The 72,089-nt window shown below is 47.7% G+C and overlaps 1 long non-coding RNA gene across 2 annotated transcripts; it reads right to left on the bottom strand.

Annotated features, from left to right (window-relative positions):
* Positions 1–20,727: 20,727 nt before the first annotated feature.
* On the bottom strand, positions 20,728–22,957 carry LOC103634721 (uncharacterized). 2 transcript variants are annotated; one of them, XR_556900.2, is made up of 4 exons: positions 22,696–22,957; positions 21,627–21,676; positions 21,438–21,527; positions 20,728–21,231 (listed from the first exon to the last, which is right to left on the bottom strand). It is a non-coding gene; the product is annotated as an uncharacterized lncRNA (long non-coding RNA). The 2 variants fall into 2 exon arrangements; XR_556901.2 differs by having other exon boundaries at positions 20,892–21,231; positions 21,627–21,683; positions 22,696–22,932.
* Positions 22,958–72,089: the final 49,132 nt, after the last annotated feature.

Here is a 72,089-nt window from a genome sequence, read left to right as displayed (position 1 = left end):
CGCAAGTTGAGGCGGCAGGGCTCAATGATGAGGAGATGGCCCTCATCATCAAGCGCTTCAAGACGGCGCTTAAGGGTCGCAAGGGACAGCCAAGCAAGACCAAAGCCAAGGGGAAGCGCTCATGCTTCAAATGCGGTAAGATTGGTCATTTTATTGCTAACTGTCCCGATAATGAAAGTGACCAGGAACACGGGAGCAAGAGGGAAAAGAAGAAAAATTACAAGAAGGCCAAGGGCGAGGCACATCTAGGAAAGGAGTGGGACTCGGATTGCTCCTCCTCCGACTCTGACAATGAAGGACTCGCCGCCACCGCCTTCAACAAGTTATCCCTCTTCCCCAACGAGCGTCACACATGCCTCATGGCAAAGGAGAAGAAGGTATGTACTCGAGACGATATTACTTATGATTCTTCTAGTGATGATGAGTCTAGCGATGAGGAAATAGATTACTCTAGCTTGTTCAAGGGATTGGATAGAAATAAAATTGATAAAATCAATGAATTGATTGATGCCTTGAATGAGAAGGATAGACTCTTAGAGAAACAAGAGGATTTGTTGTATGAAGAACATGATAAATTTGTAGAGGCACAAAAATCCTATGCTTTAGAAGTTAAAAGAAATGAAATGCTTTCTTTTGAACTATCTACTTGTCATGAAACCATTTCTATTTTAAAAAGTGTTAACAATGATTTAAATGCTAACTTAGAAGTAGCAAATAAATCTAATTCTTGTGTAGAACATGTTATGATTTGCACTAGGTGTAAAGATTTTGATATTGATGCTTGTAGTGAACACCTAGTTTCAATTTCCAAATTAAAAGATGAGTTGGCTAGTCTTAATGCCCAACTTAAGGGTGTGTTTGGTTTGACTTTTGGCTTTGGCTTTTACTCTCTAAAAGCCAAAAGCCAACCAAAGGGGTGGATCCAGGAAGCAGCTTTTTCTAAAAGCCGACTTTCTCGTAGTGCAAATCTGAAAGCACCCCTGGACCTGCTTTTAGTGGCTTTTCGGATGGAACTGTGAAAACATATATCGAAGAATTTTTAACGACTTTTAGTGGCTTCCACCAAACGATTTTTAGCTTTTTAACAGCTTACAGCCTACAGCAGCTTTTTCCACAGCTCACAGCCCACAGCAACTTTTTTCACAGCCACAGCCCAACCAAACAGACCCTAAGACTAGCAAAAGTGATTTTGATAAGCTAAAATTTGCAAGGGATGCCTACACGATTGGTAGACACCCCTCAATTAAGGATGGACTTGGCTTCAAGAAGGAAGCCAAGAACTTAACAAGTCATAAGGCTCCCATCTCCGCCAAGGAGAAAGGGAAGGCCCCTATGGCTAGTAGTGTGCAAAAGAACCATGCGTTTATGTACCATGATAGGAGACAATCTAGAAATGCTTACCATGCTTATGATGCTTTTGATTCTCGTGCCATGGTTGCTTCTAGTTCTTCCTATATGCATAATAGAAATGTTGCTAGGAAGAATGTTGTTCATAATATGACTAGAAAGAATATTGTTCATGCTACTAGGAAGGTTAATGAGCCATCTACAATATATCATGCTTGCAATGCTTCTTTTGCCATTTATAGGAAAAATAAGAATGTGATTGCTAGGAAGTTAGGGGCAAGATGCAAGAGTGACAAAACTTGCATTTGGGTCCCTAAGACTATTGTAACTAACCTTGTAGGACCCAACAAGAGTTGGGTACCTAAGACCCAAGCCTAAATTTGCCTTGCAGGTTTATGCATCCGGGGGTTCAAGCTGGATTATCGACAGCGGATGCACAAACCATATGACGGGGGAGAAGAAGATGTTCACCTCCTACGTCAAAAACAAGGATTCCCAAGATTCAATAATATTCGGTGATGGGAACCAAGGCAAGGTAAAAGGGTTAGGTAAAATTGCTATTTCATCCGAGCACTCTATATCTAATGTGTTTTTAGTTGAGTCGCTTGGATATAATTTGTTATCTGTTAGTCAATTATGTAATATGGGATATAATTGTTTATTTACAAATGTAGATGTGTCTGTCTTTAGAAGATGTGATGGTTCACTAGCCTTTAAGGGTGTACTAGACGGCAAACTTTATTTAGTTGATTTTGCAAAAGAGGAGGCCGGTCTAGATGCATGCTTAATTGCTAAGACTAGCATGGGCTGGCTGTGGCATCGCCGCTTAGCACATGTGGGGATGAAGAACCTTCACAAGCTTCTAAAGGGAGAACACGTGATAGGTTTGACTAACGTGCAATTCGAAAAAGATAGACCTTGTGCAGCTTGTCAAGCAGGTAAACAAGTGGGAGGAGCACATCACAGCAAGAATGTGATGACCACTTCAAGACCTCTAGAGCTGCTGCATATGGACCTCTTCGGACCCGTCGCCTATCTGAGCATAGGAGGAAGTAAGTATGGTCTAGTTATTGTTGATGACTTTTCCCGCTTCACTTGGGTGTTCTTTTTGCAGGATAAGTCTGAAACCCAAGGGACCCTCAAGCGCTTTCTAAGAAGAGCTCAAAATGAGTTTGAGCTCAAGGTGAAGAAGATAAGAAGCGACAACGAGTCCGAATTCAAGAATCTTCAAGTGGAGGAGTTCCTTGAGGAGGAGGGGATCAAGCACGAGTTCTCCGCTCCCTACACACCTCAGCAAAATGGTGTGGTAGAGAGGAAGAACAGGACGCTCATTGATATGGCGAGGACTATGCTTGGAGAGTTCAAGACCCCCGAGCGTTTTTGGTCGGAAGCCGTGAACACGGCTTGCCACGCCATCAACAGGGTCTACCTTCACCGCCTCCTCAAAAAGACTTCATATGAGCTGCTAACTGGTAACAAACCCAATGTGTCTTATTTTCGTGTATTTGGGAGCAAGTGTTATATTCTTGTGAAGAAAGGTAGATCTTCTAAATTTGCTCCCAAAGCTGTAGAAGGGTTTTTGTTAGGTTATGACTCAAATACAAAGGCGTATAGAGTCTTCAACAAATCATCGGGTTTGGTTGAAGTCTCTAGCGACATTGTATTTGATGAGACTAATTGCTCTCCAAGAGAGCAAGTTGTTGATCTTGATGATGTAGATGAAGAAGATATTCCGACGACCGCTATACGAACCATGGCGATTGGTGATGTACGACCACAGGAACAAAAGGAGCAAGATCAACCTTCTTCCTCAACTATGGTGCATCCCCTAACTCAAGACGATGAACAGGTTCATCAACAGGAGGCGTGTGATCAAGGGGGAGCACAAGATGATCATGTGATGGAGGAAGAAGCGCAACCGGCACCTCCAACCCAAGTTCGAGCGATGATTCAAAGGGATCATCCCGTCGACCAAATTCTAGGTGATATTAGCAAGGGAGTAACTACTCGATCTCGATTAGTTAATTTTTGTGAGCATTACTCCTTTGTCTCTTCTATTGAGCCTTTCAGTGTAGAAGAGGCCTTGCTAGATCCGGACTGGGTGTTGGCCATGCAAGAGGAGCTCAACAACTTCAAGAGAAATGAAGTTTGGACGCTGGTGCCTCGTCCTAAGCAAAATGTTGTGGGAACCAAGTGGGTGTTCCGCAACAAACAAGACGAGCACGGAGTGGTGACAAGGAACAAGGCTCGACTTGTGGCAAAAGGTTATGCCCAAGTCGCAGGTTTGGACTTTGAGGAGACTTTTGCTCCTGTGGCTAGGCTAGAGTCTATTCGTATTTTGCTAGCATATGCTGCTCACCATTCTTTCAGGTTGTTCCAAATGGATGTGAAGAGCGCTTTCCTCAACGGGCCAATCAAGGAGGAGGTGTACGTGGAGCAACCCCCTGGCTTCGAGGATGAACGGTACCCCGACCACGTGTGTAAGCTCTCTAAGGCGCTCTATGGACTTAAGCAAGCACCAAGAGCATGGTATGAATGCCTTAGAGATTTCTTAATTGCTAATGCTTTCAAGGTTGGGAAAGCCGATCCAACTCTTTTCACTAAGACTTGTGACGGTGATCTTTTTGTGTGCCAAATTTATGTCGATGACATAATATTTGGTTCTACTAATAAAAAGTCTTGTGAAGAGTTTAGCAGGGTGATGACGCAGAAATTCGAGATGTCAATGATGGGCGAGTTGAACTACTTCCTTGGGTTCCAAGTGAAGCAACTCAAGGACGGCACCTTCATCTCTCAAACGAAGTACACGCAAGACTTGCTGAAGCGGTTTGGAATGAAGGATGCCAAGCCCGCAAAGACTCCGATGGGGACCGACGGACACACTGATCTCAACAAAGGAGGTAAGTCCGTTGATCAAAAAGCATACCGGTCAATGATAGGGTCATTACTTTACTTATGTGCTAGTAGACCAGATATTATGCTTAGCGTATGTATGTGTGCTAGATTTCAATCCGATCCTAAGGAGTGTCACTTAGTGGCAGTGAAGCGAATCCTTAGATATTTAGTTGCTACGCCTTGTTTCGGGATCTGGTATCCAAAGGGGTCTACCTTTGATTTGATTGGATATTCAGATTCCGACTATGCTGGATGTAAGGTCGATAGGAAAAGTACATCGGGGACATGCCAATTCTTAGGAAGGTCCCTGGTGTCATGGAACTCTAAGAAACAAACTTCCGTTGCCCTATCCACCGCTGAGGCCGAGTACGTTGCCGCAGGACAGTGTTGCGCGCAACTACTTTGGATGAGGCAAACCCTCAGGGACTTTGGCTACAATCTGAGCAAAGTCCCACTCCTATGTGATAATGAGAGTGCTATCCGCATGGCGGAAAATCCTGTTGAACACAGCCGCACAAAGCACATAGACATTCGGCATCACTTTTTGAGAGACCACCAGCAAAAGGGGGATATCGAAGTGTTCCATGTTAGCTCCGAGAACCAGCTAGCCGATATCTTTACCAAGCCTCTAGATGAGAAGACCTTTTGCAGGTTGCGTAGTGAGCTAAATGTCTTAGATTCGCGGAACTTGGATTGATTTATAGCATACATGTGTTTATGCTTTTGATCATGTTCCCTATGCATTTTGTTGCTTACTTATGGTGCTCAAGTTGTACAAACACTCCCCGGACCTCACAAGTCCGTTGCAAAGTGATGCACATTTTTAGGGGGAGATGTGTTACAACTTGACCCTTTGAGACTAACCATGTGCTTGAGTTTGATGATTTAGTCTCGAAGGAGGTTTGAAAGGGAAAAGGTGTACTTGGACCATGAAAGACTTCCACTGCACTCCGATGAGAGGGTAACTTATTCCAAGTTCATCTCATGTACTCTTATTGCCTTTGCACTCTTATTTGAAGATTTTGGTGAGGCAATGGGGTTCAAGGGCCAAGATTGATCCTGTTTTGGTGCTTGATGCCAAAGGGGGAGAAAATAAAGGCCAAAGCAATAAATGGATCAGCTACCACTTGAGAGATTTTGAAAATAGTAGAATAGAGTCTTAGGTGTTGTCAAAACTCTTTTATTGTCTCTCTTGTCAAAAGTTGGCTTCTTGTGGGGAGAAATGTTGATTATGGGAAAAAGGGGAGTTTTTGAAATCTTGAATCAATTTCTCTTGAAATCACTCTCTTTATGTCTTAACATGTGTGTTTGACTTAGAGATAGAGATTTGAGTTTGATTTGCAAAAACAAACCAAGTGGTGGCAAAGGGTGATCCATATATGTCAAAATTGAATCAAAACAATTTGAGTTCTAATTTGAATTGGTTTTGTATTTGTTCTACTTGCTTTTTGTTGTGTTGGCATAAATCACCAAAAAGGGGGAGATTGAAAGGGAAATGTGCCATTGGGCCATTTCTAAGTATTTTGGTGATTTAGTGTCTAACACAAGTGCTTAAATGTAAAATGGTGGACAAAGTACAAACCAAGGATAAAGGTATGTTTCTCAGACTTAGTACATTGTTTTATGGACTAATGTACTGTGTCTAAGTGCTGGAAACAGGAAAAATCCATTTGGAAATGTCTTGGCTCGAGCAGCCAAGAATCTGCCCAGTCTGGGAGCACCGGACTGTCCGGTGGTGCACCGGACAGTGTCCGGTGCGCCAGGCTGGTTCGAGCGAAGTGGCCGCTCTCGGGAATTCACCGGCGACGTACGGCTATAATTCACCGGACTATCCGGTGTGCACCGGACTGTCCGGTGAGCCAACTGTCGGCCGGGCCAACGGTCGGCCGCGCGATCTGCGCGGGACACGTGGCCGAGCCAACGACTAGAAGGGGGCACCGGACTGTCCGGTGTGCACCGGACATGTCCGGTGCGCCAACGGCTCTCAGGCTGCCAACGGTCGACTGCGTCATTTTTGGAAAGAAATCGGGCACCGGACAGTGTCCGGTGTGCACCGGACTGTCCGGTGCGCCAGTCGACAGAAGGCAAGATCAGCCTTCCTAGATTGCTCTCAACGGCTCCTAGCTGCCTTGGGGCTATAAAAGGGACCCCTAGGCGCATGGAGGAGTACACCAAGCATCTCCTAAGCATTCCTAAACACCAAGCATCTCCTAAGCATTCCTAAGCACCAAGACATCGATTCCGCGCCTTTGATTCTTTGCGATAGCAATTAGAGCTCTAGTTGAGTAGTGAACTCATTGAGTTGTGGTGTGAGCTCTAGTTGCGACTTGTGTGCGTGGTGTTGCTGTGATTTCTTGTCTTGAGTGCGTTGCTAATCCCTCCCTTGCTCCGTGCTTCTTTGTGATCTTAAAGTGTAAGGGCGAGAGGCTCCAAAGTGTGTAAAGCAAGCAAAACACCGTGGTATTCAAGTGGGTCTTTGGACCACTTGAGAGGGGTTGATTGCAACCCTCGTCCGTTGGGACGCCACAACGTGGAGTAGGCAAGCGTTGGTCTTGGCCGAACCACGGGATAACCACCGTGCCATCTCTGTGATTGATTTCTTGTGGTTATTGTGTTTTGTTGAGACTTCTCTCTAGCCACTTGGCATTTACTGTGCTAACACTTAACCAAGTTTTTGTGGCTTAAGTTTTTCAAGTTTTACAGGATCACCTATTCACCCCCCCTCTAGGTGCTCTCACTTCCTCAATGGACCAATCAAGGAAGAGGTCTATGTTGAGCAACCTCCCGGCTTTGAAGATAGTGAGTACCCTAACCATGTTTACAAACTCTCCAAGGCGCTTTATGGGCTCAAGCAAGCCCCGAGAGCATGGTATGAATGCCTTAGAAGTTTTCTTATCACTAATGGATTCAAAGTCGGAAAGGTCGATCCTACACTCTTTACCAAAACTCTTGAAAATGATTTGTTTGTATGCCAAATTTATGTTGATGATATTATATTTGGGTCTACTAACGAATCTACATGTGAAGAGTTTAGTAGGATCATGACACAAAAATTCGAGATGTCAATGATGGGGGAGTTGAAGTACTTCTTGGGATTTCAAGTGAAACAACTCCAAGAGGGCACCTTCCTAAGCCAAACAAAGTATACTCAAGATATTCTAAGCAAGTTTGGAATGAAGGATGCCAAGCCTATCAAGACACCCATGGGAACCAATGGGCATCTCGACCTCGACACGGAAGGTAAGTCCGTGGATCAAAAGGTATACCGGTCGATGATAGGATCTTTACTCTATTTATGTGCATATCGACCGGATATTATGCTTTCCGTATGCATGTGTGCAAGATTCCAAGCCGACCCTAAGGAAGCTCACCTTACGGCCGTAAAACGAATCTTGAGATATTTAGTTTATACTCCTAAGTTTGGGCTTTGGTATCCTAGGGGATCCACATTTGATTTAATTGGTTATTCGGATGCCGATTGGGCAGGGTGTAAGATTAATAGAAAGAGCACATCGGGGACTTGCCAGTTCTTGGGAAGGTCCTTGGTGTCTTGGGCTTCAAAGAAGCAAAATTCTGTAGCTCTTTCTACCGCCGAAGCCGAGTACATTTCCGCAGGCCATTGTTGCGCGCAACTACTTTGGATGAGGCAAACCCTTAGGGACTATGGTTACAAATTAACCAAAGTTCCTCTTCTATGTGATAATGAGAGTGCAATCCGCATGGCGGATAATCCCGTTGAGCATAGCCGCACTAAACACATAGCCATTCGGTATCACTTCTTAAGGGATCACCAACAAAAGGGAGATATCGAGATTTCATACATTAATACTAAAGGTCAATTAGCCGATATCTTTACCAAGCCACTAGATGAACTAACTTTTAACAAACTTAGGCATGAGCTAAATATCCTTGATTCTAGGAATTTCTTTTGATGTCTTGCATACATAGCTCATTTATATACCTTTGATCATGTCTCTTTTATATGCTATGACTAATATGTTTTCAAGTATATTTCAAACCAAGTCATAGGTATATTGAAAGGGAATTGGAGTCTTCGGCGAAAACAAAGGCTTCCACTCCGTAACTCATCCTTCGCCGTCGCTCCAAGCATCTCTCCGTCTTTGGTATAATCTTCACTCATGTTTTCTTTGCCAAAGGGGAGAAAGTAGTTAGTAAAGGGCTCTAATGAATCCATTTTTGGCGATTTATGCCAAAGGGGGAGAGAGCATGAGCCCAAAGCAAAAGGACCGCACCACCACTAATTTTAAAAAGAATTTCTCAATTGGTATGATTTTCAAATTAGTATCTCATTGTGTTCAAAAGGGGGAGAAAGTAGTGTTTTCAAAATTGATATCTTAAAGCCCTCTTGAACACTAAGAGGAGGATCTCATTGAGAGGGAGTTTTGTTTAGTCAAAGGAAAAGCATTTGAAACAGGAGGAGAAAATTTCAAATCTTGAAAATGCTTCGCAAAATCTTATTCATTTGCCTTTAACTATTTGCAAAAGAACTTTGAAAAGGATTTACAAAAGAATTTGCAAAAACAAAACATGTGGTGCAAAGCGTGGTCCAAAATGTCCAAAATTAAAGAAACAATCCATGCATATCTTATGAGTAGTTATATTGGCTCAATTCCAAGTAACCTTTGCACTTACATTATGCAAACTAGTTCAATTATGCCCTTCTATATTTGCTTTGGTTTGTGTTGGCATCAATCACCAAAAAGGGGGAGATTGAAAGGGAATTAGGCTTACACCTATTTCCTAAATGATTTTGGTGGTTGAATTGCCCAACACAAATAATTGGACTAACTAGTTTGCTCTAGTCTATAAGTTATACAGGTACCAAAGGTTCCCACTTAGCCAATAAAAAGACCAAGAAATGGGTTCAACAAAAAAGAGCAAGGGATTACCGAAAGCAGCCCTGGTCTGGCGCACCGGACTGTCCGGTGTGCCACCGGACAGTCTCCGGTGCACCAGGGGACTCCAAGCCCAACTTTGCACCTTCGGGAATTTTCAGAGGCGCTTCGCTATAATTCACCAGACATGTCCGGTGCACACCAGACAGTGTCCGGTGCTCCAGAGGAGAGCGACTCTTAACTCGACCAGCTTCAGGAATCCGCTCCGCTATAATTCACCGGACTGTCCGGTGAGCCAGCGGAGCAATGACTACTTCGCGCCAACGGTCGTCTGCAACGCATTAAATGCGCGCCAGCGCGCAGAGGAGCAGAGCACGCGCGGGTGGCACACCGGACAGTCTACAGGACTTGTCCGGTGCACCACCGGACAGCCAGGCGGGCCCACACATCAGAGCTCCAATGGTCGGAACCCAACGGCCTGGTGACGTGGCTGGCGCACCGGACTGTCTAGTGCGCCATGCGACAGCAGCCTCCACCAAACAGCTAGTTTGGTGGTTGGGGCTATAAATACCCCAACCACCCCACATTCAAGTCATCCAAGTTTTCCACCTTCCAACCACTTACAAGAGCTAGGCATTCAATACAAGACACACCCAAGTGATCAAATCCTCTCCCAATTCCACAAAAGCTTTAGTGTTAAGTGAGAGTGATTTGTTGTGTTCCTTTGAGCTCTTGCGCTTGGATTGCTTTCTTCTTTCTCATTCTTTCCTGTGATCAATACTCAATTGTAACCAAGGCAAGAGACACCAATTGTGTGGTGGTCCTTGCGGGGAAGTTTTGTTCCCGGTTGATTTGAGAAGAGAAAGCTCACTCAGTCCGAGGGACCGTTTGAGAGAGGGAAGGGGTTGAAAAAGACCCGGTCTTTGTGACCACCTCAACGGGGAGTAGGTTTGCGAGAACCGAACCTCGGTAAAACAAATCCGCTTGTCACACTCTTTATTCTCTTGCGATTTGTTTTGCACCCTCTCTCGCGGACTTGATTATATTTCTAACGCTAACCCGGCTTGTAGTTGTGATTAACTTTGTAAATTTCAGTTTCGCCCTATTCACCCCCTCTAGGCGACTTTCAAAAACACAGTAAGACTGTTTTTAATGGAAGCATAAAACACAACAAAAAGTGTCGTAAAATTTAGTTTGAAAATGCATAAATCACGATGGTCTCATATGGCACTTGTTTTGTTCACAGTATATCAAAATATAAAGTACAACGATATTTTGCCAATATTGTTGCAATCATACACGATTTTTTTGACATGACAAAAAACGAGGAGCTAGCCCTGTCTTTCGGTACTTCATACATTTGGAACCATTAGCCTTTAGCTAGGTCGTGGTCCGAAATGGAAGCATCGCTGCTAGGCTCTTGTCAAAACAGGCATGTGTAAGCCTGTATAAAGCATAAAGACACGTCAGAACAAGCATAAGCAAATCAAACAGAAACCTAAAATGATTCACCAGTTAAAAGACATGGATTGAGAGGAATAATATAATATAAGAGTAGAGTTATGCATTCACTTAGGTCATGTTGCTCTACAACAACGTGCCACATCATTTATTCATTTTCAGATTCTTGTATCTCCCATCATTTATTCTTATTCCTTTGTTACTTATGGTGAGAGTGTTTATCAACCAAAGGTTGGAGCCTAGACTGCAATAAAAAAATTGTTTATGTGCAAACCTCTTGCAGAAACTAGAGTACAAATGTTTCCTTTTCTACCTAAAAAGGCCTATTACTGAAAGGATCATCATGAACACAATGAAACAGGCGACACCAACATAGATTCTGGCTACCCTGCTTTTCCTCCCGCATATATCAACAGTTAGTTAGATATTTAACAAATCGAGTAGGAGAGCTGCCGATAACAAGAGCCAGTTAGATATTTCTGATCCTATGCAATACTAATAAAAACAAAATCACAGGACATTAACGATCCTATGCAATACTAATAAAAACAAATCTAGAACAATCAACCCTAGGCCTATGTTTTGACGGATGATGCCACATATGGGGACCGTACCAGATGGGAAGACGACACAGATCAACCACTCTGAACAACAGATCGAATCACTAGAATCATGGATCTATACCTCCAAGTGACATATGAAGCAGTTGGAGCAGAAAAGGCGGTGAGCCCGTTAGCGGTGTGGATCTGGTCGGTGGAGGGGAGGCCAAGTCACCGCAGACACAACGGTTGGCACGCGAGGGGTGTCCTCACAGGGGACGATGCGGTTGGCGTCGCCTGGAGAGTCAAAGTCGAGCGTGTTCCTGCGATCGTCGATTTCGCTGTCTCGCCGCGGAACACCACCGCCGCTAGAAACAACAGCCGTGCAGTCGCGCTGGAGAGTGGGTCCGCACGGAGCAGGGACAGTCTGGAGATGTAGCACCGGCGCTGCGAGGAAGATGAAGATGGAGGAAGAAGAAACTGGCGGCGACTACGTGCCTTCAGGAGATAAAGATGGGAGCAATTAGGGTAAAGAAATGCGTGGGTAAAATGGGCCATCAAATAAAAGTTCACGTGGAGACTAGTATGGATGCCCAGATTGCGGGATCATAATCTTCTCGTGGGCCCAGAAAGCTAAATCGTGCACAAACTATATTTGCATAAATGACAACACACATCATCGTAACTCATATGTTAATTTGGCGTAAGCAGTCAGGGACAGTAAACCAAAAACGGTCTGGTGCGGTCTGTACACCTGGTTGGTCGGCTCGGTCGGTAGGTGGTCGGGGCTTCCTATAGTTAAAGAGAGCCGAGGGCTCTAAATACACATATATATATAGGGGGCTAATTAAAACGCCTGATCGACGAGTGACTGCTGGCACTACAAATTGTTCTCTAGAAAAGAAAACGGTCTACAGAAAACGGCCAAAGCAACGTCAATTATTACCTGTCTTTGGTCTCTGCAATAGGTATTTGTCTGTCTGGCGAGTTGACGCCGAGATGTCAAATCATGTTGCTACGCCAAATGGAAGTAAGGAAAGATCCTAAGAGAGGTTATTAGAGCAACTCCAAAAGGTGACTAAAACATACCCCAAAACCCATTTTAGACATGGAAACAAAAAAGTTTCCCATCCAACAGCTCCCCCAAGTTCTGCCAAAATATCCGTCATCCCGCATCCGAGTGCCATCCCCCCGCAAATTTACGCGACGCGATTTTCCCCAATCCATCCACCGGCGCACGCGGTTCACCAGACATAGGAGGAGGTTTGTAGCACGCGAAATTGACGAGGTACATCGGCCACGGGCGCTTGAGGAAATACGAGTAGTAGCAGCAGTAGCACCGCGGCGAGTCGCGCGATGCCGGTGAGCGGTCGAGCGAGTAGAGCTTGTCCTTGCCGACGAGGAGGATGCTGCCATGGCGAGGAACGGCGGCGCAAGCGCGAGCTAGACACATGAGGAGGCCGTGGGGATGGCACCGGAGACAAGCCGATGCATACATACTTGAGGTGACGTCGTGCGCAAGGTTCAACGAAGTTTGTTTAAAAGTTTTAAGGTTAGTTATTAGCAACCTGATGTAGGTTTATAATTATTTGGGGAAAAGAAATTTTCAGCAGCCCCCAATAAAATGTTTTTGGAGAGAATTTTTTGGTGTTCTTTTGGAGTTGCTCTTACCCGGCCTACCAATACGCATCTATTGAATAAGAGAAAATTGTAATTTTGGCAGGTGCCTTATCTACCATTAATTGTAAAGCATGCATCTCCAACAAGGTCAGTCAAAATAATACCCTAAAAATTTTAAAAACTACATCATTTAAAGTGTTTATGACAATAAAAACAAACTGAACTCCAATAGTTAGGCTGTTTCAAGCGGCTACTCTATCAAGACAGGTAGAAAAGAGCTTTAAGACTGTGGTGGGGTCTAATATTTACAGGCGGTTTCGGTTATCAAGCGCCAATGATATTTCTAGTAGCAATTTCTTAAGAAAACCACATATATTTCTGCAGTCGGTTTTCTTAAGAAACTGTCGCTAGAAATCATTTGTATCCTAATTTTTTTGTATTTTCAAACGATCTCGTATGAGAAAACCCCACCAACATAAAAGTTGTAGATCTCTAAAAGTTATAAAACTTTCTAGTTCCTAGCTTTTTAAATTTAAAATATTTTGGCTCTCAAAATTTGCATCTAAATTTGACAAATTTAAAATTCAAATTTTACAGACGAACTTGGATAGGAAAAATACCAAAATAAAAGTTATGAACCTTTGTAGTTGACAACGTTTTCGTTTGAATTCGTTCACAACCTCAAGTCAATTTATACTCGAATTTTTTCTAACATATGGGCAACAAAACTGCAATATATACATGAAGTAAGTGATAGGTGGAGTGGTAGAGAGGGCTACACGTGAAGGTGAGATCAGAGGTTTGATTCCCATCAACCGTGTAGCACGCGAAAAATGCTGTGACTTCGACGGAGACGGGCGAGCGGAGCTTGGGCGACGCCTCCCCTAATTAAAATATTTTTTGTTGTTTTAAAAATCTATTTTATGTTTCATGGAAAAGATTATCACTGGCGGTTTCATTTACTCGTCCGCCAGTGAAAATCGACTTCCACTGGCTGTTTTCTTAGCTCAACCGCCAGTGGAAATCAATTTCCACAGACGGTTTCTAAAAAACGCTGGTGCAAATAGGTTCACAATCGCCTCTATAGAGCTTCTTTGTACTAGTTCACATCCCCTATCTCATACCATATTTGAAATTTTGCTCTGCAAACAGTGTAATCTACAGCGTAAATCTCATATTTTAGACAATATGTGCCGTAGACAGCCTTAAGCCCTAAATCATGCATTTTAGATAACAAACTACGGGAAGAAAATGTTGAGAATGGTGTAGAAAACAAGGATAGGGCGCTAATCCGGAGCGTTGTATATTTGGGTCACTTCGTGGTGTGCCGTATATTTTATTTTAATGATATTTATAAAATAGAACATTGTTAGAGCTATTTTGTATGATTGAGTCCTAAATTTTATGACAGGGCACTGATTTAAGGCACTGTTGGAGATGCTCTATCACAATCTCTTCTATACCATTTCGATGCCCTATTCTCTTTATGGGGAAGATGCTCTATCACAATCTCTTCTATACATTTCGATGGCCTATTCTCTTTATGGGAAACTTTGATATCTTCTTAGCCGTTGCTAGAAATGCAATGTACATGTAGTAGCTGACAGCAGTGCTCAAGAAGCTGGCACTTGCATTTCAAAATATCGAGTGATATTATTAAATTATATATATAATATACACTATACTTAAAGCACCAGTTCCAACGATCGTCTTGTGTCATCTTTTTACAAATAACCCCTTACAAACTATTTCAAAGTAACCCGTTGCACGCCTATAGATGGCCAAACGGTGGCCCGACACGGGCCAAACACCCGCGTGCCACAACTCTGGCCCAGGCACGTCATGCCGCCCTACTGACTGTGTCAGGCCAACCCGTTAGCCCGTCGACCCATTTGATTAAATCAGCGTAAAATGTTAAAAACGATACAGGAGGTCGGGTTCGAACCCATGGCCTGATAGAAGAAGGGAGGGAGACACTGGGTGAAGCTGTCTAACCAGCAGAACATCGTGCTCATATATTTGCAATATTTAATATAAATTGTATATATGTATATATGTTTTTTAAATAAAAAAAATATAACCGTGTCGGGCCGGACCAGCACTACGGGCTGAGGCTACAGCCCAAGAACGACACGACGTTCTTGGCTCTTGCAAGCATTAGGTCGTTTCTGAGACCACATTTGCGCAATGGACTCTCAATGGTGTTTGAGGTTGCTGAATTGGAAGAAGCAACAATGATTTGTCACACTAACAGTAAAATGAAAGGTTATTTGTTGGTTTAAACGTTAGTAATTGCTACGAAATAGCATAATTTATATGGAGCGTATTCAGTTTTTTATTGATGCCTTATTGTAATACCCAAATTCTTGCTGAATAAAAGAAAGGTTATAAAATTTTATTTTGTGGATGTTCTTATTTAGCATAAATAAAACCATCATGTTCAAGTGATTAAATTAACTAATAAGTAATGAAATAAGGTAAATTAAAAAAAATATGCATCATGCTGGATTTTATTTTATGTGTTGCATTAGGTTGGAAACTGAGAATCAAAACTCTATTTACATTTAGAATTCGTTCAAAAATTAGAAGAAAAAATAAACAAAATGCAAAACCACGATCATCCCATCTCCTATTCTCTTTCCCACAGCCCACATGCACTGATGCACATGCTATACGGGTTTTTAATATTTTTTAATTCATTTGGCCGGAGCTTACCTAAGCATGACCTAAGCAGTGACATAAGCATGCAAGCCTCTCACGCACTGCTCATTTCCATCCCAGCCAAACTCGCGTCGGTTACCGGAGATCTCGGACTCTACGCGTCCGACTTCTAAGTGGACGCAACGGCCGAGCCTCACACCCCGTACACGATATGCCTGCTTGGGCACAGCTTGCTACGACCGTTCTTCTGCTCCGGCCGTTGCGGGTCGTCGGGTAGATCTCGCGCCGGGCTCGGGTAGCGTTTCGTCAACAACCCCAACTACTGCGAGCTCCAGCTCTTCCCCTCCCTTAGCCCAGTCCGGTGCCCTCTCAGACTACCACGCGCTGCTGGCGAGTCTCTGACATCGTGGGCCAACCCGTCAGCGTTGTCTTCCCCGAGTAGGACTCCAACAGAACCCCGCGTGAAGGCCGGTGCGGACCTCTCCTCCGCAAATCCGAGCCTGTAACAAACTAGCCTAAAGCTTCGCGTCTCTCGCGGGTCGGCCAAGCTCGGACTTGCCCCCTCCGTCGCATATATGGGTCGCCATGTACCCCTGTGCCGAATGAGAAACCATAGCGAGCAGAGATGGAAAGCGGGAGGAGAAAGCTCTGGCATGTCCGTCGATGGGGAATCTGCGGGGCGGGCTGATGGACCGAACCTAGGGGAATTTCTCATCGGAGCTCACCACCGCCGCGGATCCGCCATCGACTGTGGTCGTGGTGAACAGCTACACGAATCACGGTGGTGATTGCTCACCGGAACCGCGGAGCCATCTGTACCGTGGGCAGGGCACGGCGCAGCGTAGAAACTGGTATGGAGCCCTCATCTAATTCCCCTATGTTTTATCTGCGCTTAGATTACCTCAGATCAGAGTTTCGGGCCCGGGATCGGAGAATGGCGGTCTGACAATGGCGCCGCCGTGTGGGCCTGGTGAGCCGCCGCGTTGGTCGTGCGGCTCCGTCGTGCATGTAAGGAAGAAAGGCTCCCAACCGTTGTTCGAGTAATAGACGACCCAGATTGGTGGACGTATTCTACCTGCTAGAATTGATCCTGGCCGCTTGGTATTGATCAGACGGATGCGTGTGGGGCGCAGGTGTTTAAAAGATGGACCGTCGAGATTAGATCTAAGGGTAGATGGCGGATCAGACTTCATAAAATATAGGTTGTAGATCCTTGATCCGATGGTTCATGTCACTTACCGGTTTGTCCCGGGCGTGATCTAATCTGGATCGTGCAGGTTTGATCCATCGGCTGGGGTTCATCGGTACCCTTTCGCCTCGGCATTTATTCTAAAGACCCCTCGGCTTTTCTCAAATCAGCCCGCCGTCCAGTGCGGGGAGAATATGAGTCTTGGGACGTTTGCAATCTAGCCCCTGGGCTTCTGTCTATTCCGCGCGCAGTCTAGAGAGTAGTAAAATTAGAGAATTAATTCTGGAAATTGATTTTTAATACAAAAATAATTCCCAAAACTTGTATAATTCATATTAAATTCATTTTAACTCCAAATTGAGTCATTCCAGTTGCAATAAGTTTGTTTTAATATTTTCTATCAACTAGTAACACTGTTTAGCTATGAAACTTAGATTAAAATTGTTCACTTGAATTAGTCTACACCAAGCATTAAATAACTCAGAGATTCATGACACAATAACCGTAACTCCATTTAGATCCATTCTAGTTGCATTAGTCCCACAATAATATTTATTATCATGTGGTAACTTTGTTTTGTCATGAAATATAGATTAAAATGTTGCACTTAGTCTATGATATATTTAACCACGTGGATCTTCGGAAAACCATAACTTCATAACCGTAACCCCGAATTTAGCAGTTCTCGGTCCCACGATCTCGTTATGACGCGTAGATTATTATTACTCAGTTTATTCTTATGTTTGGTGTGATGTTAATTTTGCCTATACCATGTTTGTTTGTATTGCTACGACTAGCGTGAGGTCACGAGTCACCTGAAGATCATCCTGGTACCTGGAATCTCAAGTCTCAGGCAAGTTGTGCCCTTGATCACTTCTTTTTACCTATTCATGTTCTGATTAATCATAATGATCTGCATAGGTTAATTTTGATGGGACCCAATAGGTTACCCTAGTTTGTCTATCTTTATACCTTGTTACCACTGAACTTTTTGGGTAGTACTTGCTAGTGCTTTATGTGGTTTTGGGTATGAAGATACATTACTCATGATTATACTTTTGTTATCCGTTGTTATTTATCGTTCATGATAAGATCATTATGTTAATTGGAACATGGAGCGACCACCCGGGAAAACAGTGCTACCACAAGGGTATAATGGGACGCCCTTGGCTGATTAATTAGGAAAGCTAGTGGAGGACTACCTTACCCGAAAGGGGCAAGGGCAGTAGGGGAGTGGTCAGTGTAGGGAGGCCCTCGGGAGGATTTTGCTGCGATGGCGGTCCTGCAAGGGATTCCTGCATTGGAGCTTCCTATAAACTGTAGCGGGTTTTCTGAAGCTAGTGGAACTTTGTAAAGGCCTCGTAGTGTTACCCTGCCTCGCCTCCTCGGTAGAGGTGTATGGGAAGTCGCGATCCCTTGGCAGATGAGTAACATGACTTGTGGGTAAAGATGCGCAACCTCTGCAGAGTGTAAAACTGGTATACTAGCCGTGCTCACGGTCATGAGCGGCTCGGACCCTCACATGATTAACTTATGGAACTAAATTCAATTTGTCATATGCATTGCATCGCAGGTGATGTTGTTACTTTTGTTCTACTGCTTAATTGGGATGGTATTTACTTATACTTAGTAATTGCTAATAAAATTTTGACCAACTTTAAAAGCAATGCTCAGCTCTAACCATCCTCTTTGGTAAGCCTTACACTTCACGTGAGCTCCCACCTTTGGCGAGTTCATGCACATTATTCCCCACAACTTGTTGAGCGATGAACGTATGTGAGCTCACTCTTGCTGTCTCACACCCCCCCCACAGGTCAAGAACAGGTACCGCAGGATGAGGCGCATGGAGGATGCTACGATGAGTTCGTGAGAGATCTAGGCCGTCGTCTCCCAGTCAACTTTGGGTTGCTGGACCGTTGTCTCCTTATAATGTAACTATTTATTTATATTTTGTACAGAACTCCTATTATATAGTAAAGATGTGACATTCGATCCTGTGCCATGATTCATCATATGTGTGAGACTTGGTCCCAGCACACCTGGTGATTATGTTCGCGCCCGGGCTTTGGACCCCTGAAACCCGGGTGTGACACTTACTTTAGCAATCACTCCATATTTTGATCTATCTTTTTTATAAGTTTGAGTTCATGTGACTTATTTTAGAAACTTGAGCTCACAAACTTTCTCATATTTGATCTCTGTATGGTGGAATTATGTCATTTTATAATCTCTGTTCGTTCATTCAGTCGTTGTGAACTCGCTTCTAATCGCTCACTTCATTGGTCGTGTTGTACCAATACATATTGGATGGAGTAAACAATAACATCAATTAGCCAAATCAAAAAAATATATTATATGGAGAGCGGAGACAATCAATAAAAAATCTTGAATTTTTTTGTGGATAGTTTACATAGGTATTGTTGTAAGCCGTCGTAACGCACGGATGAGGTAATGGAAGCCCAGGGCTTCCATTAGTACCAGGAAGCCCCAGCCAGGTATAGCCACGTCCCGTACCAGCGTGCGTCCCATCGGGCACGTGTTCTTACTCGGGCAGATTTTAGCGTAAAACGTGAACCAAAACAGCGTAACTGATTACGAATTTTAGCGTAAATCGTAGATATGTTTCGAAACGGTGAATGCGTCCCGAAAATTACGACGTAAAAATCTCGCACGTCCCATCGTGATCGGGTTCTGACTCGGACAAATTTTAGCGTAAAACATGAACCAAAACAACGTAAATGATTACTAATTTTGGCGTAAATCGTAGATCTGTTTCGAAACGGCGAATGCGGCCCGAAAATTAAGGCGTAAAAATCTCGCGCGTCCTATCGTGATTGGGTTCTGACTCGGACAGATTTTAGCGTAAAACATGAACCAAAACAGCGTAAAGGATTACGAATTTAAGTGTAAATCATATATCTATTTCGTAACGTGAACGGGGCCTGGAAATTACGGCGTGAAAATCTCGCGCGTCCGATCGTACACGGGTTCTGACTCGAGTAGATTTCAGCGTAAAACGTGAACCAAAATAGTATAAATCATCGATCCGTTTCGTAACGACGAATGGGGCCTAAATTACTGCGTGAAAGTCGCACGCGTATGATCATGTGCAAGTTCTGGCTCGGGCGGATTTAAACGTAAAACATGAACCAAAACAGCACAACGTAAATGGGTATGAATTTTAGCGTAAATGTGGCCCCGCATGAGGTTGTCGCAAAACACATCAATAAATATCGTAAATTAAAATAAAACATATCAATATATATGTCATAAATTGGTGAAAATGGCAACACGTGTGTCGGTACCCTGAATCAGGGGTATCCTCTCCTACAGTATGAAGGCGCTGCACCCGTACGACACCTCCTGGTCACACGGAGAGCGGCACCCGACCCCACCACATGGGCAGGCCTAAGGGCACCACGTGGCGAGGAAGGATGATACGTCCCAGGAAGCACCGTTGGGTCCGGACCTCCGCAAGGAACACCGGACCCCTGTAAGCACGAGCCCGGAGCTCCCGTGGAGACATGCCAGGTCCCCTGAGTGAGGTCTGAGCCTTGGCAGGGTCCCGGGACAGAAGGGACCCCAGCACAAGCAAGGGTCCGGTGCCGACACGTGCCCAGGCCTTGCCCTACGCTCCCCGCTCAGGCAGAAACCCACCGCGGTCGCGTGCCTTGTGGCCCGTAACGTAAGCCAACGGGCCGAGCCTGACACAAGGCCCATGCGGATGTGCAGTCTTTGCATTTATTGCAGAGAGGACGTGCTGCCTGCCACCACGCTGACAGGCGACGCGTCCTCTCGGCATTTAATGCGTCCTGTCCAATCTGCCGGCAGGCGGCGTCAGGGTCACCCAGCAGACGGCGCACCTGACCGGTCTGTTGGCAAACAGTGCGCCCGTGCCGAGCGGCGCACAGTACCCATCACCCCTTCTACAAGAAGCTTCCCCTACACGCCGAGGATACGGAGATCTCGGGCGTCAGGACACAAGAAGATTACCCCAGCAGCAAACATTGGTGGCTCCAAGCTCTATATTCTTTATGTCCCTGGGCCCACATGTCGGGGCCAGCACCTTTGTGCATGCCCCCCTTCAACTATAAAAGGGGAGGCATGTGACGTTACACACAGGCAGAATCAGACAAGCTCAGCCTTGCAGACTCACTCAGACACTAACAAGTTCATACAAGCTCTCAAGCAATACATCACACGGTGGAGTAGGGTGTTACGCTCCGGCGGCCCGAACCACTCTAAATCCTTGTGTGTTCTTGTGTTCTTGTGTTCTTCCCACTTTTCCAACTAACAAGCAAAACGCTTAGGCCCCTCCTCATCTTAGGATTTAGGGCGGGTGCACTCCGCCACCCGGTCGAAGATTTACTCTCCGATAACGTGATTTGAGGTAATTATAGCATAAATGCAAGCTAACCATCTACAGAACAAATGTTTCAGATTTTACAATAAGATACAAGAGATAATTATTCTTGTACTCAACTATAAGAAGGACATCTTTTGGCGAGGCTTTCATAAATGAGTACGTAGTGCTCCGAATAAATGCAATAAGAAACAGGATTAATAAGGCGTCTTTGAGGTGGTATATGTATGAGTACATGATGAACTGCACAGTCCAAATACTCAGCTGACAATTAGAGATCGACAGTGCCTTCCCTACTCCCTGCATGCAACCACGGGTTTTATGTTGTCAACAGTGGTCACGGTGCACCAGTTGCAAAATATTTAGATCCATGCCACTACTGCTAATGAATGCATATGACAATCTAGAGCCGGTATTTTATACCTCAATTATTAGCTCTAAACTTGTACAACAAGCTTATCCATCTAAATGCTAGAGTCTATGACCACTTATTACTGCAAACTTACGCGAATGGCCACTAGGAAAGCTCTTGCGCCCATCTTGTAAGAAGTTTTCTCACCATGGCAAATCACATCACCAGTCACTTGATCGTATAACTGCACCCAATATATCATAGAGGCATTGTGTTAATTTGAGGATGAAAATCATCTCTAGGAAAGAACTATCTACATGCAAATGAATACAAGGAAGTATACCTGCTTTCCATCAGGAAAACATCGCCAGAAGTCTGGCCTTGGTCTCCCTACTGCAGTCTTTATTAAATCAGTAAAGACCACAATTATCAACACAACAAAAAGGACACTTGGAGGATTTATATGAATTATTCAGCGACATGTGAATCAGCAACTCAGCACACTGAAGAAGTAAACTAACAGAAGATAGCAGGGACATTTAAAAAAACCTAGTGCTACCTGATGCAGATCATAAATGTCACCAAGAGCCGAACTACTTTGCATTGGCTACGAACTTCTCTACAGTAGGCAATGATTCAAGATCCAAAATTCAAGTCCTTGAGTTATGAACTCCCATGTACATGGAAGCCCTCTTGCCCTAGGTGTGCAGAACTAAAGCAGCAAATGCATTTCAACATGCTGGTAATATTACTAATCAGTTCTGAATTCGTTGAGCTTGAGTCATACTAGATTTTTAATCTGAACATGTTATAAACATAAAATAGTGGACCAAATATTTATACTTTGATTACACGCAACAAAAAATAGGACAATTTTTGCGTAGTAATCTGATGCACGAATACAACAAATTAATTGACAATCCAGGGAATCAAAGAAGTGAAATAGTGACTTTACAAAAACAGAGTGCATGTGTAGTGCAGAAAAAGTGATCCATGAGGTACCTGTAACCCGAACTATCGTCACCTATCCATGAAGAGCTTGTGATATCATAAATCCATCAATACTTTAACTAGGGATTCAAATATTCTAGACGCAGTCACTCCTCAAATATATTGATATCCTCTCTAACAAATAGATATGGACAAACTATAAAAGATAAATAATCGGCTAAGCTAAGCTTGATCCTATGGATTTTAAGAATCTGGACAGAACAAAATTCCACGGTTCTAGATCAAAATATAGACGATAAAGTGCCATGTTTTTTTTGGGGGGGGGGAGGACCAGATCAAAATACCTCGCTCTACTTGTGTACAAGGGGCATAAAATCCCTGTATTATTGAAAATTAGATCCAAGATAACCACTTGTTGTACGAATCCTATCGTCCAACAGTAAATAATAGGCAACTGTTACCTGCAAAGCAAGCCAAACTGGATCTTAGGCAGCACCGGTCGGTCGACGACCACCCTGTGCTCGCCGACCTGGATCTTGGGCACCACCCAGTCCGCCAGCGCCAAGTCTCGCCGCTTCTTGCCAACGCCCACGGGCTTCATCCTGTCGTGGTGCAGCACACGAGGTCACGAGTGCCCCCCGTGGCGCACGCGTCTGGCGGTGCGAGGAGGAGGGAGAGGCCAAAGTCGCCGAGGCACGCCCGCATGTCGGCCTCCACGAAGATGATGGACGAGGTGACGAGGTAACAATGTTCTATTTTAATAATATTTATAAAATAGAACATTGTTAGAGCTATTTTGTATGATTGAGTCCTAAATTTTAAGACAGGACACTGATTTAAGGCACTGTTGGAGATGCTCTATCACAATCTCTTCTATACCATTTCGATGCCCTATTCTCCTTATGGGGAACTCTGATATCTTCTTAGCCGTTGCTAGAAATGCAATGTACCATGTAGTAGCTGACAGTAGTGCTTAAGAAGCTGGCACTTGCATTTCAAAATATCGAGTGACATTATTAAAATATATATATGAGTTTATCTATACCGTACTCCACCAACATCAACCTTTTTCTGCATGTGTGTGTGTGGTTGGAATGAAGAGACTGCACCCTATCTGCCCCTTTTTCCTCAAGGAAAAAAGCACTCTTTTTCTGTGGCCTCGGTAATTGTGATGTATGATTCCACGGCAGAAATGCAAGAGGAGATATAGGGTGGGTTGCAAAAAGTTGGTCCCAGCTAGCTGGGCCTTCTCCCCATCAGTCCCTCTTCCTCCAAGACCAAGAACATAACTGGAGAAAGAATGCCCAACATCGATATAATGCATGCAGTACCCCGGCTGTCCTGCAAGCCCCGGAAAATTATACGGAAAAGAAAAGAGAAGTAGTAAACAAGAGAGGACTGGTCAGATGAGCCCCACATCCATTCATGTCGCGTCTCACATCCAGGCCAGGAGATTGTGATGAGATGCCAATGCAAGTATGGGCACGCACGGCAGATACCTCACCCTTACAGTCCGATCAAAGCCTTTGCCATGTCGTACGTCTCGGTCCTTTTCTACTGCATGCGGCTCTAAAGGCGTACATTATATATATATATATATATATAATTTATATATTAAAAGTTCTGAGTTTACAATAACTAGAGGAAGTTCAGGTCGGATGGTGCAATCCGGTCCAGCCGGACCACATCCGGACGCCTATAAACAGGACCCGGAGTGCTAGGGTTCAGTTTTTTACGCTCCACCAGATTCATTAGCGACACCGCGTGCGACGACGGCGGTTGCCCCAGAGCGTGCGCGGCGGTGGACCCCCAGCCGGTGACCGCAACTCCATGACCTCGACGAATGGTGGCGGAGGTTCCTCGATCCGGAGTAGTGGCGGCGGTTCCCAGGTCGGTGGCGGTGGCTCCCCGATCTAGAGGGCGAGCGACAGCGTGGCCCTTGTGCGGGCAAGCGGCGGCGTCCCCGAGGCCCCGAGGAGGCGGCACTTCCAAGACCGGCGAGCAAGCGACGCCCGTCGACGTGCGAGTAGCGACGGTGACGCATGAGGCGCGATGTTCGAGCGAGCGGCGTCACGGAAGGCGCGAGATGTGCGCAGCGATGATCGCGCGTGACATCCTCCGACGATTCGGCGCAGTTTTATTTTCGATTATTGTGTTTTATGCCTACCACATGTATTATTTACGCTAAAAATTGTACGATTTTATGCTTTAACACGGAGTTCGTATATTAGTTTACTGCATGCACATTGGAAAGACAATTCCTTGATTTATGCTGTTCGTAATTTGCAGCTCTAAAGGTTATATACACAACTTCGTTGAGTTGTGCACTGCGTATTCCTCGTCCTCTTAAAAGACTTCAAGAGAATAATCCATCCAATACATATGCAACATGCTAGCTAAAATTTCTAAACATGTGCAATGCACATACTCTAGAACCGTCGATTATGGCGCATGTGCTGGAAGCAAGGCCGAACCGGACCTCGATGATCATCGGTGTGGTCGGCTCTACCAAAATCTACCTTCAGACTCCGTCGCTCCTTTGAAGGCAGGATTCGCCGAAGGTCGCGAGGGCTACCAAAAAGACTTCCCCCTTGCAAGGGGGAAAACCCTTCCAATATGGCGCGCAAAGCCTACAACCATTGTCCTTCGGTTCAAGACTGTGAAGGCCACGAGACGAGGTCTTCGTCTAGGGCGACAGTTGACACCCAGACTCCACTAGCGGTGCCAAACATCCGAACGCTCGATCAAAGGCTATCGAGACATCCGAAGGACCAATCGACTTGCGGCCGGGCAACTCTGAAGGCACCAAAGACTTTGGTCTTGATACACCCAGCCCAGGTGGGGTTGGCCGAGACCCAACAAATTAGGGTTGTCCGGAGCCCAACAGTTCATTATGCAAGACTAGTCCAATGGAGCAAGGGTGACTCTCCCTTTTAAAGTGGCTTCCTCCTCCCAAGTTAAGTGAGGTGGGATAATTCTGAAGCTCACACGGTCACCGTCCGACTACAATTGGGCCAACTAGGCCAATTGCGTCTTTGCCAACGAGTAATAGTGGAGGATGTCCTCATCAGGTCTCGTCGATGTTGTAGTGGCAACATGCCCACCCTGAAGCTGAAGAAGGCCCAACTGTCAGTAGTAGTAAGTCTACCCCAACACTAGTACGATATGTAATTGGGTGTTTGTAACATGAGGTCTTGGGTGTTCGTAGGATGAGGTATGTAATTATTGTTCCCAATAACACTGGTGTACGAGATATTCTTAGAGCAACTCCAATAGTTATGTAAATTTTAGCTCTCTAAATCACAGATTTAAGAAGTTGCTAAATTATTTTTGGAGTAAAAAAATGTGAGTTCTCCAATAGTTCTCTAAATATAGGTTGTAATTTTGTTTTGTATCTATCCACATAAAAAATAAGTCACAAAAACTATATAATGCAGTCAATATTTTTGTTTAGGGAGTTGTTAAATGGTTGCCAAATGTAGAGAGAAAATGAGGTTAGATGACAGGTTGTTAAATTTAGAAAGTTCATTTAGAGAACTGTTGGAGAATAGTTTTCATGTTAACTACCTAAATTATTGATTTAGGAAGTCTTTTAAAGAACTATTGGAGTTGCTCTTAGGATGTAGCTCGAGGCAAGCCTATACTTTTAGAGGGTTGCCCACTGGTCACCCTATAAATACCCCACCCTTGGACATGGTGAGAGAGATGACTAATCTATACTACTCTATTAAGAACATTTAATGTAGGCACTTGGTACTAAACACCAGACCACACATATCTTAGTGTTTAGAAATAAACAATAATTTATAACAACCGTAGTAAAGCACGAACAAATGGCTATAAGACTTTTAAGAACCACTGTTGTTCCATATGTGTGTCGCGTTGTATAGTAACACTCTTGCCACCTCCCATGTTTAGGTCCATCCTGTCGGGATCCAACTCATGCAAAGTTTCGATCTCATAGCAAGAAAGTGTTTTTTATATCATGAACACAAGAGTATAAAGCCTGAACTATGAAATTGGGTACTCAACGTTCTCTAACTGTTCAAGCCGGACAAATCCCTCTACTAGATGATTTCAGAGGTGGCTTTATGTTTAATATAATATAATATAATCCTCTAATAGCTGATTCCACAAAAGTGTGGCAAGACTAAGTTTACCTACCTATACTCCGTATATATACATGCATATTGCCTATCGAGTAGCAAACAATCTTCCGTGTGGTGCCTGGTCTGTATCACTGCCTGGAGCACTCGGCAAAGTCTGAAAACACATGAAATTATAGAGTTTCAATGTAGACCGGCTAGGTTTCTATACATAATGCGTCACAACTTTCTCTACAAATTTTTATCACATGCTCTGCATATGATATCATGACATGTGGACAAGTTTCATGATTTTCTGACTTTGTTTGTGTTTTATACAATTTTAAAACAATTGGATAGCAAGTTCACGGTCATGTTTAGTGACAATGGTGCTCGAAGATTTCGGTATGTTCCTAAAATCGGTCGTAACTTGTGCTATATAACATACATATCATTTTTGCATGCACGGTTTTTCATGTTTCGAGTGACTTGCAGTTCAAATCTGAATTATTCGAGGGAATTCCATTGAACAACTAAATCTAATAGTTATAGAAAACACTTTTATAATTATGCCAAAATGGTACATGTAGGTCTACATAGTGTAGGAACTTACCACAAAAAGTTTGGTTGGGAAAAGAAAAAAAATTAAAAATATACTTTGCCAGCACTCGGCATAGAATGCTTTGCCGAGTGCCAACGCTCGGCGCTCGGCAAAGATAACGGCCGTCAGCTATAGACGGCTGCTGACGACACTTTGCCAAGCGCCGTCGTTCGCCGAGTGTTTGACACTCGGCAAAAATGTATTTGCCGAGTGTATTTCTGTGGCGAGAGTCCTGCTCAGGACGACACTCGGCAAAGGTTTTTTTTGTCGAGTGCCCGACAAAAAATACTCGGCATTCCGGTAGTGTATATCTTAATTAATTATTTATTAACATGTGCTAACAATCTCACCGAGTTTATGTATGCACACATCGTCCCGCATGTAGGTACGGTGTGGTAACGAGGTTTAAATTTTACAGTATAAAATTTTAGAAATGAATCATTATTAGGATCCGGTGAAAATATTTAGAGAGGATATAGCCCTACATGCACTTCCTTAAAGGAGCTGAAAGGCAACAGAAAGACATCATCGGGAGAGAAGAAAAAGAGTGATTGGAAAGGTTCAAATGTGACCACGGACCTTTAATTTCAAGAGGCCTCCCTTTAATTTAAGCTGTGTGCGCATACGATCGAGTTCTTTTCGATCGGAAGGGCAACGACACTGGACCGTCTGATTAAACCGGTCTCTCTTGCACACTGCTTACATGCATGGTTAGATATATCAACAACATGACTCAGAGCAACAACGTACGTACGTACCATTTCATGCTATGCATGCATGATTGCAACCTTTTGAAGGAGCTTCTAATAACCCATCATGACCTAATCATATTAATATGCTGTCTTTTTCAGAGTACTACGATCGAGGTCAAACCGTAATGATTTCCTTTAACATTATTGTTTCTCATAGGGCATGGTACGTAATTAATCTGATTGTTATATATTTATTTGTAGGTAGCATCTAAATAAATCAATAAATTCGTTGCCATCGCCGCGAATTTCTAAGATCTCCAAACAGTTGCTAATGCATGTATCATGCATGTACGGACGAGGGCTATATATTAATCTCAGTTGCACTGGCAGGCTTTTGGCTAGATGATGAGAGAAAAAATGTATAAATGAAAGCACTGCAATAACCATAAACACTAATTAAAATTTTAAACAACATGAGATATTGCGTGTCTTCTGGCGCATGTGCTATATAAAGTATATATTAGCATAGCATTTCCAATGTTGTTACAATTTAATAACACTAAAAACTACCTGTGTTGAAGCAAAAACTAAGTTTTTCACTGCATCTTCCCTCAATATTATTTGAATTAACATGAGTGAGATCGTCGCTGATTAAGCCTTTGACCACACACGTTGAACATACCGTTCCTCACGCACATTTCTTACTCAGTTACGTACTCTTATAATTAATATATACACGTACGCATGTGCAGGGGTAACTAATTTTATACTGCAGGCCTGAGTGTAAATATTGTGTAACTCTGAATCAGATCGCTGCAAGTACGTATAGTATATATAGTAGCCGATCGAGACATGCATGCATGGCACGATCGTGTGGCAGTTTAATTACTGTTTATGCGGTTGCGTCAGTACGATCGATCAATCACGTGGTTGGAGGTTTAAACAATCATATATATGCCTAATATTTAATTGTGCACACCCATGCTAGCTAGCTATACCAGAGTATCAAACAGGCCTGATAAAAGGGTCGATCATTGCTTATTTTAACTTGTTCTTGTGTTCCTCTAAAGGTGATTGAGAAGAAGACAAAAGGGGTTCCGAGGGAATATATATGCTTTCCAAGCAAAGATGCTACTAGACTCCCCATTGAGAGATTGAGAGAGACGATGCAAAGTGCATGAAAAATGAAGCCGCGCGCGCCATTGGTTTCGCAGCCTTGATTGATGGATGTGCATGGATGGATCACGTTCACGTTGGTCGTTGCATTTTCCTTGGGTGATGCATGGGTCCACCTGGCTGGCACCTCTTGCAGGTGGTCTACTCCATCTCCTGCCACCGAGGCCTGAGCCTGAGGGAGGTGAGGTGACGCGCGTGGACATGAACGGGGCCGCCCGGTCGTCGGCCGTGCATGCATGCAGGCCCGCATCGCATGGTTCCGATGGGATTGGGAGGCAGCAGGGGCCATGCATGCACGGCCGGCCGGCCGGGGCTCTCTCTCGCTCTCGCTCTCGCGCGCGCGAAGGCTACGACGGTCGATGATGATGAATTGGACGGTCGGCGACGACCGGCCGGACCGGGGTCCCCGTCGGCGGCGACCAGCACCCAGGCTTTCCGGGCTCAATTATACACGCTCTCCTCTCCCGCGCCTGGCCGCATGGGCACACAGATGTAAGCCTGCAGCACGCCCAGCCATGCTGTAGCGCAGTCGTCAGCACTGCACTGCACTCAACTGAACTGACTGAATCTGCATTCAATTGGTAGCCCTGCCTGTGCCTGGAGAGGCCACTAAACCTTACCTGCCTGCAGGCTGCATCCTGCAGCTAGCAACGCCGCAGGTAGCCCAGCACGCGCGTCCGACCCGTTGGGTTTAGAGAAGAACCTAGTTTTGGATGTGTTTTGTTAGAATACAAGGTGCTGTTTGGTTCAAAAAATGTAACGCAAATGGTAATGATAATGGTTTCAGTTCGATTACTGGCGGTAACAAATTTGAATAGGCTGGTATCAAATTTTAGTGTGATATCTGATTACGGTTGGACTAAAACAAACATGATTTAACGTTATCCGTTACCTATTACGTTACAAATATGTGAACCAAACGGCACCCAAGTGAGTTGGCCGTCTCTATGTACCTCGGTTTAAGCTTTTGATCAAACTGGTCGATGCTCATCTCAATATCGGTTATAGCTGCAGCATTTCAACAACTAGCTTTAATTTAATTTGAAACGAACAGCACGCCTTGATGCCGGTATGTATGCTGTATGCAGATCAGCAGATGTGTCCGCTCGCTGACACAGATGATGACATGCATCGTGCGTATCTGCAGTCCAGACGTAAAAACCAAATAATAATAATAATAATCGTTGCATGTCTCTCCCCGCGGCCGCGGCAATCCCTGCATGGCTGAATATAGACATCGATCTCAGACATGTGTGTAGGCTATCGTCGTGTGAGATTTCAAGATCGTCACCTTTGTGCGAGTGCGACTAGAGATGGCCAGATGGGCCGGGTCAGTCGGGCCGGCCCGAGGCCCGGCACGATTTGTCGTGCTTGAGCCCGGCACGGTACGATGGCATTCGGGCTAGTGCCGACCCGACACTACGCCCGTGCCGGGCTTGGGCCGCGACCAAGGCACGCCGTGCCGGCCCGGCACGGCCCGTTTAAAACGGCAGGCCCGATAGGCCCGATCGCATTTCCTTCCCTAACCCTAACCCTAACCTAACCGCATACGCACACCCGCCCCCAGTCAGTCGCGCACTCGTCTCGTTCTCTCCGCTCCGCTCTCGCCCCTCGCCCGGTCGCCGCCTCGCCCCGTCGCTCGTCGGTTCCCTCGGCGGCTCGGCCCTCGCGGTGCTCGCCTCGCCGGCCGTCGATTCCCTTCCCTCGCGTTGGTCGCCTCGGTTCCCTCGCGGTGCTCGCCTCGGTTCCGCCTGGTCTCCCCTCGGTTCCCTCGCGGTGCTCGCCGCCTCGCCCTGTCGTCCCCGTCGACCGCCGCCTCGCACCCAGTTCCATCGACGTCGAGGCGTCGGCCGTCGCGCGTCGTGCTTCCTGGATCTGGATGCCCCATCCTCGACACGTCGTCGGTAACAATATTCTGTATCCCCATTCCCTAGCGCTTCCCCCCTCTGCTATGGACTCCGGTGGATCTGTGGATCTGCCTCTCCTCTGTCTTCTCCATCACCGATGGTCTGCGGATCTGCTTCCGGCTCTAGATCTGATCTGGTAAGGTAAAGCTTCACACCTCCTCTCCCTGTTTGGCCATCTATATCGTGCGCTTGTGCTCATAGTCTCTCTGTTCTTCTATCTGGCTCTATCTCTGTGTCTCTGGATCTGCTGTCGTTGGATCTTCTCTATCGCCGACGGAACTGGTGCTCCGGCCTTCGGCTAAGGTATGAACACGCTAAACCCTAAACCCTAATCCCCCTCTGTTTTTGCTTCTTTAACCCTAATCCCCCCTAATCCCCCTATGTCTTTGCTTCTTTGCAGGTCGAGGTCGTGGCCGTGAGGGACCAGGTGCCGACGATGGAGCATAGGTATGATCCTACCTCCATTAATCATGATTTGGTGTTGATGGGTCAAACCCCAGACGATGTGGACGACGTGCACGATGGTCTGGAGGATCTCTTTGGTTCCACTGCCCCTACCCCTAACCCTACCCCTAACCCTACCATAAACCTTGGCGACGACAATGTCGCTGGCGAGGGCGAGGCTCTCCCAGATGCTACTGCCTCCACTACGGCAAGCACTGGTAGAAAGAGGAAATGCACATCCGATGTCTGGGAGGACATGGATAAGATTTTCGCCACTGAAAATGGTGTTCAGGTTAGAGTAGGAGCAAGGTGTCATTTTTGCAAGAAAGAACTTGCTGCCCGTTCTACCATTGGCACTGGTCATTTGTCTCGGCATAGGGACAAATGTAAACGACTCCATGGCCGAACTGGGAACCAATCTATGCTTAGATATAATGCTGATGGTACTGTTTTTCGTTGGGAATATAGTGCTGAAGTTGCACGTGTTCAGTTATGTCGTTTGATTGCTAGGTTGGACCTTCCATTATGCTTTGCTGATTGTGATGCATTTGATGAATACATTAAAACTGCCCATAATCCTAGGCATTGCAATGTTTCTAGACAAACTACAACTAGAGATATGGAAAAGTACTTCAAAGAACGACATGCTATAGTTGCTGAAAAATTGAAGTCTGTTACTTCTGTTTCTTTAACTTCTGATATTTGGAGTGGCAATGCTAAAGAAGATTATTTGTCTGTTGTTGCACATTTTGTTAACTCTGATTGGCAGTTAGAAAAAAGGATTCTTGCTATGCGTCTCATTGATTGTTCCCACTCGGGCAAGAACATTGCAGAGAGGATTCATGCTGTTGTTCATGAATATGAATTGGCTGAAAAGGTTTTTTCCATTACCTTGGATAATGCATCTGCTAACACTAGGGCAATGGACCATCTTACACCTTTGCTATCTGCTTATGTTGGTCCCTTATTATTGCATCAACGATGTGCATGCCATATCATTAACCTTGCTGTGCATGCCACATTTGTGGAACTGAAACCTTATCTTGAAGATTTTAGAACTGCCATCTCTTTTTTGAACTCATCAAACCAAAGGATTGCTGCATACAAAAGTTTTTGTGTTGCTATGGGAGTAAGACCTCGTAAGTTTGGTTTAGATATGGAAGTGAGATGGAACTCTACCTACCTTATGCTCAAACATCTTATACCTTACAAGAGCACATTCTCTGTGTTTATCCAGACCCACTATCACCCTAGAGAAGAGGGTACTACACTTTTAAGTGAAGCACATTGGTATGTTGCTGAAAAAATATTAGAGTTCCTTGAAAGGTTTTATGATTCTACTGTTGTGATGTCTGGTGTGTACTATCCTACATCACCTTTAATGTTGCACCACATTCTTCATATTAATAAGCACATGAACATGTATGAGAATGATAATTTGCTTAGACATATAGTTGTCCCAATGAAAGACAAATTCTTAAAATATTGGGGTACAATTCCTTTGCTATATGCATTTGCATTTATTCTGGACCCTAGAGCTAAAATGAGAGGTTTCAACAATGTGCTTGCACTCATGTCTCAGCTGACTCATTCTGATTACTCTGGATATCTAACTACTGTGAGGGCTGAATATAGACATCGATCTCAGACATGTGTGTAGGCTATCGTCGTGTGAGATTTCAAGATCGTCACCTTTGTGCGAGTGCGAGTGTGCGACTGTGTGCGGTGCAGCAGCTAGCATATTATTTTGTCGTCTAGCTGTTGTAGTTTTGCTGCGTGCGTACGTGCCTGCTTTTGCATTTTTTGCTGTCTCAATGTCTCATACGCCATGAACTCTTTGGTTGCATGCGATCGAGTTATTGATTCTCGTTCACTGGAAGCAAACCTGCGCGCCAGGTACTGCATATGCCACTACTATAGAAATGATCCTAGGTACCGATTGAAAACCGGCTACAGTACCAGATTCTTAATCACTACTGCGCAACCCGAAAATAAAGGCCTCAATCTTTAGTCCCGGTTGTAATGGCTTATACTAAAGAGGGGTCCATTAGTGCCGGTTTTAAGAAAAAAAATGGAACTAAAGGATCCGTATTTAGTACCGATCCTTGACTTGAACTAAAAGTTGGTCCAGAGACATTATTCTCGGTGGCAGACCTAGAATTTGAAAGATATGTATTCAAAATTACTAAAGTATAAAAGAAATTTAGTATGTATAATATCATATAAAGTCTAACTATTTAGTATACACACAATAGTCTAAAGTACAAGTTCACACACATATACACAATAGTCCATAAGTTCACGCGCCACAAGTTCAAACATCACATAAACATGTCCAAACATCACATAAAAAGTCTACAAGTCCATCAAGCTTGATGTGGGTCGTCGGTTGGGTTGAAGATCTGCTCGACGAAAGTTCGTACCGTCGTCCAGAGTAGGGCGCGAACCCAAACCCTACAAAAGATGTGGTCCATATGTTACCGTATAGATTTAGCTTGATTTACTACATTTTAGTTAACTAAAGCTCAAACTATATGTTGGAACTCGCTAACACGTGGTCAACCGAACCCAAACAGTGGAGGAACAGGAAAAGATTTGATGCATGGTTACACAGAGTATTAGAGCAATAGTGTTTCTTTTTTTTGTCCCCTGCAATGGTGTTGTACAGGGGTATTTATAGGTAACCGAGGGTCAGCCCTTGTCGGGGACCATAATTAGGGGTACCCTCAAGACGCCTAATTCTCAGCTGGTAACCCCCATCAGCATAAAGCTGCAAAGGCCTGATGGGTACGATTAAGTCAGGGATCAGTCCACACGAGTGACTCGATCACGCTTCACCCGAGCCTAGCCTCGGCCAAGGGCAGCCGACCTCGAGAGACTTCCGTCTCGCCCGAGGCCCCCTTTTTATGGCGGACACATCACCGGCTCGCCCGAGGCCTTGGCTTCGCTCAGAAGCAACCTTGACTAAATCGCCGCACCGACTGACCAAATTGCAGGGGCATTTAACGCAAAGGTGGCCTGACACCTTTATCCTGACACGCGCCCCCGGCAGAGCCGAAGTGACCGCCGTCACTCCACCGCTCCACTGGCCAGTCTGACAGAAGGACAGCGCCGCCTGCGCCACTCCGACTGCAGTGCCACTCGACAGAGTGAGTCTGACAGGCAGTCAGGCCTTGCCAAAGGCGCCACGGCGAACTCCGCCCCGCCCGACCCCAGGGCTCGGACTCGGGCTAAGACCCGGAAGACGGCGAACTCCGCTCCGCCCGACCCCAGGGCTCGGACTCGGGCTAAGACCCGGAAGACGGCGAACTCCGCTCCGCCCGACCCCAGGGCTCGGACTCGGGCTAAGACCCGGAAGACGGCGAACTCCGCTCCGCCCGACCCCAGGGCTCGGACTCGGGCTAAGACCCGGAAGACGGCGAACTCCGCTCCGCCCGACCCCAGGGCTCGGACTCGGGCTAAGACCCGGAAGACGGCGAACTCCGCTCCGCCCGACCCCAGGGCTCGGACTCGGGCTAAGACCCGGAAGACGGCGAACTCCGCTCCGCCCGACCCCAGGGCTCGGACTCGGGCTAAGACCCGGAAGACGGCGAACTCCGCTCCGCCCGACCCCAGGGCTCGGACTCGGGCTAAGACCCGGAAGACGGCGAACTCCGCTCCGCCCGACCCCAGGGCTCGGACTCGGGCTAAGACCCGGAAGACGGCGAACTCCGCTCCGCCCGACCCCAGGGCTCGGACTCGGGCTAAGACCCAGAAGACGGCGAACTCCGCTCCGCCCGACCCCAGGGCTCGGACTCGGGCTAAGACCCGGAAGACGGCGAACTCCGCTCCGCCTGACCCCAGGGCTCGGACTCGGGCTAAGACCCGGAAGACGGCGAACTCCGCTCCGCCCGACCCTAGGGCTCGGACTCGGGCTAAGACCCGGAAGACGACGAAACTCCGCCTCGCCCGACCCCAGGGCTCGGACTCCGCCCTGGCCTCGGCCGAACGACTTCCGCCTCGCCCGACCCCATGGCTCGGGCTCGGCCACGGCAACGGAAGGCAGACTCAACCTCGGCTTCGGAGGAACCCCCACGTCGCCCTGCCTAGGGCACAGACCGCCACGTCAACAGGAAGCGCCATCATCATCCTACCCCGAATCGACTCGGGTCACGGAGAACAAGACCGGCGTCCCATCCGGCCAGCTCCGCCGGAGGGGCAATGATGGCGCTCCACAAGCTCTATGACGACGGTGGCCCCCAGCTCTCTTACGGAAGCAGGACGACGTCAGCAGGGACTCGACCGCTCCAACAGCTGTCCCTCCGCCAGGCTCCGCCGCACCTCCGACAGCCACGACATCACGCCAGCAGGGTGCCCAGATCTCTCCGGCTGCCACATTGGCATGTACCTAGGGCGCTAGCTCTCCCTCCGCTAGACACGTAGCACTCTGCTACACCCCCCATTGTACACCTGGATCCTCTCCTTACGACTATAAAAGGGAGGACCAGGGCCTTCTTAGAGAAGGTTGGCCGCGCGGGACCGAGGACGGGACAGGCGCTCTCTTGGGGCCGCTCGCTTCCCTCACCCGCGTGGACGCTTGTAACCCCCCTACTGCAAGCGCACCTGACCTAGGCGCGGGACGAACACGAAGGCCGCGGGACTTCCACCTCTCTCACGCTCGACTCCGGCCACCTCGCCTCTCCCCCCTTCGCGCTCGCCCACGCGCTCGACCCATCTGGGCTGGGGCACGCAGCACACTCACTCGTCGGCTTAGGGACCCCCTGTCTCGAAACGCCGACAGTTGGCGCGCCAGGTAGGGGCCTGCTGCGTGCTGACGAACAGCTCCCCGTCAAGCTCCAGATGGGCAGTCTCCAGCAACCTCTCCGGCCCGGGACGGTGCTTCGTTTCGGGACTCTTGAGTTCATGTCCTTCGACGGCAGCTACGACATGATACTTCTTCCACCGCCGCGCGACTACGACAATGGCGGCCGACAACCCGCCCGCCGGCGGCGGAATCGACGACGTCTTCCCCGCGTGGTGGAAGGGCAACATTCGGGCTCGCTCCGTTCTCTTCCCCGCCAACGGAGGAGGAGGCGGGGCCGTCAAGGCTAGGTGGGAGGCCGCGCTTCGTCGGCCGTCGAGCGAATCGACGCCCCCGACGCCCCGACGGAAGGCACGCCGGACGTCGACCTCGCGTTCAAGACGGAGGCAAGCGCCGTCCCCCCGCGGCACGCTGACCCCGAGCAAGAAGACAACGCCGGCGCGCTCGCGGAAAGCCTGCAGGACGTCGCCCTCGAACCAGAGTTGACGGTGCAACCAGTCCCCGATGTGACTACGTCGCTCCTCGTCGACAAAAAGGTACCGACTAACTCCCATCTTGCGTCATTTCGACTCGGCCTCAACCCGCCAAACGACCTCGTTTTGGCGGGCACTCTCATTGAGGCGAGTGCAACCCTACTGAGGTTCCGTATGCGGTCGCCTTGGGACCGACTGACAGACGTCTCGACCTACGGGCCCTCTGGGTCCGAGGAAGATGACGATCCCAGCATCGCTTGGGATTTCTCCGGACTTGGCAACCCCAGTGCCGTGCGGGACTTCATGACCGCATGTGACTACTGCCTATCCGACTGTTCCGATGGAAGCCGCAGCCTTGGCGACGAGAGCTGCGGCCCAAGCCGCGAATGTTTCCACATCGAGCTAGGGGATCCCTCCGAAGGCAACCATCTTGGCATGCCGGAGGACGGTGATCTCCCTAGGCCGGTGCCTCGCGCCGACATCCCACGGGAGCTAGCTGTGGTCCCCGCTCCGGCGGGGGGTTACGACCCACAACTCGAGCAAGTCCGCGAGGTGCAGGCCAGGCTCAACTAGGGAACAAGAGCGCTTGAGCCGATCCGTCGGGACGTCGGACAGGCATGGGTGGGCCAACCCCTGGCCGGAGAAATACGTCACCTGCCCCAAGGTCTCCAGCACCGCGTCGCCAACGATGTCAGGATCAGGCCGCCGCCCGCATCCAGCGGGGTTGGTCAGAACCTGGCAACCGCAGCAATGCTCATCCGCGCGATGCCGGAGCCGTCAACCACCGAGGGTCGGCGAATCCAGGGAGAACTCAAGAATCTCCTGGAAGGCGCTGCGGCCCGGCGGGCCGAGAGCACTGCCTCCCGAAGGCAAGGTTATCCCTCGGAACCTCATGCCGCGACTTCCCGATTCATGCGGGAAGCCTCGGTCTACACCGGGCGCACGCGCAACACCGCGCCTGCGGCCCCGGGCCACCTCGGCAACGAGCACCATCGACGCGACCGTCGGGCTCACCTCGACGAAAGGGTGCGCCGAGGCTACCACCCCAGGCGTGGGGGGCGCTACGACAGCGGGGAGGATCGGAGTCCCTCGCCCGAACCACCCGGTCCACAGGCCTTCAGTCGGGCCATCCGACGGGCGCCATTCCCGACCCGGTTCCGACCCCCGACTACTATCACGAAGTACTCGGGGGAAACGAGACCGGAACTGTGGCTCGCGGACTACCGCCTTGCCTGCCAACTGGGTGGAACGGACGACGACAACCTCATCATCCGTAACCTCCCCCTGTTCCTCTCCGACACTGCTCGCGCCTGGTTGGAGCACCTGCCTTCGGGGCAGATCTCCAACTGGGACGACTTGGTCCAAGCCTTCGCTGGCAATTTCCAGGGCACATACGTGCGCCCCGGGAATTCTTGGGACCTTCGAAGCTGCCGGCAACAGCCGGGGGAGCCGCTTCGGGACTACATCCGGCGATTCTCGAAGCAGCGCACCGAGCTGCCCAACATCACCGACTCGGATGTCATCGGCGCGTTCCTCGCCGGCACCACTTGCCGCGACCTGGTGAGCAAGCTGGGTCGCAAAACCCCCACCAGGGCGAGCGAGCTGATGGACATCGCCACCAAGTTCGCCTCTGGCCAGGAGGCGGTCGAGGCTATCTTCCGAAAGGACAAGCAGCCCCAGGGCCGCCCATCGGAAGAAGCTCCCGAGGTGTCTGCTCCGCGCGGCGCCAAGAAGAAAGGCAAGAAGAAGTCGCAATCGAAACGTGACGCCGCTGACGCGGACCTTGTCGCCGCCGCCGAGTATAAGAACCCTCGGAAGCCCCCCGGAGGTGCAAACCTCTTCGACAAGATGCTCAAGGAGCCGTGCCCCTACCATCAGGGGCCCGTCAAGCACACCCTCGAGGAGTGCGTTATGCTTCGGCGTCACTTCCACAGGGCCGGGCCACCCGCCGAGGGTGGCAGGGCCCGCGACGACGACAAGAACGAAGATCACCTAGCAGGAGAATTCCCCAAGGTCCGCGACTGCTTCATGATCTATGGAGGGCATGCGGCGAATACCTCGGCTCGGCACCGCAAGCAAGAGCGCCGGGAGGTCTGCTCGGTTAAGGTGGCGGCGCCAGTCTACCTAGACTGGTCCGACAAGCCCATCACTTTCGACCAGGCCGACCACCCCGATCATGTGCCGAGCCCGGGGAAATACCCGCTCGTCGTCGACCCCGTTGTCGGCGATGTCAGGCTCACCAAGGTCCTGATGGATGGGGGCAGCTGCCTCAACATCATCTACGCCGAGACCCTCAAGCTCCTGCGCGTCGATCTGTCCTACGTCTGAGCAGGCGCTGCGCCCTTCCACGGGATCATCCCTGGGAAGCGCGTCCAGCCCCTCGGGCGACTCGACCTCCCCGTCTGCTTCGGGACACCCTCCAACTTCCGAAGGGAGACCCTGACGTTCGAGGTGGTCGGGTTCCGAGGAACCTACCACGCCGTGCTAGGGAGGCCATGCTACGCGAAGTTCATGGCCGTCCCCAACTACACCTACCTGAAGCTCAAGATGCCGGGCCCCAACGGGGTCATCACCGTCGGCCCCACGTACAAACACGCGTTCGAATGCGACGTGGAGTGCGTGGAGTACGCCGAGGCCCTCGCCGAGTCCGAGGCCCTCATCGCCGACCTGAAGAACCTCTCCAAGGAGGTGCCAGACGTGAAGCGCCACGCCGGCAACTTCGAGCCAGCGGAGACGGTCAAGGCCGTCCCTCTCGACCCCAGTGGCGACACCACCAAGCAGGTCCGGATCGGTTCCGGGCTCGACCCCAAATAGGAAGCAGTGCTCGTCGACTTTCTCCGCGCGAACGCCGACGTCTTTGTGTGGAGTCCCTCGGACATGCCCGGCATACCGAGGGATGTCGCCGAGCACTCGCTGGATATTCGGGCCGGAGCCCGACCCGTCAGGCAGCCTCTGCGCCGATTCGACGAGGAGAAGCGCAGAGTGATTGGCGAAGAGATCCACAAGCTAATGGCAGCAGGGTTCATCAAAGAGGTATTCCATCCCAAATGGCTTGCCAACCCTGTGCTTGTGAGGAAGAAAGGGGGGAAATGGCGGATGTGTGTAGACTACACTGGTCTCAACAAAGCATGTCCGAAGGTTCCCTACCCTCTGCCTCGCATCGACCAAATCGTGGATTCCACCGCTGGGTGCGAAACCCTGTCCTTCCTCGATGCCTACTCAGGGTATCACCAGATCCGGATGAAAGAGTCCGACCAGCTCGCGACTTCTTTCATCACGCCGTTCGGCATGTACTGCTATGTCACCATGCCGTTCGGTTTGAGGAATGCGGGCGCGACGTACCAGCGGTGCATGAACCATGTGTTCGGCGAACACATCGGTCGCACAGTCGAGGCCTACGTTGATGACATCGTAGTCAAGACAAGGAAGGCTTCCGACCTCCTCTCCGACCTTGAAGTGACATTCCGGTGTCTCAAGGCGAAAGGAGTCAAGCTTAATCCTGAGAAGTGTGTCTTCGGGGTGCCCCGAGGCATGCTCCTAGGGTTCATCGTCTCCGAGCGAGGCATCGAAGCCAACCCGGAGAAGATCGCGGCCATCACCAGCATGGGACCCATCAAGGACTTAAAAGGGGTACAGAGGGTCATGGGATGCCTCGCGGCCCTGAGCCGCTTCATCTCACGCCTCGGCGAAAGAGGTCTGCCTCTGTACCGCCTCTTAAGGAAGGCCGAGTGTTTCGCTTGGACCCCCGAGGTCGAGGAAGCCCTCGGCAACCTGAAGGCGCTCCTTACAAAGGCGCCTGTCTTGGTGCCCCCGGCGGACGGAGAAGCCCTCTTGGTCTACGTCGCCGCGACCACTCAGGTGGTTAGCGCCGCGATTGTGGTCGAAAGGCAAGAGGAAGGGCATGCATTGCCCGTTCAGAGGCCGGTCTACTTCATCAGCGAAGTGCTGTCCGAGACTAAGATCCGCTACCCGCAAGTTCAAAAGCTGCTGTATGCTGTGATCCTGACAAGGCGGAAGCTGCGACACTACTTCGAGTCTCATCCGGTAACTGTGGTGTCATCCTTCCCCCTGGGGGAGATCATCCAGTGCCGAGAGGCCTCGGGCAGGATCGCAAAGTGGGCGGTGGAAATCATGGGCGAAACGATCTCGTTCGCCCCTCGGAAGGCCATCAAGTCCCAGGTGTTGGCGGATTTCGTGGCCGAATGGGTCGACACCCAGCTGCCAACGACTCCGATCCAACCGGAGCTCTGGACCATGTTTTTCGACGGGTCGCTGATGAAGACGGGGGCCGGCGCAGGCCTGCTCTTCATCTCGCCCCTCGGAAAGCACTTGCGCTACGTGCTGCGCCTCCATTTCCCGGCGTCCAACAATGTGGCCGAGTACGAAGCTCTGGTCAACGGATTGCGGATCGCCATCGAGCTAGGGGTCAGACGCCTCGACGCCCGCGGTGATTCGCAGCTCGTCATCGACCAAGTCATGAAGAACTCCCACTGCCGCGACCCAAAGATGGAGGCCTACTGCGACGAGGTTCGGCGCCTGGAAGACAAGTTCTTCGGGCTCGAGCTCAACCACATCGCTCGGCGCTACAACGAAACCGCAGACGAGCTGGCTAAGATAGCCTCGGGGCGAACGACAGTCCCCCCGGACGTCTTCTCCCGGGATCTGCATCAACCCTCCGTCAAGCTCGACGACGCGCCCGAGCCCGAGGTACCCTCGGCTCAGCCCGAGGTACCCTCGGCACAGCCCGAGGTACCCTCGGCACAGCCCAAGGTACCCTCGGCCTCCGAGGGTGAGGCACTGAACGTCGAGGAAGGGCAGAGCGGGGCCACGCCAGATCAAGATTGGCAGGCCCCGTACCTGCAATATCTCCGTCGAGGAGAGCTACCCCTCGACCAAGTCGAGGCTCGGCGGGTAGCGCGACGCGCCAAGTCATTCGTCTTGCTGGGCGACGAAGAGGAGCTCTACCATCGCAGCCCCTCGGGCATCCTCCAGCGATGCCTCTCCATCGCCGAAGGTCGGGAACTGCTGCAAGAAATACACTCGGGGGCTTGCGGCCACCACGCAGCGCCCCGAGCCCTTGTCGGAAATGCTTTCCGGCAAGGCTTCTACTGGCCAACGGCGGTGGCTGACGCCACTAGAATTGTCCGCACCTGCGAAGGGTGCCAATTCTATGCGAAGCGGACGCACCTGCCCGCTCAGGCTCTGCAGACAATACCCGTCACTTGGCCCTTCGCTGTATGGGGTCTGGACCTCGTCGGTCCCTTGCAGAAGGCGCCCGGGGGCTACACGCACCTGCTGGTCGCCATCGACAAATTCTCCAAGTGGATCGAGGTCCGACCTCCGAACAGCATCAGATCCGAGCAGGCGGTGGCGTTCTTCACCAACATCATCCATCGCTTCGGGGTCCCGAACTCCATCATCACCGACAACGGCACCCAGTTCACCGGCAAAAAATTCTTGGATTTTTGCGAGGATCACCATATCCGGGTGGACTGGGCCGCCGTGGCTCATCCCATGTCGAATGGGCAAGTAGAGCGTGCCAACGGCATGATTCTACAAGGGCTCAAGCCTCGGATCTACAACGACCTCAACAAATTCGGCAAGCGATGGATGAAGGAACTCCCCTCGGTGGTCTGGAGCCTAAGGACGACGCCGAGTCGTGCCACGGGCTTCACGCCGTTTTTCCTGGTCTACGGGGCTGAAGCTATCTTGCCCACTGACCTGGAATACGGCTCCCCAAGGGCGAGGGCCTACACCGAACAAAGCAACCAAGCTAGCCGAGAGGAATCGTTGGACCAGCTGGAGGAAGCTCGGGACAGGGCCTTACTACACTCGGCGCGGTACCAACAGTCCCTGCGACGCTACCACGCCCGAGGGGTCCGGTCCCGAGAACTCCAGGTGGGCGATCTGGTGCTTCGGCTGCGGCAAGACGCCCGAGGGAGGCACAAGCTCACGCCCCCCTGGGAAGGGCCATTCGTCATCGCCAAAGTTCTGAAGCCCGGAACATACAAGCTGGCCAACCATCAAGGCGAGATCTACGACAACGCTTGGAACATCAAACAGCTACGTCGCTTCTACCCTTAAGATGTTTTCAAGTTGTTCATATACCTCGCACCTACGCAAAGTTTAGTCGTCAAGGAAGGGTCGGCTTAGCCTCGGCAAAGCCCGACCCTCCCTCGGGGGCTAAAAGGGGGGAGACCCCCTCTGCGTCGAATTTTTCCTCGAAAAAGGATCTCTTTTTAGCAGGATTTCTTTCGTGCTTCTTGACTACTTCGGAAAGCGGATCCTGGAAACGACGGAGTACACGTAAGCAGCCAAGGCTGACCGAGCCGAGGGACTCCTACGCCTCCGGGATACGGATACCTCACTCATCACCTTCTGCGATAAGTAACTTGCGCTCGGATAAAGCGACTCCGTGGACCAAACAAGTCTTCACGTTCGGAAGCTCTCCTGCCGAAGCAGTCCTTCAAGCTTTCTCGACTAAGTCGGGGACAGGGCCTCATGGACGGGTGAAAGTACGCGTAAGCGGCAAGGCCGACCGAGCCGAGGGATTCCCACGCCTCTGGGATACAGATACCTCACTCGTCCCTTCCGCGAAAAGCAACTCTCGCTCACACAAACATCCCTGTTACCGACAGAGTCCAGATGCTCGAAACAAGAGGAAAAAAGGCGCAGCTTCGCAAGCTTGGCGAGGGTGTGTTTTTTCTGGCCTCGGCGGCCGTAGAAAGCACACGCTACAAGATGATCTGATCCTGCAGGCTCGGGTCTTCACGCTGAAGGGAGCCGTAGCACCCTCGGCATCGACGACGTCTTCAGCAAAGCCCGACCCAGCCTCGGGCGGCGACGCGGCCCAGGGACTCCTCTGGGAATCCGGCCCGAGCAGGCGGCTCGACCGGTTACCCCTGGGGCCTCGGTCAACCGGCTTCCAAGGGCGCCAGCCCGACCCGAGGCCTCGACTGATCGACTTCGGCGTCGGCTCCGCTGACGGACAACACGACTAGGCTCCGGCCAACCAGGTTCCCATTCTCGAGCCAACTCCGCCTCTGTTCATACTGATATCGCTACCCCTGGCCTCGGTCCACCGAAGGGCGGCCGAGGGGTCTCTTTAACTAAGCTAGAGGAACCCCAGACAACAAGGCCGAACGGGCCGAGGGATTCCTACGCCTCCGGGATACGGATACCTCACCCGTCACCTTGACACGGGGTGACTCATGCTTGGTAAAGCGGTTCAGATAATCAACAGGCGAGACTTAGTGCTCGAAAATGAGGAAAAAACACGGCTCCGTGCCGAAATTACATACATGTTCAGGCCCCGACAGCCGCAATGAACAAAAAACACTGGCATTCGAAGTGCCATTACGAACGGAACTCCGGTTCCACCTCCGCAGGCACGAACGACCCCACTCCGAGGGGGAAGGCCTGCGGAGCAACTGAAGGCCGACGAATGGTGCGCCGTCACCTGCTCCAGCAGCGGCGACGACGACGCCTTCTGCTCCGAGGGACCAAGCAGCGGCAACGCTGACCTCAGGCTAGATGCCGCTGCCAGGAGGCCCCCGCCCATGCCAAAACTCGTAAGGCAAGGACGGGCAGAAGGCCGTAGAGTTGGAGGTCAGCCCGTGGCCGGCCCTGGCTATCTCGCCGGCAGCAGAACCTCTTCAAGCTGCCGTGGCGGATGCCGGCACCGTGAGCGGCTCCGAAGCCACCCGCGCCTGAAAGCCAGGCACGCTGCAGCTGCCAGCGCCACGGACGACGGCCGCCTTTCCCTCCGATCACTGAGTGAAGGAGCGGGCCGCCGCCCACGCGGGGGCCGACCTCAACTCGGCGCACCCCCCTCCCCAGCCCTGGTGATGAAAATCCTTGAGGCTGAGGGAGGGGAAGAGGCCGCAGCCCGGCTCGCTTTCCCCCACCACCAAGCCGGAGGTCGCCATCTCAGGTGACCGCCGGCGGAGGGGAGCAGCCGGGCAGCATGATGAAAATCCTTGAAGCCGAACGATGGCTGAGAGGTACCAACTCCCATGGAGTTGCGTTCCTCCAACGAGGAGGCGGAGAGGCGGCGGATACCCCCCATCCGGGGGCTTGAAAGATGGGAAGACACGACGCTTAAGGGAGGAAGAAGACATGGTTGCCTTCCGAAAGGAGTCTCCCTCCTTTTAAAGGCAACTCTCCCTACGTGCGCCCCCAGGCGCCACGGGCTGAGTCTTCTCCAACACGCTCCAAGGCCCTCCCGTGCGACTCAGGGGCTGGGTCCCGCATGTCATGCAAGCCGGCTCAGGGCAGAAGAAGCAGAACCGCCGCGCGTGGTGCGCACGACCGTCCAGCGGTTACAAGCGACCCCCCATTTCCGCCCAGACCAACGGGCAGAAGGGGCAGGCAGCCATGCAGGCGGCATGCAACCGCGCCAGATGGACGCGCTTCTCCAACTTCTGACACGCCAGCTTGGGAACCCAGGCCCACGCGTCGAGCAACCGACGCGCCAGTTGCTGCATGCAAGCAACCGCACCGCCACTTGTGCCACCATCGCGCCTCTTCGGTTGCGGAGCCAATGCCGCGACTTGAGGCGACCCAACAGCGCCAGCCTGGCGCGTCGGTCAAAGCGACCGAAAGAGGGCCGGCAGTAATAGCGGTGGCAGGCGGGCAGGCGCAGCAGTCACGTCGTCAGCCAGGCTCACGTCCCATCCTGGGACAGCAAGAGAGCCTCCTCTCACGGCGTGGAGACGGTGCACCCGTGACCCGTTCCTCGAACGGATCGCACGCGCGCAACAGCCGCCCCGCCAACCACTCGCCCCGTCGCATTAACTCCGCGGCGGGACACGCGGCGCCTCTGGCAGGAGGAGCGCGCGACGCTTCACCTTCGCCGTAATAATCGTGTCAGAAAAGGTACGCCACGTCGTCCGATTTCGTATCCTTTTCCGTTTTCCTCTTTCTCTATCTCTTGCAACAGGGACCGGGAAAGGGGGATACCCCGAAAGGGATCCTTCTCCGCGAAGGAACCGGGCTCCGAGCCCCCCCTACTGATCAGGGGTTCGAAGGCTGGCCCTCCGAAGGGTTCAACAGCCGCCTCAGATCGCGTGGGCCCGACACCCACTACTGGTCAGGGGTTCGAAGGCCAGCCCCCCGAAGGGTTCCATGGCCGCCTCAGGCTACTCGGGCTCCGCGCCCATTACTGATCAGGGGTTCGAAGGCTGGCCCCCGAAGGGTTCACAGTCGCCTCAGACACCGAGCAAGGGATGACCAGGGGTACGTTCGATACATAACCGAGGCTCGGGCTGCGCTCCCGAGGTACCCTAGGACATTTCCGAGACCAGCGGGAACGATCTTGTAACGGAATCCCATCGGAGGGAGGCATCGAGCCCTCGGACCCCGTCGCCAGGGGACCGGGTCCGGCAAATCACCCGCAGGTACTTTTGGGCGTGCCTCTGGGCCCCTAGCCGACCCCCAACGAACGGGGCACGGACGTCCACTCGGATTACCCGCTTGCAGCTCACCGGAGACACCATGTTCGGTGCCCATCGAGGGTAACATGGCGCACTCCCCCCCTCCTCCTTGCGGAAAGGCGACGTAGGGGCGTATGTAAAAAGTCGAGTCTGTCCCTGATCGCCCTCTCGCCCTGTGCAGAGGCTCGGGGGCTGCTCTCGCAAAAACCGGCTCCGGCCAAATCGTTGACAGCGTCAACATACCAGCCCGAGAGCTTGGACCCCGACCGTGCACCCGGGCTACGGCCAGTTCGCATGAGGGAACGACCAGACCAGCCGAAGCATTGCGCGAGGTATTAAGACCTCGAAGGAGTGTAACCACTCCTCTGAGGCCTCGGGGGCTACACCCGGCGGGTGCGCTCGCGCGCACCCACCGGAACGAAATGCAACCGAGAAAGGCTGGTCCCCTTGCAAAAAAGTGCGACGAAAGCCTCCAAGCGAGTGCTAACACTCCCTTCGAGGCTCGGGGGCTACTGTCGGGGACCATAATTAGGGGTACCCTCAAGACGCCTAATTCTCAGCTGGTAACCCCCATCAGCATAAAGCTGCAAAGGCCTGATGGGTACGATTAAGTCAGGGATCAGTCCACACGAGTGACTCGATCACGCTTCACCCGAGCCTAGCCTTGGCCAAGGGCAGCCGACCTCGAGAGACTTCCGTCTCGCCCGAGGCCCCCTTTTTATGGCGGACACATCACCGGCTCGCCCGAGGCCTTGGCTTCGCTCAGAAGCAACCTTGACTAAATCGCCGCACCGACTGACCAAATTGCAGGGGCATTTAACGCAAAGGTGGCCTGACACCTTTATCCTGACACGCGCCCCCGGTAGAGCCGAAGTGACCGCCGTCACTCCACCGCTCCACTGGCCAGTCTGACAGAAGGACAGCGCCGCCTGCGCCACTCCGACTGCAGTGCCACTCGACAGAGTGAGTCTGACAGGCAGTCAGGCCTTGCCAAAGGCGCCACGGCGAACTCCGCCCCGCCCGACCCCAGGGCTCGGACTCGGGCTAAGACCCGGAAGACGGTGAACTCCGCTCCGCCCGACCCCAGGGCTCGGACTCGGGCTAAGACCCGGAAGACGGCGAACTCCGCTCCGCCCGACCCCAGGGCTCGGACTCGGGCTAAGACCCGGAAGACGGCGAACTCCGCTCCGCCCGACCCCAGGGCTCGGACTCGGGCTAAGACCCGGAAGACGGCGAACTCCGCTCCGCCCGACCCCAGGGCTCGGACTCGGGCTAAGACCCGGAAGATGGCGAACTCCGCTCCGCCCGACCCCAGGGCTCGGACTCGGGCTAAGACCCGGAAGACGGCGAACTCCGCTCCGCCCGACCCCAGGGCTCGGACTCGGGCTAAGACCCGGAAGACGGCGAACTCCGCTCCGCCCGACCCCAGGGCTCGGACTCGGGCTAAGACCCGGAAGACGGCGAACTCCGCTCCGCCCGACCCCAGGGCTCGGACTCGGGCTAAGACCCGGAAGACGGCGAACTCCGCTCCGCCCGACCCCAGGGCTCGGACTCGGGCTAAGACCCGGAAGACGGCGAACTCCGCTCCGCCCGACCCCAGGGCTCGGACTCGGGCTAAGACCCGGAAGACGACGAAACTCCGCCTCGCCCGATCCCAGGGCTCGGACTCCGCCCTGGCCTCGGCCGAACGACTTCCGCCTCGCCCGACCCCATGGCTCGGGCTCGGCCATGGCAACGGAAGGCAGAATCAACCTCGGCTTCGGAGGAACCCCCACGTCGCCCTGCCTAGGGCACAGACCGCCACGTCAACAGGAAGCGCCATCATCATCCTACCCCGAATCGACTCGGGTCACGGAGAACAAGACCGGCGTCCCATCCGGCCAGCTCCGCCGGAGGGGCAATGATGGCGCTCCACAAGCTCTATGACGACGGCGGCCCCCAGCTCTCTTACGGAAGCAGGACGACGTCAGCAGGGACTCGACCGCTCCAACAGCTGTCCCTCCGCCAGGCTCCGCCGCACCTCCGACAGCCACGACATCACGCCAGCAGGGTGCCCAGATCTCTCCGGCTGCCACATTGGCATGTACCTAGGGCGCTAGCTCTCCCTCCGCTAGACACGTAGCACTCTGCTACACCCCCCATTGTACACCTGGATCCTCTCCTTACGACTATAAAAGGGAGGACCAGGGCCTTCTTAGAGAAGGTTGGCCGCGCGGGACCGAGGACGGGACAGGCGCTCTCTTGGGGCCGCTCGCTTCCCTCACCCGCGTGGACGCTTGTAACCCCCCTACTGCAAGCGCACCTGACCTGGGCGCGGGACGAACACGAAGGCCGCGGGACTTCCACCTCTCTCACGCTCGACTCCGGCCACCTCGCCTCTCCCCCCTTCGTGCTCGCCCACGCGCTCGACCCATCTGGGCTGGGGCACGCAGCACACTCACTCGTCGGCTTAGGGACCCCCCTGTCTCGAAACGCCGACAGCCCTGCCCCGTGAAAGACGATTATACCCTCGGTTACCTACATTATTCCTGGAATATTCTCCCTTGGGGGGTTACAACGGGTCATTACAGCGTAGTTAATTACAAACATGATTGATCCACTAACAGCTCTACCCATGTAGCGGCCTGCAGGCGAGATCTTATGGCATGGGCCGACTATACATGGGCCCCCCTATTACAATTGGCGTTAGATTACAACACATGGTCTTTGCAGTCCAGATTCTCTGTCAACGGAGTTCTCGATGGTCTTCGCTCTAGTCCGTCCTGGTGAAGGGAGCGCTCGAGTCCTCGCCCGCGCTCTCCATCCTCTTCGAAGCGCGTGCCGCTCTTCAGGCCTTCGCGCCCTCCAGTCCTTGACCCTTCGACATTGTGGTTTCTCGAGCGAGGGGCGTTGCGCCTTCGCCCCAACAGTATACTTAACTTACCAATCCAGATGATGGAGGTGGTTGTGTCGGCCATGGAGCATATCCCTAAGACATTTGTGACGACACCATAGGAGGATATCCCCATGACATATGTCAGTAGCATCAGCGTTGGCATCTGAGGTGGCATCGACGTTGACATTGAGGCGGCATCTGTGGAGTCATCTGAGGTGGCATCTGCAGAGCATATACCCACAAAATCATTAGGGGTGTCATTTGGTTGTGGGGACCTATTCCAGAACCTTGTAACTGAAAGTCGCCTAGAGGGGGGTGAATAGGGCGAAACTGAAATATACAAAGTTAATCACAACTACAAGCCGGGTTAGCGTTAGAAATATAATTGAGTCTGCGAGAGAGGGCGCAAAACAAATCGCAAGCAAATAAGAAGTGTGACACGCGGATTTGTTTTACCGAGGTTCGGTTTTTGCAAACCTACTCCCCGTTGAGGTAGTCACAAAGACCGGGTCTCTTTCAACCCTTTCCCTCTCTCAAACGGTCCCTCGGACCGAGTGAGCTTTCTCTTCTCAAATCAACCAGGAACAAAACTTCCCCGCAAGGACCACCACACAATTGGTGTCTCTTGCCTTGGTTACAAGTGTGTGTTTGATCACAAGAAAGAATGAGAAAGAAGAAAGCGATCCAAGCGCAAGAGCTCAAAAGAACACGACAAATCACTCTGACTAGTCACTAATGCTTTTGTGGAATTGGGAGAGGATTTGATCACTTGGGTGTGTCTTGTATTCAATGCCTAGCTCTTGTAAGTGGTTGGAAGGTTGAAAACTTGGATACCATGAATGGTGGGTGGTTGGGGGTATTTATAGCCCCAACCACCAAACTAGCCGTTTGGTGGGGCTGTCTGTCGTATGGTGCACCGGACAGTCCGGTGCACACCGGACAGTGTCCGGTGCGCCAGCCACGTCACCAGGCCGTTGGGTTCCGACCGTTGGAGCTCTGACTGCTGGGCCCGCCTTGATGTCCGGTGGCGCACCGGACATGCACTGTAGAGTGTCCGGTGCGCCACTTTGCGCGTGCCTGACTTCTGCGCGCTCTGGCGCGCATTTAATGCTTCTGCAGGTGACCGTTGGCGCGAAGTAGCCGTTGCTCCGCTGGCTCACCGGACAGTCCGGTGTACACCGGACATGTCCTGTGAATTATAGCGGAGCGAATTCCCGAAGCTGGCGAGTTCCTGAGACACTCTTCCTTGGAGAACCGGACACTGTCCGGTGTACACCGGTCAGTCCAGTGAATTATAGCGGAGCGCCTCTAGATTTTCCTGAAGGTGAAGAGGTTGGCTTGAAGTCCCCTAGTGCACCGGACACTGTCCGGTGGCACACCGGACAGTCTGGTGCGCCAGACCAGGGCACACTTCGGTTATCCCTTTGCTCTTTTGTTGAACCCACTTCTTGGTCTTTTTATTGGCTAAGTGTGAACCTTTGGCACCTGGATAACTTGTACACTAGAGCAAACTAGTTAGTTCAATTTATTTGTGTTGGGCAATTCAACCATCAAATCAATTAGGAACAAGGTGTAAGCCTAATTCCCTTTCAATCTCCCCCTTTTTGGTGATTGATGCCAACACAAACCAAAGCAAGTATAGAAATGCATAATTGAACTAGTTTGCATAATGTAAGTGCAAAGGTTGCTTGGAATTGAGCCAATATAAATACTTATAATATATGCATGGATTGTTTCTTCATTTTTAACATTTTGGACCACGCTTGCACCACTTGTTTTGTTTTTGCAAATTCTTTTGTAAATCCTTTTCAAAGTTCTTTTGCAAATAGTCAAAGGTAAATGAATAGGATTTTGCGAAGCATTTTCAAGATTTGAAATTTTCTCCCCATGTTTCAAATGCTTTTCCTTTGACTAAAACAAAATTCCCCCTAAATGAAATCTCCTCTTAGTGTTCAAGAGGGTTTTGAGATATCAATTTTGAAATACTACTTTCTCCCTCTTTTGAACATAATAGGATACTAATTTGAAATTTCCAATTGAAAATCATTTTTAAAATTAGGTGGTGGTGCGGTCCTTTTGCTTTGGGCTCATGCTCTCTCCCCCTTTGGCATGAATCACCAAAAACGGAGTCATTAGAGCCCTCAGAATTACTCTCTCCCCCTTTGGTCATAAAAAAATGAGTGAAGATTATACCAAAGACGGAGTCCTTCTCTCCCCCAAAGATGGAGAGTTGCTCGGAGTGACGACGAAGGATGAGTTACGGAGTGGAAGCCTTTGTCTTCGCCGAAGACTCCAATTTCCTTCCAATACACCTATGACTTGGTGTGAAATAAACTTGAAAACACATTAGTCATAGCATATGAAAGAGACATGATCAAAGGTATATGAATGAGCTATGTGTGCAAATCAACAAAAGAAGCTCCTAGAATCAAGAATGTTTAGCTCATGCCTAAGTTTGTTAAAAGTTTGTTCATCAAGTGGCTTGGTAAAGATATCGGCTAATTGATCTTTAGTATTAATGTAAGAAATCTCGATATCTCACTTTTGTTGGTGATCCCTTAAAAAGTGATACCGAATGGCTATGTGTTTAGTGCGGCTATGCTCAACGGGATTATCTGCCATGCGGATTGCACTCTCATTATCACATAGAAGAGGAACTTTGGTTAATTTGTAACCATAGTCCCTAAGGGTTTGCCTCATCCAAAGTAGTTGCGCGCAACAATGACCTGCGGCAATGTACTCGGCTTCGGCGGTAGAAAGAGCTACGGAATTTTGCTTCTTTTAAGCCCAAGACACCAAGGATCTTCCCAAGAACTTGCAAGTCCCCGATGTGCTCTTTCTATTAATCTTACACCCTGCCCAATTAGCATCCGAATAACCAATCAAATCGAATGTGGATCCCCTAGGATACCAAAGCCCAAACTTAGGAGTATAAATTAAATATCTCAAGATTCGTTTTACGGCCGTAAGGTGAGCTTCCTTAGGGTCGGCTTGGAATCTTGCACACATGCATACGGAAAGCATAATATCCGGTCGAGATGCACATAAGTAGAGTAAAGAACCTATCATCGACCGATATACCTTTTGATCCACGGACTTACCTTCCGTGTCGAGGTCGAGATGCCCATTGGTTCGCATGGGTGTCTTGATGGGTTTGGCATCCTTCATCCCAAACTTGCTTAGAATATCTTGAGTATACTTTGTTTGGCTTAGGAAGGTGCCCTCTTGGAGTTGCTTCACTTGAAATCCTAAGAAATACTTCAACTCCCCCATCATAGACATCTCGAATTTTTGTGTCATGATCCTACTAAATTCTTCACATGTAGACTCGTTAGTAGACCCAAAAATAATATCATCAACATATATTTGGCATACAAACAAGTCATTTTCAAGAGTTTTAGTGAAGAGTGTAGGATCGGCCTTTCCGACTTTGAATCCATTAGTGATAAGGAAATCTCTAAGGCATTCATACCACGCTCTTGGGGCTTGCTTAAGCCCATAAAGCGCCTTAGAGAGTTGATACACATGGTTAGGGTACTCACTATCTTCAAAGCCGGGAGGTTGCTCAACATAGACCTCTTCTTTGATTGGTCCATTGAGGAAGGCACTCTTCACGTCCATTTGATAAAGCTTGAAGCCATGGTAAGTAGCATAGGCCAATAATATACGAATTGACTCAAGCCTAGCTACGGGTGCATAGGTTTCACCGAAATCCAAACCTTCGACTTGGGAGTATCCTTTGGCCACAAGTCGGGCTTTGTTCCTTGTCACCACACCATGCTCATCTTGCTTGTTGCGGAAAACCCATTTGGCTCCTACAACATTTTGATTAGGACGTGGAACTAAATGCCATACCTCATTCCTAGTGAAGTTGTTGAGCTCCTCTTGCATCACCACCACCCAATCCGAATCTTGTAGTGCTTCCTCTACCTTGTGTGGCTCAATAGAGGAAACAAAAGAGTAATGTTCACAAAAATGTGCAACACGAGATCTAGTAGTTACCCCCTTATGAATGTCGCCGAGGATGGTGTCGACGGGGTGATCTCGTTGGATTGCTTGGTGGACTCTTGGGTGAGGCGGCCTTGGTTCATCATCCTCCTTGTCTTGATCATTTGCATCTCCCCCTTGATCATTGCCGTCATCTTGAGGTGGCTCATTTGCTTGATCTTCTCCTTCATCAACTTGAGCGTCATCCTCATTTTGAGTTGGTGGAGATGCTTGCGTGGAGGAGGATGGTTGATCCTGTGCATTTGGAGGCTCTTTGGATTCCTTAGGACACACATCCCCAATGGACATGTTCCTTAGCGCGATGCAAGGAGCCTCTTCATCACCTATCTCATCAAGATCAACTTGCTCTACTTGAGAGTCGTTAGTCTCATCAAACACAACGTCACAAGAAACTTCAACTTGTCCAGAGGACTTGTTAAAGACTCTATATGCCCTTGTGTTTGAATCATATCCTAGTAAAAAGCCTTCTATAGTCTTAGGAGCAAATTTAGATTTTCTACCTCTCTTAACAAGAATAAAGCATTTGCTACCAAAGACTCTAAAATATGAAATGTTGGGCTTTTTACCGGTTAAGAGTTCATAAGATGACTTCTTGAGGATTCGGTGTAGATACAATCGGTTGATGGTGTAGCAGGCGGTGTTGACCGCCTCGGCCCAAAACCGATCCGATGTCTTGTACTCATCAAGCATGGTTCTTGCCATGTCCAATAGTGTTCGGTTCTTCCTCTCCACTACACCATTTTGTTGTGGCGTGTAGGGAGAAGAGAACTCATGCTTGATGCCCTCCTCCTCAAGGAAGCCTTCAATTTGAGAGTTCTTGAACTCCGTCCCGTTGTCGCTTCTAATTTTCTTGATCCTCAAGCCGAACTCATTTTGAGCTCGTCTCAAGAATCCCTTTAAGGTTTCTTGGGTATGAGATTTTTCCTGCAAAAAGAATACCCAAGTGAAGCGAGAATAATCATCCACAATAACTAGACAGTACTTACTCCCGCCGATGCTTATGTAAGCGATCGGCCCGAATAGATCCATGTGTAGGAGCTCCAGTGGCCTGTCAGTCGTCATGATGTTCTTATGTGGATGGTGGGCACCAACTTGCTTCCCTGCTTGGCATGCGCTACAAATTCTGTCTTTCTCAAAATGAACATTTGTTAATCCTAAAATGTGCTCTCCCTTTAGAAGCTTGTGAAGATTCTTCATCCCAACATGGGCTAGTCGGTGGTGCCATAGCCAACCCATGTTAGTCTTAGCAATCAAGCAAGTGTTCAGTTCAGCTCTATCAAAATCTACCAAGTATAGCTGACCCTCTAACACTCCCTTAAATGCTATTGAATCATCACTTCTTCTAAAGACAGTGACACCTACATCAGTGAATAGACAGTTGTAGCCCATTTGACATAATTGAGATACGGAAAGCAAATTGTAATCTAAAGAATCTACAAGAAAAACATTGGAAATGGAATGGTCAGGTGATATAGCAATTTTACCCAATCCTTTGACCAAACCTTGATTTCCATCCCCGAATGTGATAGCTCGTTGGGAATCTTGGTTTTTCTCGTAGGAGGAGAACATCTTCTTCTCCCCTGTCATATGGTTTGTGCACCCGCTGTCGATTATCCAACTTGAGCCCCCGGATGCATAAACCTACAACACAAGTTTAGTTCTTGACTTTAGGTACCCAAATGGTTTTGGGTCCTTTGGCATTAGATACAAGAACTTTGGGTACCCAAACACAAGTCTTTGACCCCTTGTGCTTGCCCCCAACATACTTGGCAACTACCTTGCCGGATTTGTTAGTTAAAACATATGATGCATCAAAAGTTTTAAATGAAATGCTATGATCATTTGATGCACTAGGACTTTTCTTCTTAGGCAACTTAGCATGGGTTGGTTGCCTAGAGCTAGATGTCTCACCCTTATATATAAAAGCATGATTAGGGCCAGAGTGAGACTTCCTAGAATGAATTCTCCTAATTTTGCTCTCAGGATAACCGGCAGGGTACAAAATGTAACCCTCGTTATCCTGAGGCATGGGAGCCTTGCCCTTAACAAAATTAGACAATTTCTTAGGAGGGGCATTAAGTTTGACATTGTCCCCCTTTTGGAAGCCAATGCCATCCTTAATGCCAGGGCGTCTCCCTCTATAGAGCATGCTTCTAGCAAATTTAAATTTTTCATTCTCTAAGTCATGCTCGGCAATTTTAGCATCTAATTTTGTTATATGATCATTTTGTTGTTTAATTAAAGCCATGTGATCATGTATAGCATTGATATCAACATCTCTACATCTAGTACAAATAGAAGTGTGCTCAACAGTAGATGTAGAGGGCTTGCAAGATTTCAATTCTACAACCTTAGCATGCAATATATCATTTTTAGTTCTAAGGTCGGAAATTGTAGCATTGCAAACATCTAATTCTTTAGCCTTAGCAAGCAATTTTTCATTTTCAATCCTAAGGCTAGCAAGAGACATGTTTAATTCTTCAATCTTAGCAAGCAAATCATCATTATCATTTCTAAGATTGGGAATTAAACATTACAAGTAATAGAATCAACCTCAGCTAACAAATTAGAATTCTCATTTCTAAGGTTGTCTATAGTCTCATGGCAAGTGCTTAGCTCACTGGATAATTTTTCACATTTTTCAACTTCTAGAGCATAAGCATTTTTTACTTTAACATGCTTCTTGTTTTCTTTTATAAGGAAGTCCTCTTGGGAGTCCAAGAGATCATCCTTCTCATGAATGGCGCTAATTAATTCATTTAACTTCTCCTTTTGTTGCATGTTTAAGTTGGCAAAAAGAGTGCGCAAGTTATCTTCCTCATCACTAGCATTTTCATCACTAGAAGACTCATATCTAGTGGAGGATTTAGATTTAACCTTCTTCTTTTTGCCGTCCTTTGCCATGAGGCACTTGTGGCCGACGTTGGGGAAGAGAAGTCCCTTGGTGACGGCGATGTTGGCGGTGTCCTCGTCGTCGGAGGAGTCGCTAGAGCTTTCGTCGGAGTCCCACTCGCGACAAACATGGGCCTCGCCGCCCTTCTTCTTGTAGTATCTCTTCTTCTCCTTTCTTCTCCCCTTCTTGTCGTCGCCCCTGTCACTATCACTAGATATAGGACATTTTGCAATAAAATGACCGGGCTTACCACATTTGTAGCACACTTTCTTGGAGCGGGGTTTGTAGTCTTTCCCCCTCCTTTGCTTGAGGATTTGGCGGAAGCTTTTGATGACAAGCGCCATTTCCTCGTTGTCGAGCTTGGAGGCGTCGATGGGTGTTCTACTTGGTGTAGACTCCTCCTTCTTCTCCTCCGTCGCCTTGAATGCGACCGGTTGTGCTTCGGACGTGGAGGGACCGTCAAGCTCGTTGATCTTCCGTGAGCCCTTGATCATAAAGTCAAAGCTCACAAAATTCCCGATTACTTCCTCGGGAGTCATTAGTGCATATCTAGGATTACCACGAATTAATTGTACTTGAGTAGGGTTAAGGAAAATGAGTGATCTTAGAATAACCTTAACCACCTCGTGGCCATCCCATTTCTTGCTCCCGAGGTTGCGCACTTGGTTCACCAAGGTTTTGAGCCGGTTGTACATATCTTGTGGCTCCTCCCCTTGGCGAAGACGGAAGCGACCGAGCTCCCGCTCGATCGTTTCTCGCTTGGTGATCTTGGTGAGTTCATCACCCTCGTGCGCGGTCTTGAGCACGTTCCAAACTTCCTTGACGCTCTTCAATCCTTGCACCTTGTTGTACTCCTCCCTACTTAGAGAGGCGAGAAGTATGGTTGTGGCTTGGGAGTTGAAGTGCTCGATTTGGGTCACTTCATCCACATCATAGTCTTCATCCCCTACGGATGGTACCTGTACACCAAACTCAACAACATCCCATATACTTTTGTGGAGTGAGGTTAGATGAAATCGCATTAAATCACTCCACCTAGCATAATCTTCACCATCAAAAGTTGGTGGTTTGCCTAATGGGACAGAAAGTAAAGGTGTATGTTTAGGAATGCGAGGGTAGCGTAGGGGGATCTTACTAAACTTCTTGCGCTCATGGCGCTTAGAAGTTACGGAGGGCGCGTCGGAGCCGGAGGTGGAAGGTGATGAAGTGTCGGTCTCGTAGTAGACCACCTTCCTCATCTTCTTTATCTTGTCGCCACTCCGATGCGACTTGTGGGAAGAAGCTTTCTTCTCCTTCCCCTTTCCCTTTTTGCGGGACTCTTCCGATGAAGCCTTCCCGTGGCTTGTAGTGGGCTTTTCGCCGGTCTCCATCTCCTTCTTGGCGTGTTCTCCCGACATCACTTCGAGCGGTTAGGCTCTAATGAACCACCGGGCTTTGATACCAATTGAAAGTCGCCTAGAGGGGGGGGGTGAATAGGGCGAAACTGAAATTTACAAAGTTAATCACAACTACAAGCCGGGTTAGCGTTAGAAATATAATTGAGTCTGCGAGAGAGGGCGCAAAACAAATCGCAAGCAAATAAGAAGTGTGACACGCGGATTTGTTTTACCGAGGTTCGGTTTTTGCAAACCTACTCCCCGTTGAGGTGGTCACAAAGACCGGGTCTCTTTCAACCATTTCCCTCTCTCAAACTGTAATATCCCAAAAAAAATGTTGACCAAAAATTAATCTCTGGTGCGTGGATGAGGTAAAGGGTTGTGGGCCATTGGATGCAAAGATAGAAGTCATCTGAGGCGTCGTTTCTTTCTCCCACAAAAACCCTAGGTGGCCACCCCTTTTTTTCCCTTCACCCCCCCTCTTGGCCGCCACCCCCTTTTTCTCCCCCCTTGGCTGGACGCCCCCTCCACCTATAGCAGCCATCCTCCATTGCTTCCTCCCCCAAGATCTCCCCCTACGCAGCAAGGATCGAGAAAAGGAGGGGCACGTTGAATTGAAGAGGAAGAGAGGATCAAGGGGATGTTCTTCCCCATCTCCTCTTGAAGATTTCTTGGGGAAACCCTAGGTATGGATGAGATCCTTGTTCCTCCCTGTAATTATAGGCTTTTGGAGGTTGTGGATCATAGGAATTAAAGGATTAGAGGTTGGATTTGATGTGGGGTTAGGTTTTGATCTCGAATTTAGTTTTCTGCAGAATGGCAGATTCGACAGTTTCTGTTCATGCCAGTTTTCCGTGGTCTTAGTGGCCTCAAAAAAATAAAAAGTCTATGTATGAGTCGTAGATAATTTGTAGATCTTTCCGTGGCCGCGAAGAACACCTCAATCGGACATCCGACCAGAAAGTTATTGCAGTTTTACTATAGCAGTTTTTCAGTCTCATAATTCTGTGCAGAATCTGTTCTCTTAAGATTTAGGCAATTTTATCAACAGATATAAACTGTGGGTTGGTAAAAGAAGTTGTAGATAATTTTATAAGCTTTCCAGATTGTTAAAGAGTGCATTCATATGATTTGTGAAACTCCAGTTATGTTTGTTTTACTGTGGCTGTTCCTGTTTACCTGACAAAAATGAGTGGGTCTGTTCACTGGTGGGTTTCATCTAGTAAATGGCCGAATTGGCTCTTCCAACTATGAAGACTTTTGTAGAGGGATAAAAGTTCTTACTTCCAGCAGAATTTCATAATTTTTGGTTCAGCAGTTTTGGAGATATCGAATTTTAAAGTTAACCATACTGCTGTCTAAAACAGATTCAGTCAATTATCTTGTCAGATGTTTTAGAACTTGTAGATGGCAGAATTTAATTATCTATTGAATACTGAAGTTGTAGAGTATTTTGTGTAGATACTCCTAGAGTATTTGTTTGATATCACCGCTGTTTTAATTTTAAAGATACAAAATTAACAAACAGCGTTGCTGCTGTATGGCATGTGGTTCAGGGTGGGAGTCTTTCCACTGGGTCTTGGTTTCAAGTGTAGGAGTGTTTTGTTGATTGATGGCAAATGTTTGTGAAATATTTGTACTAAGTTTTATACCCACTAGCAGGTGGCTACACTCCAGATCATGTCTAGTACATTTCTTCTTCTTCGATGAAGGCAAGTGAATGTAGCGGTGGTTGCTTCCGTTCTGACCTGTTATTTCTATCGCCTACACTCTAATATTCAGAAGTATCAGATTCTTTCATAATTGGACTCTATGGTGATGCTTTACTTGCTTGCATTATACTGATGCTCAATCATATATTGATGATGATTATGATTTGAGTATGACTCATGAGATTAATTCACACCCCTGAAGGTAAATGAAGTATTATTTGAGGTTGGTATTGTATCTGAAGGTAAATGAAGTATTATTTGAGGTTTGTGTTGTATCTGAAGGAAGTGAAGTTTATTGATAAATGTAGCATTCCATATACATTGCATGACTCATTTGCATATGAAGTTTTGTCGTGACCTATGGTCCGACCGTACCGGTACAACTTAGCATGTACGTTGCCCGAGAAGGGGTACGATGCGGCTTCATACCCTTAGAGGTATGAAGGCAGAGGACATATGCATTGCATTCATATGCATTCATTGAAGTGATATTTGCAGATGATGTGGTTTTATACCCCCAGAGGTATGAAGATAGAGTACCTACACATTGCATTCCTATGCATGCATTGAAGTGATATTTGCAGGTATTGTTGACGCAGGGAAGTGTTATAGAACCTATTGTGGTTGTTCGAGGAAATGAGATGGTATTGGTTATAGTGGGACTACTGAGTTCTATATCTACAAGCATTTCTGATTTTTAATTGTGACTCTTTTAAAATGTTGATGAATTCAATTTGTGGTTTAAATATCTCGTCAGAACAATTAGCTTTTGCTGAGATGTTTCATCTCACTCTTGCATTACTCAATGCAGGTGCTTGTTGCTCATCAAGGGGAGTGGGAAGTAGCAGCACATCCACCTTCATTCTCATAATAATGCTGCCCAGACGCAGCCATGATTTAATTAGAAACTTCTTGTCAAAGGATGTTTGTTTTTAACTAGTCGTGCGCACTGATTAATTCAGTTCATGTTGTTATGGTTGTCTTCCCATTGCTAGCAGATTATTAATGTCTTATATGTTTTCTTATCATGATATCTATTTATACTTTGTTGCTTCCCCCATTTATGCAATTTTCAAAGGAGATGCTGTCGAAATTTTATATATGAATATTAGATGTGTAGTTTAGTAGCATTCTGGGGTGTTTGTGGATCCCGGGGTGTTACAGTTGGTATCAAAGCATAGGCTTTAGATTCTTGGCAATTTGAAGATAAATTTGACACACTTGCACATATAGGAAGGGTATGGGTTCAAATATCTTTGATATATATTAATGTCTTTGGAGTGCAGATGACAATAGTTTCACCCCTCCCTATTCCTTTACGGTGATGTGGTAAGTTGTTTATGGCTTAATGCTTGATATAATTTATTTTTGAAATTTTGATATTGTTTTATTAATGCGGTAGATATCGCTGGTCTTTGGTGAGAATGAAGTTGTTATTATGCTTGTGATATACAAGTATGCCTATGTTGTTTTCACCATGTTTTTCATGGTTGAGTTTTATTACAATAATATTGTTATATATGCTTGATTGTGGATGTTTCTAAGAGGAGTGTGAATTGCGTGTTTTGGGGTACAAGGTAATCATCAATTTGAATTTAAGTTGTTGAGCGGTTGGTGGATAGCTCCAACTATCATTGCAAAGAATGATTGTTTATGTTGAGAAACCAGTTTTGAAAGAAATGAATATTGGTACTTTATATGGATTTTTGGGGGAAGTCTTTTCATAGCCAGAATGGCTTACATGTCTCTCTCATATTGTGTGTTTTAGTTGCCACAAAGCCTAGATGTGGTTTAAAGTGGTTGCCTGTTAGTCATACTAATTGTAGAATAAATCTTTGATTCTCTTGATCCATTGATTATGTATTGATACATTGAGGATCTGATGGTTCCCTTTTCGATGCATGCTTGTGGAGCCATTTTTTTAGACCACCTATCTATTGGTTTGAAGGAAGTCCTTGCCTAGCCTAGAGTTGGTTGGGTGTGGCTAGTCACCTATTCCTAGATCATGTGGTGTTTACATCAGCTTAATATGTTTGTCAAATGTGTGAAGGATTAGGGGTTATTATTATTGACTTTGTATGTCTGGTACTTTGAGTGCATCGTATGATAGAATGAAATGTAAGTTTCTGAACTACAGTAGATGAAGACTTATATTATGTGTAGGTTATCCTTACTAGTTGGATATTTTTCTTAGTTGAGATGTTGAATGAAGTATAGTGACATGGGTTAAGCAAGTATTGTGTTGTTGTTGGGCTATCAGTGCACTATGTAGAGTTTTTGGCATTTCTTCGATGAACTATGCCGCACAAGATGTTATTGGCTTCTTTTGGCTTTATTGCTCCATTAGTTCTATAGATTTTCTCCCTTTTGGTGGGGTGCAAGGAATGTTAGATTACATGATTATCTTTTCATGATGGCAAGAATAAGGTTTAGGAAGATTAGGAGTTTTGTTCCAATAGAACTACTTGTTTCATAGTGCTTTAAGGTGAGGTGTTTGATCTTCTTATACATTCGTCGGGTGTAGATGTTTCACCATTTAATTAAAATTAATGGTTGAAGTTGGTAAGGGTTGTGCTTGGTGCATATTACCCCTTCATAAAAGAGTGTTGTCTTAAGACATTGATGTTGATGTATAGCTGCATCCAAATTTGATGGTGTGAAATTGGAGTGTTGATTTCAACTATGACATGCTTTGAGCTTCATTACATGTTGTTTCATGCTTGATGTCAGGTCGTGTAGTTTCCTTAGACAATTAGTCCAAGGTAGAAGTTCTTGTGTTAATTAAGACCAATAATGGACCCATGTTTTGAATTGTGGTGCTATATGGGGTACCTTGGGTGTTTTGCTTAGAGTGGCCGAATTCGAGGTCGAATTCTTTTTAAGGGGGGTAGAGTGTAATATCCCAAAAAAATGTTGACCAAAAATTAATCTCTGGTGCGTGGATGAGGTAAAGGGTTGTGGGCCATTGGATGCAAAGATAGAAGTCATCTGAGGCGTCGTTTCTTTCTCCCACAAAAACCCTAGGTGGCCACCCCTTTTTTTCCCTTCACCCCCCCTCTTGGCCGCCACCCCCTTTTTCTCCCCCCTTGGCTGGACGCCCCCTCCACCTATAGCAGCCATCCTCCATTGCTTCCTCCCCCAAGATCTCCCCCTACGCAGCAAGGATCGAGAAAAGGAGGGGCACGTTGAATTGAAGAGGAAGAGAGGATCAAGGGGATGTTCTTCCCCATCTCCTCTTGAAGATTTCTTGGGGAAACCCTAGGTATGGATGAGATCCTTGTTCCTCCCTGTAATTATAGGCTTTTGGAGGTTGTGGATCATGGGAATTAAAGGATTAGAGGTTGGATTTGATGTGGGGTTAGGTTTTGATCTCGAATTTAGTTTTCTGCAGAATGGCAGATTCGACAGTTTCTGTTCATGCCAGTTTTCCGTGGTCTTAGTGGCCTCAAAAAAATAAAAAGTCTATGTATGAGTCGTAGATAATTTGTAGATCTTTCCGTGGCCGCAAAGAACACCTCAATCGGACATCCGACCAGAAAGTTATTGCAGTTTTACTATAGCAGTTTTTCAGTCTCATAATTCTGTGCAGAATCTGTTCTCTTAAGATTTAGGCAATTTTATCAACAGATATAAACTGTGGGTTGGTAAAAGAAGTTGTAGATAATTTTATAAGCTTTCCAGATTGTTAAAGAGTGCATTCATATGATTTGTGAAACTCCAGTTATGTTTGTTTTACTGTGGCTGTTCCTGTTTACCTGACAAAAATGAGTGGGTCTGTTCACTGGTGGGTTTCATCTAGTAAATGGCCGAATTGGCTCTTCCAACTATGAAGACTTTTGTAGAGGGATAAAAGTTCTTACTTCCAGCAGAATTTCATAATTTTTGGTTCAGCAGTTTTGGAGATATCGAATTTTAAAGTTAACCATACTGCTGTCTAAAACAGATTCAGTCAATTATCTTGTCAGATGTTTTAGAACTTGTAGATGGCAGAATTTAATTATCTATTGAATACTGAAGTTGTAGAGTATTTTGTGTAGATACTCCTAGAGTATTTGTTTGATATCACCGCTGTTTTAATTTTAAAGATACAAAATTAACAAACAGCGTTGCTGCTGTATGGCATGTGGTTCAGGGTGGGAGTCTTTCCACTGGGTCTTGGTTTCAAGTGTAGGAGTGTTTTGTTGATTGATGGCAAATGTTTGTGAAATATTTGTACTAAGTTTTATACCCACTAGCAGGTGGCTACACTCCAGATCATGTCTAGTACATTTCTTCTTCTTCGATGAAGGCAAGTGAATGTAGCGGTGGTTGCTTCCGTTCTGACCTGTTATTTCTATCGCCTACACTCTAATATTCAGAAGTATCAGATTCTTTCATAATTGGACTCTATGGTGATGCTTTACTTGCTTGCATTATACTGATGCTCAATCATATATTGATGATGATTATGATTTGAGTATGACTCATGAGATTAATTCACACCCCTGAAGGTAAATGAAGTATTATTTGAGGTTGGTATTGTATCTGAAGGTAAATGAAGTATTATTTGAGGTTTGTGTTGTATCTGAAGGAAGTGAAGTTTATTGATAAATGTAGCATTCCATATACATTGCATGACTCATTTGCATATGAAGTTTTGTCGTGACCTATGGTCCGACCGTACCGGTACAACTTAGCATGTACGTTGCCCGAGAAGGGGTACGATGCGGCTTCATACCCTTAGAGGTATGAAGGCAGAGGACATATGCATTGCATTCATATGCATTCATTGAAGTGATATTTGCAGATGATGTGGTTTTATACCCCCAGAGGTATGAAGATAGAGTACCTACACATTGCATTCCTATGCATGCATTGAAGTGATATTTGCAGGTATTGTTGACGCAGGGAAGTGTTATAGAACCTATTGTGGTTGTTCGAGGAAATGAGATGGTATTGGTTATAGTGGGACTACTGAGTTCTATATCTACAAGCATTTCTGATTTTTAATTGTGACTCTTTTAAAATGTTGATGAATTCAATTTGTGGTTTAAATATCTCGTCAGAACAATTAGCTTGCTGAGATGTTTCATCTCACTCTTGCATTACTCAATGCAGGTGCTTGTTGCTCATCAAGGGGAGTGGGAAGTAGCAGCACATCCACCTTCATTCTCATAATAATGCTGCCCAGACGCAGCCATGATTTAATTAGAAACTTCTTGTCAAAGGATGTTTGTTTTTAACTAGTCGTGCGCACTGATTAATTCAGTTCATGTTGTTATGGTTGTCTTCCCATTGCTAGCAGATTATTAATGTCTTATATGTTTTCTTATCATGATATCTATTTATACTTTGTTGCTTCCCCCCATTTATGCAATTTTCAAAGGAGATGCTGTCGAAATTTTATATATGAATATTAGATGTGTAGTTTAGTAGCATTCTGGGGTGTTTGTGGATCCCGGGGTGTTACACAAACGGTCCCTCGGACCGAGTGAGCTTTCTCTTCTCAAATCAACCGGGAACAAAACTTCCTCGCAAGGACCACCACACAATTGGTGTCTCTTGCCTTGGTTACAAGTGTGTGTTTGATCACAAGAAAGAATGAGAAAGAAGAAAGCGATCCAAGCGCAAGAGCTCAAAAGAACACGACAAATCACTCTGACTAGTCACTAATGCTTTTGTGGAATTGGGAGAGGATTTGATCACTTGGGTGTGTCTTGTATTCAATGCCTAGCTCTTGTAAGTGGTTGGAAGGTTGAAAACTTGGATACCATGAATGGTGGGTGGTTGGGGGTATTTATAGCCCCAACCACCAAACTAGCCGTTTGGTGGGGCTGTCTGTCGTATGGTGCACCGGACAGTCCGGTGCACACCGGACAGTGTCCGGTGCGCCAGCCACGTCACCAGGCCGTTGGGTTCCGACCGTTGGAGCTCTGACTGCTGGGCCCGCCTTGATGTCCGGTGGCGCACCGAACATGCACTGTAGAGTGTCCGGTGCGCCACTTCGCGCGTGCCTGACTTCTGCGCGCTCTGGCGCGCATTTAATGCTTCTGAAGGTGACCGTTGGCGCGAAGTAGTCGTTGCTCCGCTGGCTCACCGGACAGTCCGGTGTACACCGGACATGTCCGGTGAATTATTGCGGAGCGAATTCCCGAAGCTGGCGAGTTCCTGAGACGCTCTTCCTTGGAGCACCGGACAGTCCGGTGAATTATAGCGGAGCGCCTCTGGATTTTCCCGAAGGTGAAGAGTTTGGCTTGAAGTCCCCTGGTGCACCAAACACAGTCCGGTGGTGCACCGGACACTGTCCGGTGCGCTAGACCAGGGCACACTTCGGTTATCCCTTTGCTCTTTTGTTGAACCCACTTCTTGGTCTTTTTATTGGCTAAGTGTGAACCTTTGGCACCTGGATAACTTGTACACTAGAGCAAACTAGTTAGTTCAATTTATTTGTGTTGGGCAATTCAACCATCAAAATCAATTAGGAACCAGGTGTAAGCCTAATTCCCTTTCTGTAACAAGAGAATAAGTGTAATGTTTACGATTAAGAAATCTAACTTGATAAAGTTGCACAAGTTTACATGTGATGCATCACCATGCGAAAACGCGAGGTTCGCTGGCGGAGTCGGAGTAACGCCTTGTTGAGTTACTCCGCTACCGTACGTCTGCAAGCAAACAGATTACCAATTGTGCATTTAGAATCATTTGGAAGAACTGAGAAATAACTAAATTGAAGTCGAGCTATTACCTGTTGATCCATCCACATATACATATTTTGAGATTGCATCATTTGCACATGTTGTTACATTTGTTGCATCTCCTGCCGCAGTTGTTGCATCTCCTCGTCCTGTGTAGATGATCGCCGAGGCCGACCGGTCCCCACATAAGAGGATGACTGCCTACTATAACTTTGGTGGTCCACAACGCCACCACCGATAGGAAATATGCACAGAGTGTTATAATATATACAATAGGGTAGAATCACAGTTACCGAAGTAAAATGAATTGACAATATAAAGTACCTCCCATATCGCACACCTCCATCAGCCGCATAAGCTACCGCCGTTTCAATGTCAGTTGTAATCTAGTCGACATCTGGTCCATGTTTCTCTCACATGGTTTCAATATAGCAACCCTACAAAACATTTTCAAATGAAAAAGCAAAATTAGAGTTTCGAGACAGTATTCAGATGTACCAACTTTTGTGTCGCATTGTCGTCGCAAAGAATCTCCGGGTGATCTGGATCTGGACCCTTGTGTCCCGCGACATACGTCTGTATATTGGTAGGCTCGATGCCATCTCGAGAAGCTTGCAATACAAGATTACATGTCCACATATTTGTTTAATAAATAGAATTGACAATCATTTAACTTATCAAGCGTTTAGCCTTGCTTGCATGACCATCAACCCAAATACGGTGAAGACTAGGCTCACTGAATCAGTTGCCACGGTTTCTATCTGATCTAGCTCTGAACTCGTGTAGGATCTAGGACACCGGCTAGAGGGGGGGTGAATAGGCGGTTTTGACTAAAATCAAAAACACTAGGTAAATTTAATCAATATAACAAGAGGAATAAATTTTCTAGTGACAATAAGTAAACAATGTATGATAAACAACTACGGTGATTGAATACTTGAAGAACAATATGCACAACACTAATTACTTGTAAAGCAATAAGTAATACAAGAAGGTAGAGACACCGAAATTTATCCCGTGGTATCGGTGATTTGCCGATCACCCCTAATCCACGTTGAGGTGGACTTCAAGCTCTCACTTGCTCCTCTATCAAGTCACGGCTTGATCTTTGAGCCAAGTGGACAAGAAATCTCTCAATACCTCGATTCCACTAATGTCACCTTTGCCGCTCCGGCGAGGTAGGCGCAAACCCCTCACAATCAACACCGCGGCTTCTCCACAATCTTCTTGGAGAGCTCGACGGAGACAATCACCCGAGCCGTCTAGGAGGCGGCAACCTCCAAGAGTAACAAGCCAATGACGCTTGCTCGGTGTACCACCTAGTGCCTCAAGAATCACCAAATGATGCAAATGCACTAGGAACCCTCAATCTCTCACTAGAATGCAATCTCAAGCAAAGAGTGTGAGAGAGTGAGTTGGAGGATCACAAATGAGCTCAATGTGTGCAAGGAATGGCCAAGAGAGTTCTCTCACACGAGCTACCCTTCTATTTATACCCCTCCATCAAAATCCAACCGTTATGTGCAAAAAGCACATGTTCTGCGCACACGCGGACGGTCCGCGCCCTAGGGCCGGACGGTCCGCCGTACACATAACGACTATAATTCCCATTTGAAAGCTGTCAGAACTGTCAGAAAAGGTAGGTCCGGACGGTCCGCCCCCCAAGGCCGGACCGTCCGCGACCTGGCAGCATGAGACACCCGAGCCTCGGACCAAGAACAGTTAACACGCGCGGACCGTCCGCCTATAAATCCGGACGGTCCGTGACCTGGGATAGTACTGTCCGGACTAGTCCCCCGGACAGTCCGTAGTACTGATCAAAGAAAACGCACAGTCCCTGACCAAAAAACATTTTGACACCTGCGGACTGTCCGCCCTGCACGGCCGGATGGTCCGCACTATAATTCAGGGACTGACCCGAAACCAGCCTTCTCTGGTCAGGACTGCGGACGGTCCGGCCCTAAGGCCCGGACGGTCCGCAGTGCAAAGCAACAAAGTGGCCTCCGAAGAAGACAGTCTTCGGACCCTCTGGTGGATCGCGGACAATCTGCCCTCAAGGCCCAGACGGTCCGCGCATCCAAGACTTTGCAATTTTCAAACTTGGTTTGAAAGAACTTTTAACTCACGAGATTTGAAGCGCTGTTGGTCCTCATGCAAATGCAACTACTTGATGCTCTATGAGGCACTAAGTTTCACACAGATCAAAGTCATTGACCCCTCTTAATAGTATGGCTATCTAGCCTACTAATCCGGTCAGGTATCTTCTCTAAACTCCTCAAGACCGGCAAAAACAAAACCTATATTATACCTTTGCCTTTATCTGATCCACAACCAATGTTTATGATTCTCCTAACATTTCCTGTTTTATGTGGTCCAACCCTGCATTCTTATTTCTCGAAGAATCGTTAGTCCACAAGCAGTTGTCATTAATTACCAAAACATCACCAAAGGGGCCTAGATGATTCACAATCTCCCCCTTTTTGGTAATTGATGACAACACTACATAGTATATTAAAGAGAAGTTTAGTTTTTCCAAATCTCCCTCATACCTAAGGTATAAGATAGATCTTGGAGATGAGTTTCATAGGACTTATCTTGATTTGAAGTTCTGTCCGAGAGATAGATAAATCCCAATAAAAAACTCAGTATGTAAGAAAGGCTCCCCCTAAGTGTGTGCAGGATTATTTGAAGCTGAAGATATAACACACATAATATATTGGAGTTTGATGGAGACTTTCCTACAATCATGGTTATCGAGGCATACAAGAGATGATCCGTAGAGTAATTTGAACTAAAACATAGTTCATCCCACAGAATATTACAGATAATAGTCCACAGACATACGACATAGAGTTAACAGTTCAAACCAGTTGCAAATGCGTAAGACATAAACTAATGCATGCAGCATGAAAAGGTAAAATGCATATGCATGGTCTTAATGTCCACATAGACCACCAACTCCCCTGAAGGAAACGCCAGACAACTTCTCTTCTTATCACTTCTCTCCCCCTTTGGCATCAATTGCCATAAAGGAGAGGCCTCACTCATCACTAGGCGGAGGATGCATGTTGTAGTAGTGAGTGCTGAAAGTGTCAAACAGGGAGGAGAACTGGCCAAAATCCTGCTGGAGTTGCTGCTGCCTCTGACTTATATCATGCATGCTGTCATTTGTAGAAAGATTGTCAGATTGACTGGAGAGAGCACCCATGTTATCTTGAAAACTCTGTTGCATATTATTCAGCCTGGTCATGATAGGATCAGTGACATTAGTGTGAATTTGATCACGAAACTCAGAAAACTCAGAGTTGAGCGCATCCCAGTTACTGTCAAAGCGAGACTGCATGTCATCGAGGCGGTGATCCACATGTGTCATCATCACCTCCACGAGGACGCTTTGATTTAAAGCGACCTGCAAGTTTCTTGCGGAGACCACCAAAACCACTGCAATAATGTGACAGACATCCATAGATAAATAGTTGATACAAATCACCACAATAGAAAGGAATAGAACTTGCAATGTTCTGCCAGGGTCCGGACGGCCCGCGCTAGGGGGTCGGACAGTCCGCGCCAGAGGCTCGGACGGTCCGCGCCAACTAGGCGGATGGTCCGCGACCGACCAGTGGCGACCCAAGGAACCCTAGCCGCCACAAATGTTGAAGTGAGGATTGTGCAGAGAATACCCATCCAACCGAGTTCAAAATTTTGCACAGCATTCATAGTGAGTAATACCATTAATCCCACCAAACAGATATGTAAAACCACTGCTTAATTTCAGATCAGAGAGGAAACCCGAATAATCTCAAAACTTGAAAAAATTTGAAGAAAACCACAAGATTTATGAAATACTGTGATGAAGACATGTTGATCGAACGTTGCCACAAGCTGTCAGACTGTCCGTGCGCAACGTCACTTCTCCGTCCGCGCACAATCGACAAAGAAGAGTATTTGGCTAGAGGAGAGCAAGAGAGAGAACAAGTAGCACAAATGACAAGTCTGCGGTCTCTGCCTGTTTTTACTGCCTGTCGCGGACGGTCCGCGCAGGGGCGGCGGACAGTCCGCGCCCTGATGATTTCAGACGGTCTGTATTGCAGATCGGACTGTCCAGTTCCTGATTCCATGGACGGTCCGCGGTCCATGGGCGGACGGTCCGCGGCCTGATACTCAGTTTTCCAATGTCTGTCCACTTTCTGATTTTGAATTTCAAATCCGAATTAGTGCTCATAAATGGACATTTCGACCAATCAAGGAGTTAGTATGCATGCATATTCATATTATGTAATTGAGTTATGCAATTTTTTTTGCATTAAACTATCTAGAGCAATTTAGAATGAAAAATGCATCAATAATATCAAATAAAAAGCATAAGGAGCATATGTAGAACCAAGATGCAGCACGACACATGCGTAGTCAACTTCAAGCCACATTTGAGAGATCGATCACATTCATTTCACTTCTTAGAGAACAAAATCTTGTTTCATCCAAAGGCTTTGTAAAAATGTCTGCTAGTTGATCATCCGTGCCTATGAAATAAATAGAGATATCTCCCTTGCCAACATGATCTCTTAAGAAGTGATGCCGAATATCAATGTGCTTAGTTCTTGAGTGTTGGACCGGATTGGTAGCCAATTTTACCGCACTCTCATTATCACACATGAGAGGCACATTCTTGAAAATGATTCCATAATCCAATAAGGTTTGTTTCATCCATAATAGTTGAGCACAACAATTTCCGGCCGATATATATTCCGCTTCGGCGGTAGAGAGAGCAACCGATTTTTGTTTCTTAGAAGACCATGAAACAAGAGATCTACCAAGAAATTGACAACAACCGGAGGTGCTTTTTCTATCAACTTTGCACCCCGCATAGTCCGAATCCGAATATCCAATTAATTCAAATTGAGCACCTTTGGGATACCATAGACCAATATTGGGGTGTACTTCAAATATCTTAGAATTCTTTTAGCGGCTTTCAAGTGAATCTCTCTAGGTGAAGCTTGAAATCGAGCACACATGCATACCTAAACATAACATCGGGCCTAGATGCGGTAATATAAAGCAAACTACCAATTATTGAACGATAAAGTTTTTGATCAACCATAGTACCTCCTTCATCTAAGTCTAGATGACCATTTGTTGCCATTGGAATCTTGATAGGCTTTGCACTTTCTAAACCAAACTTCTTGAGCATGTCCTTCAAATATTTTGATTGACTTATAAAAATTCCATCTTTCAATTGTTTAATTTGAAGGCCAAGAAAGAAGCTCAATTCTCCTATCATAGACATTTCAAATTCTTTTGACATCATTTTTCCGAATTCTTCACAAAATAATTCATTAGTAGATCCAAAAATAATATCATCAACATAGATTTGACAAACAAATAAGTCTTTGCCAATTCTTTTAGTGAATAGAGTAGTATCAACCTTCCCAATTTTGAAGTCTTTGGAAAGCAAGAAATCCCTAAGCCTTTCATACCACGCGCGTGGAGCTTGCTTAAGCCCATAAAGAGCTTTAGAAAGCTTGAACACATGGTTAGGTCTTTTGGGGTCCTTAAAATTGGGAGGTTGTTCAACATACACTAGTTCACTAATCTTACCATTTAGAAAGGCACTCTTTACATCCATTTGGTAGAGCTTGATATTATGTGCACAAGCATAAGCAAGTAGAATCCGGATTGCTTCTAATCTTGCCACGGGAGCAAATATCTCCCCAAAATCCAATCCCTCAATTTGAGTATATCCTTGTGCAACTAATCTTGCCTTTTTTCTTACTACCACACCATCTTCATTGTGCTTGTTGCGAAATACCCATTTTGTACCAATAACATTGTGGTTCTTTGGTCTCTCAACAAGCTCCCAAACTTCATTTCGAACGAAGTTATTCAATTCTTCATGCATTGCATTCACCCAATCAACATCAAGTAGAGTTTCATCTACACGGTTAGGTTCCATACAAGATACAAAAGAGAAATGTTCACAAAACGAAGCTATGCGAGAGCGAGTTTGAACACCCTTACTAATATCACCCACAATTTGATCAACCGGGTGATCCTTCACAATGGAATGATGAATTCTTGATACCGTTTGATAATTGCTAGTTGGAGTATTAGGAGGAACCGAAGGTCTTGAAGTACCTTGATCATGAGTATCCATGGTTTTATTATGTTGTTGGCTTTGGTGATCTTCCTCATTTAGAGTTGAGGAGGAAGGAATGACAACCACACTATTTTCATCATCATCTTCCTTTGGTTTTATTTCACCAATGGCCATTGTTTTCATTGCATTTATCAATTGACTTCCCCCAACATCATCAAGATTATCACTCTCATCTTGAGACCCATTTGTTTCATCGAATTCAACATCATATGCTTCCTCAATAATACCATGAGTTTTGTTGAAGACTCTATAAGCTTTACTATTTGATGAATATCCAAGAAGAAAACCCTCATCACATTTCTTCTCAAATTTAGAAAGTCGGCTTCCCTTTCTCAAAATATAACATTTGCAACCGAATACCCTAAAATATGAGATATTTGGCTTTCTACCAATGAGCAATTCATATGGAGTTTTCTTCAAGAGCTTGTGACAATATAGTCTATTTGATGAATGACAAGCAGTATTTATTGCCTCGGCCCAATAATAATCCGATATACTATATTCCGCTAACATAGACCTAGCCATATCAATGAGAGTTCTATTCTTTCTT

The sequence above is a fragment of the Zea mays genome, chromosome 8, assembly GCF_902167145.1.
Source record: "Zea mays cultivar B73 chromosome 8, Zm-B73-REFERENCE-NAM-5.0, whole genome shotgun sequence".
NCBI classification, from domain to species: Eukaryota; Viridiplantae; Streptophyta; class Magnoliopsida; order Poales; family Poaceae; genus Zea; species Zea mays.
Note: the sequence above shows the minus strand (reverse complement) of the source record. Positions and strands in the feature narration are given on the sequence as shown.